This window comes from Parasteatoda tepidariorum, chromosome 2 (genome assembly GCF_043381705.1).
Source record: "Parasteatoda tepidariorum isolate YZ-2023 chromosome 2, CAS_Ptep_4.0, whole genome shotgun sequence".
NCBI classification, from domain to species: domain Eukaryota; kingdom Metazoa; phylum Arthropoda; class Arachnida; order Araneae; family Theridiidae; genus Parasteatoda; species Parasteatoda tepidariorum.
In genome coordinates this window covers 52176506-52248594 of record NC_092205.1, presented here as the reverse complement: position 1 = coordinate 52248594, position 72089 = coordinate 52176506, and the positions used below count along the sequence as shown (strand labels likewise).

The 72089-nt window shown below is 27.5% G+C and overlaps 3 protein-coding genes across 3 annotated transcripts; 1 reads left to right on the top strand and 2 right to left on the bottom strand.

The window, feature by feature from the left end:
- The first annotated feature begins 2031 nt into the window (after positions 1–2031).
- On the top strand, positions 2032–8063 carry LOC139425045 (uncharacterized). Its single transcript, XM_071178040.1, has 3 exons — positions 2032–2084; positions 3561–3657; positions 7122–8063. Exons 1-3 carry the CDS (start codon positions 2032–2034, stop codon positions 8061–8063), a joined length of 1092 nt encoding a protein of 363 aa, XP_071034141.1.
- Positions 8064–19466: 11403 nt separating this feature from the next.
- Positions 19467–24030, bottom strand: LOC110282201 (cation channel sperm-associated protein 1-like). The gene is made up of 3 exons (XM_021145124.3): positions 23994–24030; positions 21774–21868; positions 19467–20611 (listed from the first exon to the last, which is right to left on the bottom strand). The coding sequence occupies exons 2-3, from the start codon at positions 21866–21868 to the stop codon at positions 19609–19611; spliced, it is 1098 nt and encodes a 365-aa protein (XP_021000783.2). The 5' UTR covers positions 23994–24030; the 3' UTR covers positions 19467–19608.
- Positions 24031–48768: 24738 nt separating this feature from the next.
- LOC107446302 (uncharacterized) lies at positions 48769–54695 on the bottom strand. The gene is made up of 3 exons (XM_043041321.2): positions 54635–54695; positions 50230–50330; positions 48769–50069 (listed from the first exon to the last, which is right to left on the bottom strand). The coding sequence occupies exons 2-3, from the start codon at positions 50328–50330 to the stop codon at positions 49196–49198; spliced, it is 975 nt and encodes a 324-aa protein (XP_042897255.1). The 5' UTR covers positions 54635–54695; the 3' UTR covers positions 48769–49195.
- Positions 54696–72089: the final 17394 nt, after the last annotated feature.

The window sequence follows — 72089 nt, the reverse complement described above, 5'->3', positions numbered from 1 at the left end:
GGTCGTTTATTTTGTTACATTTAACATTCTAAGTGTTCTTACATAAAATTATAATAATTATGCAATTTTTGGCAAAATCTAATTCTCTTTTGCGGAAAATATTGACTTCTAAGTAAGAAACGGAAATAATTAACGAAATACTGTTATGGGGTTTGTTGAGGATGGAAAGTAGGGGGCGGAGCTTCCTATTGAAATCTATATTTTCCACCATTCTTTGTAACAAATTTTACATGTATGGTTTCTGTAAAATCAAAAAGTGAGAAATAATTCAAAAGAAACTGGTTTATTACTGCAAGACCTTCAAACCTTCAAATAACTTAGAAAATCAAAGGAAAAAAAATCCTCAGTGTTAAGTTCACAAATAAGTATAATGTCCTTTTTCTATCCAAGAAATTTCTGCTCTGTTAGATGCATTCTTCTGGGATGCAGATCATCTTGCGTCGTATATTTATTGCAAAATAAATTAATAATATTTCCCAAAATAATTATGGAATGCTAATAATTGTTTTCATCATGCTCTCTTTTCAGCATATCTTTATTTATGGCGGTTGTTTTTAAGATATTTTTATATTAAAGAATACCATTCTGAATTTTGCCGCTTAAAACTGACACTGGGTAGGCATAAAAATTAGCACAATCTGTTAAGCAATATCTACACCCTCAGCTCGCTTCACTTTTACTAATAATTTTTTGACAACAATCATATTATTGTATCATAATTAAATATTTAATTAAGAGATCCCTAATAAAGATTTAATAATAAGTAATTGATCCCAATAATAATTTATATTTTATAATTGAAATATAAAATTATTTAATTAAAAGATCCCAATTATTGAAATAGAGTTTGCTTCACAAATTTAATTTCTAACTTCTTTTGAGGTAAAATATAAATCTTATTATTTTGCTCGGTTCGTCTAAAAAATTTTAAATTCTAATTTAATTTTCAGGTTTTATAAAATGGTTTTCGCCTAGAGTGATACAGTATACTAAGATTTATTCCAATTGCAAACCTATTAATTTTTTTACAATATCTATCTAATCCTTTAATGACAATTGTTAACTGGTCACAGTTGTAGTACATAAAGTGTTTATAGATATAAATGCAACTTTCTTTTTCTTTTTAGTGCTTGAAGAATAAGTTAATAAGTTAACCCTTTGAAGCAGAATTTTCATTAAATATACTTTTCATACTTTTTTTTCGTTATTTTGTATTAATTTTGGTAAAAATAAGTAGAAAATATTATATTTAGAAATTTGATAAATTTTTGTTACGAAATACATCATCGGACACCATTAAAGCCAATTTTGCTTTAAAGGGAGGAAATTTTCAAACCATGCTTACCTCCAAACAATATTTTTTCAAATTTGCACTTATTTGTAATTATTTAGATCTAAAAGAAACAGAAATTCTTCATTGAAATTTCATTAATTTACAAAATCAATTATTGATAAATTTTTTCAATATAAATAAAAAATTAAACACTGCTTTTTTTGTATTTTACATTTTAAATAAAATATAATTCCGATAATCTGGTAACTATTAGGCTGTCAAAGAACTATTATACTGTTAATTAAAGGAAACTAAAATGAATTTTTACTTGTAATTAGACTGTCAGGAAACAATATATAAAAGTTACACCGGTGTCTTATCTCCACCAATGGGTTCCATTTTAAACGCGTTTATCGTTAAATGTTACGAATAATATCAAATTAAATAAAGTATAAACGGAAAAGAACAAATATAAGAAATAATAATAAATAATCTTTAAATGTATGTATCGTAAAAGAAGAAATATAGCTACAAGTATTAATATGTAACAAGCTGAGATAATTTCACAAACAAAAAAAATACTTTATTTGTGTATTTTATGCTGATGATAACTTAAGAAAGCCGGATTTTTTTTCTATGTTATATCAGAATTTTTTTTTGTTGACAAAACAGCACAATTGTAAGTTAAATAAATATACACGTCATCCTCATAAGCACTCTCTTCGTTTAGAAGTGATATTATTCGATCAGTGTCAAATATGTCGAAAACTGTTAATAAAATCAGTTCCGTTAATAAAGTTCTGTTAATAAAGTCAGTGTTATTCGAACAATAATTAAATATGCCGATATCTGTTAATAAAGTCAGTTCAATTAATAAAGTCAGTTTTATTCGAACAATTATTAAATATGTCGATATATGTTAATAAAGTCAGAAGAGAAAACTATCTTGATTGTTGTTGACGTATGAATGTTTAGGCAGAGCGGGTGCGATTGTTCCTGATTTCCAGTGGCGCCATCTATGGCCAAGAATTCGACTTCTGCTACACCATACGTCACACCCGTTTATAGGGCGGACCCATTCATACATCCATTCATTCATCCACAGATCGTACATTTGACCTGAATCAGAGAACGATCGATCTCCAATCCAGTACCCTCAGAGGTATTGATTTGTTATGGGAACTGGGAGGATTTTTGAGACTCGACAGATTTAACGTGCATCAGCCACTTTACTACATGGGGAGTCTTCGGCCGGCGGGGTGCGAACCCACGAACTCTCGGACAAGGGCTCAGCGCCCTACCGACCAGGCTTCACTGCCCAACTATCTTGATGCCTTAACGTATACAGTTCTTCGGGCAACAAAGCGGAATTCTAACATTGGGGTTTCTAAACTGGAGAGTGAAACCTCATCACAAAGTCTCAAGACTAAACTTTTGTCGAAAAAAATCAGTACCGATTCACAAGTATGAAAACATCAATTTTTATTGCAACGAAAACGTTATTCTCGCATTATATTTCATTATAGACTCTTTTTAGTCATGAAAAAAAAATTCGTTTAGACGGATCACATGAATATTCTTATTATTGAAGATAAATGAAAATAAATATTTCCCTTGAGAAGTCATAATGGTTTGGGGAGACTAAAGTAAACCGAGGAAACCAGTTCTTATTGCAATTAAAACATTATTTTGTGTATATAGTCCCTTATAGACTGTTTTTATTAATTCAAAAAAGGCAGATCAGATGAGTATTGCGACAAGAAATATTTTTCAACGGGAAATTTTTCGGGGAAAATCCTCATGATATTTGGAGAATTTATAGGAAACAAGGTAAACTTAACTTTGCCCTTATTTTGTAAAATGATTAGCAAGGACTATCAAATAGCACTACAAGACAAACACACAACGTTTCGGAAAAGGTATGGAAACTCTAAGCTTGTTTTTCAACAAGAAAACGCTTCCATACATTCTAGAACAAGAACTAAAAGCTGGCTCAAACAAAATAAAATTGAAGTTATGAATTTGACATCTTACTACCCTGATCTAATTCTAATAGAAAACATTTGTAAAAATTAAAAAGAAATCTTTGTTTGTGGACAGTCGTCATATAATAATAAGAATGAATTGCAACTAGCAACACAGAACGATTGGTATAAAACTGATTTTGCAACTATTTCATTCTAATAATATGCAAAAAAAATTTTTACTTTATTAATAGAAGAATTTATGCGATTATTAAATATGTTTTTGTTGAAAATTGGGAAATTAAAATTGTTTTTCATGAAAGGTATCTCGCAACAATTATTTTTTTTTATAAGTTATTCAACATGTGCCTTTTAATTGTTTTATTTTTAAATAATCTCTTTCAATATTTTTTCTTCAATGCAATTAATATATTTACTAAAGATCATATTAAAAATTTGATTTACCAGAAATTCTTAGGGTATGCATAGTTTTACGTTTCACTGTACAGTTTATGTTTGAAACGTTACATAATAAATATATATATTATGTTAAAGTTTTGAAATACCATTGTTTTCTCTCTGATAGGTTTAGGTTGCATAATTTTTTATGGATTCCTGATCAGAACATTTCAATTTTCAAACGATAATCATTGTAGTTTTTTTAATTAATGAAGGTGTGGGTAATGTAAAATATACTGCCTATAATCCCAGTTTATGTAAAATATGCAATTGGACATTTATTTTTACTCCACATTCCGGTCGGACATAGAAATATCTTATGAATTCACTCTTGATGCAGCTTTATCCGAGAGAAAATTAACAATTAAATGCTAAAAAAACTGGTTTAGAATCTTCAAACTTAGATTCATCAATTGCAATTGAACATTGCGACTGATGGATCATTAGATCATTAATTGGAACTTTTGAATTTGCCTGTGAGAGAAGATCTAGGGAGATGAATCGAATTGATATTGCTTAGCGATGCAGCTTGTTCACGTGCAGAAAAAGAAATCTGGTAGAATTACCGCCCTGTATAGTAGTGACATTTATGGTAAGAAAATTCAGCATAATTTTGGTTAATAAACTGAAATTTACGGCATTTAAACCATTCATTTGGTAATTTTTCCGTTCAAATAGTAACTGTCAACCAGGAATTCTGGCATTCAAAATTATTGTTCTTATTACCACACATTTAGTAAAAAATACAAAACTGAAAAGTAAATCTAACCAAGTAAATAATTTTATGCTCTGCATTAATGTATCATGATAAAATTTCCAAATTTTATTTCATTTACCGAAATTTATCATTTATTATAAAACCATATTTATTGTTAATCTTAGCAAAATCTTTATCAAAGCGCTTCGTTAAAAATTACTGAGTTTTTTGGTGTTTGTATAGAATTAGATACATTGCAAATTTTCCCATATTTTTGCAGTTTTGACTGGTAAATTTTTATCAGGGCAGTCAGAAAAGTAAATAATTAAATGAGAAGAAGCATTGGTGGAGTAGAACTTTACAACTTTCGCCCATTGAACCTTGAATGTTTTACTCGTGACGACGTATGCATTTGCCAATAGTGTTTAAATCGGCTGTTAATAATGCTTGTTTGCTTATAATAATGCATTGCATTTAGATTAGCTAATGCAAATTAGGTGTAAAACAAGAAATTTATATTAGCTTTTACAACTGCCGAAAATTAGTTCCTTTGATGTGTTTTCATGTAAAATAACCGATGAGCAATGCGCCATATACTACCATGGTACTCCAGCCATACTACTTATTCCTACTTAACATTTCCTTGTTAAAAAATGTTGAATAATTTTACTTATTAAAAATAAAAATGTTGATGTACATATAATTCTATTAATATCAGAGAATTTGTTAGATAGATTAATGATAGATATGGCCAAATTATTTTATTGACATGCTTTAAGCATTTTTGTAACCCGGGAAACTTTTTTCGGACATGTATTTTATTGGATTAACAAACAGGACATGCAAACTTTTACAAAATTTTCTATCCATTGCGTAGTGTAAATTTAAGCAGGTAAAAAATTCAAAATAACGAAGTAACGTTTTTTGTAACGTTGTGCTTCTGTCTGGGTATTTTTCACGAAGATTTCAATTTTGGCAAGCCTACTTTTACCTAATACCCTTATTGTACACAAAATTTTCCTTTTTAATATTCATACTTTTAGATAAATGTTAAAAATAAAAAGAGTGTTCAATTTACACATATTGTACGATTTCTTCACAACATAAATTTTAACTAAGCAATATGTAAACAGAAAAGTAAATGTCTATAGGTTTTAATCAGATTATAAATAATGCCATAATTTTTTGTTTAACCTATTTTATTTCAATTTGTAAAGAATGCAGCGTAAACTTTATTATAACTTTATCTAATCAAGGGCAAGTATCATTTTGAAAAAAAAAAATACTAACCAATTAGTTACAAACTTAGCCTAACCTATCATGTCCTAAAATTATAGGATGATTATAATAAGAAAATAACTTGAAATGACTATAATTTTAAAAAAATTCTATTTATTACAAAATTGTAAATTTTTTAAAAAGTTAAATTCTATTTTGTAATAAAGCGTTTTTTTTTTAATTTTCAATGTCAACTATCTATTATTAAAGCTTTTAATGAATTATATTCGAAAAAAATTATAACGAAGATCAAACTTTTAAAGAACTTGTTAACAACAGGTTTTATCCGCGTTTAAGTTCGCAACAAATTTTGACAAAATTATTGTTCTTTAAAGTGAAATATTGGCAATACCCTTAACTAATGAATAATTAAATTAATATTTTAGTGAAAAATATCAAATATTTTATAAACGTAATTTTTTTTGAAAAATTACACAGGACCCCTATAAACAGTGCCCCTAAAAACATATTTCCTGTTCCCAGGAAAATATCATTTAGGAGAAAAAAATTTCTGTGATTGATTAGGTCCTATACTTATGGAAAAACTTTTTGAAGAGCAACTTACAAAAATCTTTTGCTGACTAAAATCACAACTTTAGTTCATTGTTAAGATTAATTGTATTATAAATGATGTGGTTGTTCTTCTGGATAATAAATTTGATTAATAATAAATTTTAATAAATTTTGAGTTGATTAAATTTTAAATTGAAAGAAATTAAGTCAACAGAGAGGAATGTAGAAGATGTATATCACATATGAAAAACAGTTAAGCTGTTCGCAATACATATATTTTTTTCTTCTGAATATTCTACTAATATGGACTATGTAAATAAATAAAACATTTTTTTTAGCAAACCTATATTTTTATTCAACCATCAGCCGATTAATTTACACAAAAGAATGTCACATACATACACTTATACACAAAATCATAAATAAATAAATATCAATAATTTAAAAGAAAAACTATCATCTACAAACAATTATTTGGCTGTATCAACAGATGATTGTTTTTTGTGCTAATAATGAATATCTTGCTCTCACAGTATCTTTCAATATAAGTAATATTATAATGAGTAATCAAACTTTTATTTAATTGTGCAATGATTTATAAAAGATTTAGATTCATAACGATAATAAAAATTAAAAAAAATAATTAACACAAACTTCATCGTTCCCACGACAATAAATAATACCCTATGAGCTAGGGGGAGAAAATTGATCATAGTCCTTCATCCTTAAATAACACTTGACCTAATAATACACTTTATCCACTATCTAATGATGAAATATGCAAGGATGCTGGAAAGCTAGAGGCATACTCCTATCAAACTTCCTGACGAATGGAAATACCTCTAGTGCTCGATGTTTACCTGTTAAGATGTTGCCACTTTCTTTAGTTAAATAAGTCATTTTATCTCTGATTTTACAATTTAAAGTCACTTCCAAGATGAAAGAAACCACTATGATCACCAAGACCGCCATAACTGGATCCACCCAAACTGTGACCATGGTGACCGTGATGGTGACTGATTTCGTGATGATGACCATGATGATGTCCATGATGGTGGCCGTGATGATGTCCATGTTTATGGTGATGTCCGTGGTCATGTCCGTGCTTGTGATGGTGGCCGTGTCCATGTTTGTGGTGATGATCATGTCCGTGCTTGTGATGGTGGTCATGTCCGTGTTTATGGTGGTGATCATGTCCGTGCTTGTGGTGGTGATCATGACCATGATGGTGGCCGTGATGGTGTCCATGATGGTGGCCGTGATGATGTCCATGCTTATGATGATGATCGTGTCCATGCTTGTGATGGTGGCTATGACCATGATGGTGGTCATGTCCATGCTTATGATGGTGATCATGTCCATGCTTGTGAAGATGATGATGACCATGTTTGTGATGATGATCATGCCCATGTTTGTGCTGATGGTCATGTCCATGCTTATGATGGTGATCGTGTCCATGCTTGTGATGGTGATCATGTCCATGTTTGTGATGGTGATCGTGTCCATGTTTGTGCAGGTGATGATGACCGTGTTTGTGGTCATGTCCATGCTTATGATGATGGTCATGTCCGTGGTGATGATCATGGCCGTGTTTGTGGTGATGATCATGACCATGTTTATGGTGATGTCCGTGTTCATGCTTGTGATGATGATCATGGCCATGCTTATGGTGATGATCATGGCCGTGTTTGTGATGATGATCATGCCCATGTTTGTGGAGGTGATCGTGTCCATGTTTGTGACTGTGATCATGTCCATGCTTGTGATGATGGTCATGACCATGGGAGTGATCATGTTTATGGTNGCTTATGGTCATGACCATGTTTATGACTATGATGGTGGTGATGGTGATGATGATGCTCAGCTTGATCTTTTATGACAATAACCTGTTTCTTTTCATCATGATGACTAAAAATAAAAATAAAAATTTTTTTTTTGTAAATAGTAGCAGCTGGGATACACAATGCGTAAAGTATGGATAACGGCGCGGATAACATTTTACCTAATAGTTAGATTTCCAAGAGCTAAGGAGCTATTTTAATGTTACGAAAACTCCAAATTTTTAAATGTTCTCTTTGCAAAACTATAAGGGAGATATTTTCTAAATTCTTGTATTTAAGTTGAATAATTTGAGTACATCCGGAATTTTTTACTGTGTAGCATATTTAAGGTTAGCCAATCGAACTATTAAGATTGCATATTAATGCGCAAAAGATCGATCAATGACTCAACAGTTATTAAGGTATCATCACTTTTTCTGCCCATAATTTAGATTTCATTCACATAAGAAAAAATATCGAATGTAAATCACGTATTTCTTAAGGCACGAGACACAATATGAAACATATTTTTAACCTAATATGTCATTTTTGTTAACTAAGATCTAGTAAATTGTTGTTAAATATGATCTATATTCCTTGTTAATTTGAACTCTATTCAACATATCAGTTGCGTTTTAATAACATTTAAGACAAATGATTTAAGCAAAATATTATTTAGATAAATTTTAAATGCATTTAATTTTGAAGCTAAGTAATAGAAATTATGTAGAAAAAATTTAGTAATATTTCTTTAACGTGTGCTTTTAAAATTCAATTGTAACTCTTACAACTATTCCCTAATTTCCTTTTTTTTATTTTCGTAACAAAATATACTCGTTATAACAAAACTTACTGCGGTTCTGGTTCTGGTATAGGATCTGCAGAAACCAGGTAAACCAACATTACTAAGAAGACCAAACTGGCCTTCATGTTGAGCACCATCTGAAAAAAAAATAATAAAAATCTTAAGCATTGATCAAGTTTTACAGGAACGTTTAGCAACTTTCCAATTAGTTGATTCGATTTATTCAGAAATGAAATATAAATATATTTTTATTTCATAATCGGTGTTGAAAGCCAACTCAATTTTGAGTTTACAATTATCAATGTTCAACACTGTAGCCTCGTAAATTTGAACCCTATTCTGCAGACAATGGTTCTTCTACAGCGCAATCATTTGAATAAAATATAAACATTTTAATAATTTATGGAGATTTGATTTGAAACTTCGCTGTTACGCAGCATGGAGAGGAAAACGACTAAAACCTCTTGTTGTTAACCAGACGGTAAAGGGATTTAAGCCCATAATCCGTCAACCACTGATGATATTTTGTATCAGCACTGTGGTTGGTGCGAGTGAAAAGTTGAAATAGAATCGATCTACTATCGTTGATATTCGAAACCTGGGGTGCCTGATTGGGAAGGGTGCTCTCTATCCACTGAGCCACCGAGTCTCGAATTTCAGAAATTAGAGAAAAAAGAAACACATTAGTCATGATAATAAAATTGGAAGTAAAAACTGATTTTATATTATTGACTAAAAATATAAAAATTTGTAAATTATATTTCCTTTAAAAGAACTAAGATGCCTTTTTGTCTCAGAATTTTTTTTTCTCTTTTTATTCTTTCTTCCTATCACAAAAACAATTTATGAGTTTCCTCAAGTTCTTTTTTTCTAAATTTATTTATTTCAGTAAAGTAACGATAGTTTTAATAGAAAATTCTTTATGCAATTTCCTTCGTTATAAGCAAATCGCAAAACCCTTTTATAAGTTAAAATAATATTTAAATCATCTCTAAAACGTTTCATTATGTTATTTAAGATAAATGAAAATATTAATTTGATAATTGAAATTGATCTGCTACGTATAAAAATCATTTCGCTAAATAGTTATATATCCTTTGTAGGTACAGCAAAAATACTTATTCTGTTAGTTGTTGGTTTAACAGCGTATGTCGGGAGAAATTCAAAGATTTAAAATAACTATACAAAATATGGCTATTTACTTAAACTTTACAATTACTATTATAAACCAAAAATCATATATATATTATGATTATAATATTAATTTACATTTTTTGATTAGTTTACACTATATTCAATTGCAACTAAAATGAAAAGTGTTGGGAAAAAAAATTATGTTATTATTAACAATACTTGTCAGTTGCATACTTCTTATTTTTTTCTGCTATTATTTATTTTTCGGGTTTTTTTTCTTTTTAACTTCGAATCAAGCTTTCGAGGAAAAGAAATAAGTTCTGATGAACTTCGAATTAGAATTAATGTAATATATTTTTTAATAAAAATAAAAAGGATATCAATTTGATATATTATTTTAAAAAATAAAAGGAAAGGGTATTTCTAATGATACATATTTTTTAATTAGTTTTTCAGTGGGGAAAATTCAACATAAAAATTAATGTTATTTATTTCTTCAAAATCTCAATGGAAAAAAAATTTGCAACTCTTACGTAAAATTGGGTATAATAAAATACATGAATTCTTAACAAACTACGAATACAATACTGGTAATCTGAATAAAATTAAATAATAAAATCAACGTAAAATTCAGGGAAATAAAATCGAATAATTTACTATTTTTATCTCATTATTTGAACAATAATTGTCATAAAAATTGTTAGCATGAAGGGAAAAAAATGAAATGAAAATTTAAAAACTGATTGAAGTAAGAAAAGCAGATGTTATAAAGTAAGTACATTATAATAATATTCTATCCATCTAATGGTATTCTTTTTTTAAAGTTCTAAAAAGCTACTTTTGCGTATTTAACTACCATGTTTAAATAAATAAGGCGATTATGTACTTTAAATATATAAATTTTATATACAACTAGTTTTGATTGTAAAAAATGTATCAATTAAGAAGCGTAGTACAAAATATATCAAGCACGTTAATACTAAAAACTTTATTACTATTATAATACTAATTTTTTTACTATTATATTTGTACCTAAAATACTCTAATGTAGATATTAAAGCTAAAATGAAACGATAGCTGCAAAATGTTGCTTATCCATTTTTGTACGTTTTATCCAAGTAAATTCAGACACAATTTATAAAACAGAACAGTAGATATACCTCTTTTTACTTCAGAGCTGGCTGTGAACTTGAAGCTTGATAGACACTGATACGGACAAACTGACATTGGTGGGTTTATATACTGAATTAAAACTCCTCACAACAAGTTAGTCGTACTTGACTGTAGCATGTTACGGTGTCAGAACACACTTCCTGATGAACTTCACAAGTTTATTTTCTGATAATCTATTTTTTTACAAACAAATAAGATGATGATAATCATTTATGACCTGTTTTATGAACATTATTGGTATTGCTTACAATGCATCATTGTTTCATAGTATTTATATAATTTTACGAACTTTGAGAAAGAAATAGTGAAGGAAATTTGGCTTATATGAAATCGTATAGATTTTTTTCATAATTAAAAAATTTGAAAAATTGCGAATGTATATTCTAATGTCTAACTTATATTTTCACTGCTGTGTTTAAATTTGCAAAGATATTTCTTATACATTTCTAACATATTTTAAAAATACTGAATCAGAAAATCACACTTCTTTTTAAAAATGCTTTTTTTGCGCATTTTTTTAATACAGTTTTATAATTATAGATAGTTTAAGCCTTTAAGTGTATACACTGTAAAAAATTCCAAATCAAATTACGATATACAGTACCGGCTTTTTGGGTGCATCATCCGAAATTATATTTTACCGTTAAAAACTTAATTTTTACTGTAATATTTATTTAATTAGAATATTTCAGTAATTTTGCGGTAATTATTACTGTAAAAATTTCAGTATAACATATTTTTTTTTGTTCCTTAACATGTTCTGGTAAAAATTGATTTTAGAGTAAAGAGTACTGACGCCCTGAAGACCGATGCCTTTTACCGTAATTGTATCAGGATTTTTCTACAATGTAGTATTTTTTCTAAATTGTCAGTAAAAGGAACCCCCTTTTAAGGCTTACAGCATTTTAATTAACTTTTGACCATAGAAATGTCTATGAAATTTTCTTGTAATTTCACAATTTATCACATTTTATATTTCGTATGTATATTACCGGTAAAGTGCAAAAACAAGTATTTATAAAATAAACAAATAAGCAAAATTGGCTGATAAAAACTGAAATAATTGAACATTTTCTCCTTCTCCGGGCACTATATACTCTGCTATCTAACTTACGGTGGGAAGGCACCTTACGGTCACGGTAGGAAAGATAATTTTTTTAAATTTAAATGTCTTGTCTTAAAGGTTTGTTCATTCTGTTTTTAATGTCTTGTTTTAATGGTTTGTGCTATTTCTATAACCTTAAAATACATTAACATTTTCATATTCTAACACGCTTTAAAATACATTACATTCACATTACATTAAAATACATTACATTCACATTACATTAAAATACATCACATTAACATTAAAATAAACATTTTCGCATGAAACTTTTTCACATTCTTCTGGCACTATATACTCTGCTATCTAACTTAAATGTCACAGTAGGAAAGATAATTTTTAAAAACTCAAGTCGTGTTTTAAATGTCTTGTCTTATAGGTTTGTGCTATTTCTATAACCTTTACAAATGCATTTTAAATGAGAAATAAAAATAGGAATTTAGGCATTTATTTGACTTTTTGAATGGTTTTTAAGTATAAAGAGCGTTCTTACAGTTAAAAATATAGGAATATTTTATTATTTTATCATAGAATTTCAATATATCCTAAAACCAATTTGACATATATAAATAATTCGTGACATATAAATAATTCGTAACATGATATATATAAATGATTTCGTGTGTTAATTTTTTTTTTAAATCGAGTATTTTTTTTAAAGGAACAATAATATAAGGAGAATTTTTATACTTGACTACATTGGTTAAGTTATAATTTCTTAAGCAAATTTTAAAAGTTTGTAACATGAAAAAATATTGAGAAGGAAATTTAATTTATTAAATTTATAAATATGTCTTTAGACATACAGGAAAAAGAGAAAAGTTTTTAATTCTTGAATTAAAAAACTGAACTTTCAAAAGCACATTGTAAAATGTAAGATAAATATCATTGCATAGTTTCTGAAAGTGATCGAATGAAAATTAAATTATGGCAAAATGAAAAATTGAAGTCATTTTTCGAAATTTTTACGTTTTACTGATTTTATCTTAATATGATTGAATTCTTTGTGCCTAATAAAGTTAATAATATGTAAAATTTATTGAGCATGGATCAATTCTTTATTAATGCAAGATTAAATGAGTTTAAATAATAAAAAAATTATTGATTTCAATGGAAAATAGAGTTGCTTAGGATATTTTTTTTGTTCATGAAAAAGGAAGGTAGCGAGAAAGTAAATTTGTGCGATTTTTTTACACACATATGTCACAACCCGCATATAGAGTGGATCCATTCATACATCCATTCATTCACAGATATTCCTTTTGACCTGAACCAGAGAACGATCAATCTCCAATTCAGTACTCCCAGAAGAATTATTTGTTACTGGAAGACTTTGTGACTCAATAGATTTAACTTGCACCAACCACCATCAATTTGACAGACGAGGATCAAATTCACGACCTCTTGAACATGGGTCCAACGCCCTACCAACCATGCTATCCGGTCTAGAGAAAAACTTGTAGCCAGATATAAGTCTTATTATTTAATATGAAAACTTTTAAAGAAATATAAAAGGCTTAATTTACTATAGATGCAAACTGTTTCATATTTGAGCTGCTATTACGTAGTTAATGAGTGAAATTACTTCTTATTTAGTTTTCTTATTGAACAACGCACTCTGCTTTCCAAAATTTAAAATTTTTCGTTTACATTTGATTATTTTTCACGTACAGAGAGTCGTTTATTTTGTTACATTTAACATTTTAAGTGTTCTTACATAAAATTATAATAATTATGCAATTTTTGGCGAAATCTAATTTTCTTTTGCGGAAAATATTGATTTTTAAGTAAGAAAAAGAAATAATTAACGAAAGACAATTATGGGGTTTGTTGAGGGTGGAAAGCAGAGAACGGAGCTTCCTATTAAAATCTGTATTTTCCACCTTTCTTTGTAACAATTATATATGTATGGTCTCTGTAAAATCAAAAAGTGGGAAATAATTCAGAAGAAACTGGTTTATTACTGCAAGACCTTCTAGTCTTCAAATAATTTAGAATTTCAAAATAAAAATCCTCAGTGTTCACAAATAAATATAATGTCCTTTTTCTACGGAAGAAATTTATACTCTGTTCGATGCATTCTTCTGGGATGCGGATCATTTTCCGTGATGTTATTTATAGCAAAATAAATAAACAATATTTCTCAAAATAATTATAGAAAACTAACCTTTGTTTTCATCGTACTCTCTATTCAGCATATCTTTATTTATGGCGGTTGCTTTTAGGATATTTTTATATTAAGGAATACCATTCAGAATTTTGCCGCTTAAAATTAACACATGGTAGGCAAAAAAATTAGCACAATATGTTAAGCAATATCTACACCCTCAGTTCGCTTCACTTCTACTAATAATTTTTTGACAACAAACATAGTATTGCATCATAATTAAATATTTAATTAAAAGATCCCTAGTAATGATTGAATAATAAGTTATTGATCGCAATAATAACTTTATATTTTATAATTGAAATGTAAAATTATTTAATTAAAAGATCACAATTAATTGAAGTAGAGTTTGTTTCACAAATTTAACTTCTAATTTCTTTTGGGGTAAAATATAAATCTTATTATTTTGCTCGGTTCCTCTAAAAAATTTTAAATTCTAATTTAATTTTTGGGTGCTATAAAATGGCTTTCGCCTAGAGTGCTACAGTATACTAAGATTTATACCAATTGCAAACCTAGTAATTTTTTTTTTTGACAAAACAGCACAATTGTGAGTTAAATAAATATACACGTCATCCTCATAAGCACTCTCTTCGTTTAGAAGTGATATTATTCGAACAGTGTTAAATATGTCGATATCTGTTAATAAAGTCAGTTAAGTTAATAAAGTTCTGTTAATAAAGTCAGTGTTATTCGAACAGTAATTAAATATGTCGATATATGTTAATAAAGTCAGTGTTATTCGAACAATTATTAAATATGTCGATAAATGTTAATAAAGTCAGAAGAGAAAAGTAACTTGATGCCTTTACGTATACAGTTCTTCGGGCAACAAAGCGGAATTCAGACATTGGGGTTTCTAAAATGAAGAGTTAAATCTCATCACAAAGTTTCAAGACTAAACTTCTGTCGAAAAAAATCAGCACCGATTCACAAGTATCAGAACATCAATTTTTGTTGTAACGAAAATGTTATTCCTGCATTATATTTCATTATAGACTGCTTTTAGTCCTGAAAAAAAAGTCGTTTAGACGGATCACATGAATATTCTTATTATTTAAGATAAATTAAAAAAATATTTTCCTTGAGAAGTCATAATGTTTTGGGGAGCCTAAAGTAAACCGAGGAAACCAATTCTTGTTGCAATTAAAACATTATTTTCTGTATAGTCTCTTATAGACTGTTTTTAGTGGTTAAAAAAGGCAGATCAGATGAGTATTGCGACAAGAAATATTTTTCAAAAAGAAATTTTTCGGGAGAAATCATCATGACGTTTGAAGAATTTATAGTAAACAAGGTATACTTAACTTTGCCTTCATTTTATACAATGATGAGCAAGGACTATCAAATAGCTCTAAAAGACAAACACACAACGTTTCTGAAAAGGTATAAAAATTCTAAGCTTGTTTTTCAACAAGTAAACCTTTTCATACATTCTAGAACAAGAACTAATAGCTGGCTCAAACAAAGTAAAATTGACGTTATGAATTTTACATCTTACTACCCTGACCAAAATCTAATGGAAAACATTTGGAAAAATTTTTAAAAAAATGTTTGTTTGTGGACAGTCGCCATATAATAATAAGAATGAATTGCAACTAGAAACTCATAACGGCTGGCATAAAACTGATTTTGCAACTATTTCATTCTAAGCATTTCTAATAATATGCAAAAAAAATTTACTTCATTAATCGAAGAATTTATGCGATTATTAAATACGTTTTTGTTGAAAATTGGGAAATTAAAATTTGTTTTTCATGAAAGGTATTTTGCAATTTTTTTTTCATAAGTTATCCAACATGTGCCTTTTAATTGTTTGATTTTTAAATAATCTCTTTCAATATTCTTTTTTCAATGCAGTTAATATATTTACTAAAGATCATATTAAAAATTAGATTTAACAGAAATTCCTAGGGTATGCATAGTTTTACGTTTCACTGTATAGTTTATGTTTGAAACGTAGCATAAAAAATATATATATTATGTTAAAAGTTTTGAAATACTATTGTTTTCTCTCTGATAGGTTTAAAAATTTTGAGTAGATTCCTAATCTGAACATTTCAAGTTTCAAACGATAACCATTGTAGTTGTTTTAATTAATGTATGGTGTGGGTAATGTAAAATATACTGCCCGTAATTCCAGTTTATGTAAAAATTGCAATTGGACATTTATTTTTACTCCATTTTCCGGTCGGACATAGAAATATCCTATGAATTCTCTCTTGATGCAGCTTTATCAGGGAGAAAATTAACAATTAAATGCCAGAAAAACTGGTTTAGAATCTTCAAACTTAGATTCATCATTTGCAATTGAACATTGCGACTGATGGATCATTAGATCATTAATTGGAACTTTTGAATTTGCCTGTGAGAGAAGATCTAGGGAGATGAATCGAATTGATATTGCTTAGCGATGCAGCTTGTTCACGTGCAGAAAAAGAAATCTGGTAGAATTACCGCCCTGTATAGTAATGACATTTATGGTAAGAAAATTCAGCATAATTTTGGTTTATAAACTGAAATTTACGGTTTTTAAACCATTCATTTGGTAATTTTTCCGTTCAAATAGTAACTGTCAACCAGGAATTCTGGTTTTCAAAATCATTGTTCTTATTACCACACATTTAGTAAATACAAAACTGAAAAGTAAATCCAACCAAGTAAGTGATTTATGTTCTGCTCTAATGAATCATGATAAAATTACCAAATTTTATTACATTTACCGAAATTTATCATTTATTATGAAACCATATTTATTGTTGATCTTAGCAAAATCATTATCAAAGTACTTCATTAAAAATTACTGAGTTTTTTGGTGTTTGTATGGAATTAGATACACTGCAAATTTCCTCATTTTTTCGTAGTTTTGACTGTTAAATTTTTCTCGGGGCAGTCAGAAAAGTAAATAATTAAATGAGAAGAAGCATTGGTGAGGTAGAACTTTCAAGCTTTCGCCCATTGAACCTTGAATGTTTTACTCGTGACGACGTATACATGTTGAAGCCTTGCATTTGCCAATAGAGTTTAAATCGGCTGTTAATAATGCTTGTTTGCTTATAATAATGCATTGCATTTAGATTAGCTAATGCGAATTAGGTGTAAAACAAGAAATTTATATTAGCTTTTGCAACAGCAGAAAATTAGTTCCTTTGATGTGTTTTCATGTAAAATAACCGTTGAGCAATGCACCATATACTACCATGGTACTCCAGCAATACTACTCATTCATACTTAACATTTCCTTGTTAAAAATGTTGAATAATTTTACTTATTACAAATAAAAATGTTAATGTACATATAATTCTATTAATATCAGAGAATTCGTTAGATAGATTGCTGATAGATATGTCCAAATTATTTCATTGACATGCTTTAAGCATTTTTTTAACCCGGGAAACTTTTTTCGGACATGTATTTTGTTGGATTAACAAACAGGACATGCAAACTTTTACAAAATTTTCTATCCATGGCGTAGTTTTAATTTAAGCAGGTAAAAAATTCAAAAAAACGAAGTAACGTTTTTTGTAACGTTGTGCTTCTGTCTGGGTATTTTTCACGAAGATTTCAATTTTGGCAAGCCTACTTTTACCTAATACCCTTATTTTACACAAAATTTTCCTTTTTAATATTCATACTTTTAGATAAATGCTAAAAATAAAAAGAGTGTTCAATTTACGGATATTGTACGATTTCTTCACAACATAAATTTTAACTAAGCAATATGTAAACAGAAAAGTAAATGTCTATAGGTTTTAATCAGATTATAAATAATGCCATAAATTTTTGTTTAACTTATTTTGTTTCAATTTGTAAAGAATGCAGCGTAAACTTTATTATAACTTTATCTAATCAAGGGCAAGTATCATTTTGAAAAAAGAAATACTAACCAAATAGTTACAAACCTAGCCTAACCTATCATGACCTAAAATTATAGGATGATTATAATATGAAAATAACTTGAAATGACTAAATTTTTGAAAAACTACTATTTATTACAAAATTGAAAATTTTTTAAAAAGTTAAATTCTATTTTGTAATAAAGCGTTTTTTTTTTTAATTTTCAATGTCAACTATCTATTATCAAAGCTTTTAATGAATTATATTAGAAAAAAATTATAACGAAGAACAAACTTTTAAAGAACTTGTTAACGACAGGTTTTATCCGCGTTTAAGTTCGCAACAAATTTTGACAAAATTATTGTTCTTTAAAGTGAAATATTGGCAATACCGTTAACTAATGAATAATTAAATAAATATTTTAGTGAAAAATATCAAATATTTTATGAACGTAATTTTGGTTTGAAAAATAATATCGTTTGGGAGAAAAAAATTTATGTGATTGATTAGGTCCTATACTTATGGAAAAACTTTTTGAAGAGCAACTTGCAAAAATCTTTTGCTGACTAAAATCACAACTTTAGTTCATTGTTAAGATTAATTGTATTATAAATGATGTGGTTGTTCTTCTGGATAATAAATTTGGTTAATAATAAATTTTAATAAATTTTGAGTTGATTAAATTTTAAATTGAAAGAAATTAAGTCAACAGAGAGGAATGTAGAAGATGTATATCACATATGAAAAACAGTTAAGCTGTTCGCAATACATATATTTTTTTCTTCTGAATATTCTACTAATATGGACTATGTAAATAAATAAAACATTTTTTTTAGCAAACCTATATTTTTATTCAACCATCAGCCGATTAATTTACACAAAAGAATGTCACATTCATACACTTATACACGAAATCATAAATAAATAAATATCAATAATTTAAAAGAAAAATTATCATCACCAAACAATTATTTGGCTGTAACAACACATGGTTGTTCTTTGTGCTAGTAATGAATATCCTGCTATCACAGTGTGTTTCAATATAAATAATATTATAATGAGTTATCAAACTTTTAATTAATTGTGCAATGATTTATAAAAGATTTAGATTTAAAGCGATTATAAACACCGTTCCCAGGACAATAAATAATACCATATGAGCTAGGGGGACAAAACTGATCATAGTCCTTCATCCTTAAAAAACATTTGATTTATTAATACACTTTATCTACTATTTAATGATAAAATATGCATGGATGATGGAAAGCTAGAGGCATACTCCTATCAAACTTCCTGACCATTGGAAATACCCCTAGTGCTTGATGTTTACCTGTTAAGATGTTGCCACTTTCTTTAGTTAAATAAGTCATTTTATCTCTGAATTTACAATTTAAAGTCACTTCCAAGATTAAAGAAACCACTATGATCACCAAGACCGCCATAACTGGATCCACCCAAACTGTGACCATGGTGACCGTGATGGTGACTGATTTCGTGATGATGACCATGATGATGTCCATGATGGTGGCCGTGATGATGTCCATGTTTATGGTGATGTCCGTGGTCATGTCCGTGCTTGTGATGGTGGCCGTGTCCATGTTTGTGGTGATGATCATGTCCGTGCTTGTGATGGTGGTCATGTCCGTGTTTATGGTGGTGATCATGTCCGTGCTTGTGGTGGTGATCATGACCATGATGGTGGCCGTGATGATGTCCATGATGGTGGCCGTGATGATGTCCATGATGGTGGCCGTGATGATGTCCATGCTTGTGATGGTGGCTATGGCCATGATGGTGGTCATGTCCATGCTTGTGATGGTGATCATGCCCATGCTTGTGAAGATGATGGTGGCCATGTTTGTGATGATGATCATGTCCATGTTTGTGTTGATGGTCATGTCCATGCTTATGATGGTGATCGTGTCCATGCTTGTGATGGTGATCATGTCCATGTTTGTGATGGTGATCGTGTCCATGTTTGTGCAGGTGATGATGTCCATGTTTGTGGTCATGTCCATGCTTATGATGATGGTCATGTCCGTGGTGATGATCATGGCCGTGTTTGTGGTGATGATCATGACCATGTTTATGGTGATGTCCGTGTCCATGCTTGTGATGATGATCATGACCATGTTTATGGTGATGATCATGCCCGTGTTTGTGATGATGATCATGCCCATGTTTGTGGAGATGATCGTGTCCATGTTTGTGACTGTGATCATGTCCATGCTTGTGATGATGATCATGACCATGTTTGTGATCATGCTTATGTTCATGCCCGTGCTTATGGTCATGACCATGTTTATGATGATGATGGTGGTGATGGTGATGATGATGCTCAGCTTGATCTTTTATAACAATAACCTGCTTCTTTTCTTCATGATGACTAAAAATAAAAATAAAATAATGTTTTTTTGTAAATAGTAGCAACAAGGATACACAATGCGCTAAGTAAATTTCTTTTAGGATACTTTATAAGATTTATGCAATATATAGGTTTAGAATAACATAAACATTGGTTAGATTTCCAACGGTTAGATTAACGGTTAGATTTCCAAGAACTAAAAAGCTATTTTAATGGTACAAAAACTCCAAATTTTTGAATGCTCTCCTTGAAAAACGATAGGGGTGATATTTTCTAAATGATGGCTACTCTTCATTTTTTAATTTGAAAAATTTAATTCTATCGAGAGAAAAGGCATATTTAATTAGAAGAAATACTTTTGTCTGATTTCATAACTTAAAATGTCCTGTATACAAATTAATTTCACTGTGAAAAATTTCAGATCAAATAACTGTAAAAAATATAGAAACTCATAGAGCTGGTTCTTTTTTACCCAAAATTTATTTCCGGAACATGCTGTGAAACAAAAAATCTAATGTACCCTAATTTTTATGGTACAAATTACCGTAAAATCACAGAATCACACGAATTAAATAAATATGACTGTGAAAAACAGTATAATACTTTACACTAAAATGGACTTCACGGACGATGCAACCAGTACTTTATACCGTAATTTGATTAGATCCGGAATTTTTTACTGTGTAGCGCATTTAAGGTTAGCCGATCGAACTGTTAAGATTGCATATTAATTCTCGAAAGATCGATCATTTGATCAACAGTTATTAAGGTATCCCATTTTTTTTCTGCGCTGAATGCAAATTTCATTCATTTCAAAAAAAATATCTAATGTGTATCAGGTATTTCATGAGACATATTTTTAACCTAATATGTAGTTTTTGTTAACTAAGATCTAGTAAATTGTTATGAAATATGACCTATATTCTTTGTTAATTTCGTTTCTATACTAAATGTCAGCTGCGTTTTTACAGCATGTAAAACAAGTGATTTATACAAAATAAATATTAGATAAATTTTAAATGCATTTAATTTTGAAGACTCTATAATAGAAAATCAGAAGAAAAAATTTGTCAGTATTTCTTTAACGTTTGCGTCAAAATTAAATTGCAACTCTTATAACTTATTCCCTAATTTCCTTTTTTTTATTTACGTAACAAAATATACTCATTATAACAAAACTTACTGCGGTTCTGGTCCTGGCTCTGGTATAGGATCAGCAGAAACCAGGTAAACCAACATTACTAAGAAGACCAAACTGGCCTTCATGTTGAGCACCATCTGAAAAAAAATAATAAAAATCTTAAGTATTTATGAAGTTTTGCAGGAACTTTCAACAACTTTCTAACATTTTAATTAGTTAATTATATTTATTCAGATATGAAATATAGGTAGATTTTTATTTTATAATCGGTGTTGAAATCTAACTCAATTTTGAGTTTACAACTATTAATGTCCAGCTCTGTAGCCTTGTATATTAAGCCCTATCCAGCAGACAAGGGTACTTCCAGAGCATACATTGTTAAAAAATTAAAATCATGGAGTTTTTATTTCAAACTTTGCTGTTGCGTTGCATGGAGAGGAAAACCACGAAAACCTCTTATCGTTAACCCGACGGTAAAGGGATTTAAATCCATTATCCGTCATCCACTGATGATATTTTGTATCAGCACTGCGGTCGGTGCGAGTGAAAAGTAGAAATCGAATTGATGTTCTATCGTTGATATTTGAACCTGCGGTGCCTGATTGGTGAGCCACCGAGTCTCGAATTACAGAAATTAGGGACAAAAGAAACACATTAGTCATGATAATAAAATTGGAAGTAAAAACTAATATTATATTATTGACTAAAAATATAAAAATTTATTAAATTATATTTCCTTTAAAAGAACTAAGATGCTTTTCTTGTCTCAGAATTTTTTTTTGTTTCTTCCTCCTATCACAAAAACAATTTCTGAGTTTTTTCAAGTTTTTTTTTCTAAATTTATTTATTGCAGTAAAGTAACAATAGTTTTAACAGAAAATTCTTTATCCAATTTCTTTCGTTAGAAATAATAAGCATATCGCAAAAATCCCTTTTATAAGTTAAAATAATATTTAAGTCATCTCTAAAACGTTTCATTATGTTATTTAAGATAAATGAAAATAGTAAATTTGATAATTGAAATTGATCTGCTGCGTATAAAAATCATTTTACTAAACAGTTATATTTCCTTTGTAGGTACAGCAAAAATACTTATTATGTTAGTTGTTAGTTTAACAGCGTCTGTCGGGAAAAATTCGAAGATTTAAAATAACTACACAAAATATGACTATTTACTTAAACTTTACAATTACTATTATAAACCTTATATTTATATATTATACGATTATAATATTAATTCATTTTTTTTCTGTTTTTTATTAGTTTATATTACATTCAAATGCAACTAAACCGAAAATTATAGGGAATAAAAAAATTATGTTATTATTAACGATGCTTGTCAGTTGCATACAAATACTTCTAATTTTTTCTGCTGTTATTTCTTTTTAGGGTATTTTTATCTTTTTAATTTCAATGCAAGCTTTCGAGGAAAAGAAATAAGTTCTGTTGAACTTTGATTTATTATGAATTCAATATATTTTTTTAAAAAATGAAGGGGATATTAATTTAGTATATTATTTTAAAAAATAAAAGGAAAGGTTATTTTTAATCATACTTATCTTTTAATTAGTTTTTCAGTGATGAAAAATCAAATGAAAAATAAATGTTATTTATTTCTTTAAATTCTTAATGGAAAAAATTGTAGCAACTCTTACGTAAAATTGGGTATAATAAAAAATGAATTCTTAACAAACTACGAATTCTTATTCTAATACTGGTAATCTGAATAAAATTAGAGTGATGAAATCAACGCAAAATTCTGGGAAATAAAATCGAATAATTAACTATTTTTATCTCTCTGCTTGAACTAAAATTCTAGTAAAAATTGTTAGCATAAAGGGGAAAAATAAAATTGAAATTTAAAAACTGGTTGAAGAAAAAAAAACAGACGTTATAAAGTAAGTACATTAACAATATTACATCCATCTAATTGCATTCAATTTTTTGAGTTTTAAAAAGCTGCTTTTACGTATATAACTACCATGTTTGAATAAATAAGGCGAATATGTACTTTAACTATGCAAATTTTACATATAACTAGTTTTGATTTTAAAAAATGGATCAATTAAGGAGCGTAAGGCTAAATATATCAATTATGTTATTACTAAAAACTTTATTACTATTATATTTGTACCTAAAACAGGCTAATGTAGATATTAAAGCTAAAATGAAACGATATCTGCAAAATGTTACTTATCCATTTTTGTACGTTTTATCCAAGTAAATTCACACACAATTTATAAAACAGAACAGTAGATATACCTCTTTTTACTTCAGAGCTGGCTGAGAACTTAAAGCTTGATAGACACTGATACGGACAAACTGACATCGGTGGGTTTATATACTGAATTAAAACTCCTCGCAACAAGTTAGTCGTACTTGACTGTAACATGTTACGGCGTCATAACACACTTCCTGATGAACTTCACAAGTTTATTTTCTGATAATCTATTTTTCTACAGCCACATAATATGTTGATAATCATTTATGACCTGTTTTAAAACATTATTGGCATTCTTTACAATGTATCATTGTTTCGTAGTATTCATATAATTTTACTTAGCTTGCAAAAGCAGTAGTGAATGAGATTTGGCTAATATGAAATCGTATAGATTTTTTCTGATAATTAAAAAATTTGAATAATAACGAATGTATATTCTGATGTCAAATTTATATTTTAATTGTTGTGCTTATTGGGCTTTAAATGGGGAAGAGGTTCACTCTCTTTTTCGGGTTAATTCATGCCAGCTCTCTATTAAGTATCTGAAACTAAATTACCTAATTAAATAAATAATATTAAAAAAAATATTTCTTATACATTTCTAGCACATTTTAAAAAAATTGTCTTACTAAAATGTTACTTTTTTCCCAGAATTATATTCTGATTTTTTTACTGTGTAGTATTTCTTCTAAATTATCTGTAAAAGGAACCTACGTTTAAACCTTATGGCATTTTAATTAACTTTTGACCATAGAAATATCTATGAAATTTTTTTGTAATTTCACAACTTATCTATATTATATTTCGTATGTATATTACCGATAAAGTGAAAAAATAAGTATTTATAAAATAATCAAATAAGCAAAATTGGCTGATAAAGACTGAAATAATTGAATACTCTGCTATCTAACTTAAGTGTCACATTAGGAAAGATAATTTTTTTAAACGAAAGTCCTGTTTTAAACGTCTTTTCTTAAAGGTTTCTTGCTATTTCTGTAGCTTTCACAAACACATTTTGAATGTGAAGTAAGAATATTAATGAAGGCATTTATTTGATTTTCTGAATGGTTTTTAAGTATAAAGAGCGTTCTTACAGTTTAAAATGTAGGAATATTTTATATTATTTTATCATAGAATTTCAATATATCCCAAAACCAATTTGACATATATAAATAAAAAATATCTCCTGAATGTACAATCAAATGATTTCGTGTTTTCATTTTTTTTAAATCGAGTATTTTTTTTTTAAAGAAACAATACTACAAGATGAATTTTTTTACTTGACTGCATAGTGGAAGTTATAATTTCTTAAGCAAGTTTAAAAGTTTGTAATTTGAAAAAATATAGAGGATGAAATTTAGTTTGTCAAATTTATAAGTATGTCTTTAAATATACAGGAAAATGAGAAATTTCTTTTATTCTTCATTGAACTTCCACCAGCACATTGTAAAATGTAAGATAAATATCATTGATGCATAATTGCTGAAAGTGATCAAATGAAAATTAAATTATGGCAAAATTAAAAATTTAAGTAATTTTTCAAAATTTTTGCGTCATACTGATTTTATCTTAATATGATTGAATTCTTTGTGCCTAATGAAGTTAATAATGCGTAAAATTTACTGAGCATTCATCAATGCCTTATGAATGCAAACTTTAATGAGTTTAAATAATAAAAAAATATTGTTTTTAATGGAAAATAGAATTGTTTAGGAGGATTTTTTTTGTTAATGAAAAAGAAATATAGAGAGAAAGTAAATTCGTGCGATTTTTTTTGAGTAACATGGTTGAATGAACAACATTTTTCGTAACATCGCAGACCTTTCGTAGCTCTTCTTTTCTTTTATGATTACTCTCATTTTATGTAATCCTTAGATAACGTAAATAATCAAGCGTTACCTAAGCATTATCTTCTACTGAGGATTTTGTGTAGAGAGGATTATTTACTGAACCGCATCATCATAATAAATAACGCTGTTAAGTGTATGACAGTTTCCCTAAACAGTTTTAGTTAAACTTCTCACTTTTGAAACATTATTATAATTTAATTTTCATATTTTTAAGTATCGAAGGAAGACGAATTTATTTAATTGAATTGATTTTAAATTATGTGTATTTCGCCATTTTTATCATTAATTACTATTTACTGCTGCTCTTTTATGTCCATTAAATACATACTATTCTATACTGAGAAAAAAGTATGGTGAAAACTACCAGAATATGGTAAAATTTACCTTTTTTCTGGCTTTATGGGAACACCATAAAGCTCTGGTGATTTTTACTGAAGCGCTTTGGTAAAATTAACAATAAAATAATGTTCTATAGTATTTAGTAAATAAGGTAGATACCTACGATACCTTTGACGATGGCAGAAAAATGCTTTATTCAGTTAAATTCACTTTTCAGTATTAACTTTTTGCAAAATTTGTGATAGTAAGAACTATAATTTTTAAAACCAGAAATCTCAATAGACCGTTATTATATAAATAGTGATATTACTGAATGAATTTTTTAAAAGCAGTATATTTTAATTTTATTAACCACATATATGTTTTTTTATACCTGAAATGCTTTTCCTATATAGTTTAATAATTTCCCCCTGTATCATTTATTAGTCATTTTCTAAATTTGGTGAAATTTAAAAATTGGAGAAGGAATAATAAAATTGGTATATAAAAATGTAACACATCATATACTTCTTTTATGTAATTTAAATATATTTTTATATTGTTCTTTAATTAATTATTGTTAGGTGAACTTTTTTTTACCTATAACTATAAGAATCCCTATCATTTTTACACATTTAGACTAAGTTTTGTACTTTAAGCTTAATGAGATTTAATAGGAACTCTAATTTAAGTCAGAATTTCCTGTAAATCATTACAATATGAAAGGAGAAAATACCAATTAAATGGTTTAAATACCAGATATTTTGATTCTATTAACCACAACGATTATTTATTTTTCTTAAGGCTGTTTTTCAAAGGCTCTGTGGTCCATGAAATGATGTTTTTTTGTGAATAATATGCTATTTTCATAATTGATGTGAGTTTACTCATGAACGTTAGGTCAAATTTAGCCTATCTTAAGTCAGTTTCCTCTATGTTTATTCAGGAAATGGAGCAATGCGTCAATATGGAGAAAAGCCACAGTTTTGAGAAAAGGAAAAGCATTTGTGGTCTAATTTTTTATATTTAGAAACTTACTCCTATGCTGCATTATCTGAGTTTATGAAATTTACAAAAAAGAGGAATAAGTCTCTGATTTTGATCTACAAGGTAAAAGGTTGGTGAATTGGATATTTTTAAAACAGTTTAATAACTGCACTGTATTAATTAAAGGATTAATACACAATAAAGACTGTGGTGTAATATCTTTCTAAATATGATGTTGACTAACCCAAAAAGTTGTATAACGTTTATAACTGATTAACCCCAAGCAAAACTTTTATTTACAATTTAAAAGGGTGTAATTTAAATCCAAACACTTGTAATGGAATAAGTGTACCAAAATCTGGCCAATTTACTCTAAACGAGACCTATTATTTTCACTACCGAAAACATCCATGTAGGCGAACTTTAAGGCATCTGGCATAGTTTTGAACAAAATTTTCGAAATTGAGTTTATTATACATTTTAAATCCCTGAACTAGAAACTTTCTAAAAATACTTTTCTGCTGTTTGTACTCCAAATATTTACAAATTTATAGCAGTTTTTGTGCAATTTGACAACAGTGGATGGACTAGTGACTTTAAGTCATTAAATGCGTTTATCTCAAAATCAGATTTTTAAACATTTTACACCACCTTGAACACGATGTCGCATGTTGTTTTTAAAATCATTGTCTACAATTATTAATGAGTGTTTATGATTATAGCACACATGTTTTGAATTACAGACTAAGAGAAAAAAAGTAAAAAATTTTCCTTTTTATGCATATGTTTTTTGCCCAAACAAGTCCGGAAATTTTTAAAATTCGATTTTTTTTTTAAATTACATTGATCTGTAACTCAATATTATGTCCATTTGCTTTTAAGATAATAGTTCAAAACATAGTTAATAGCCTTTCAAATACAGTCCTCAAAGGAAGTTTAGTTTGGGGGATAGACATAGATTTTTTACATTGCTTAGCTTATATGCAAAAAATACCTTATTTTTAACTAAAAATGGCCATTTTAAAAATAAAAAAAATTCCTTATAATTTTTTTGCTAGTTTTACAAGTTTTTACACACAATAAAGCATATAAACTAGTTTTTACCTTAAATATCGTCTGTAGATAGTTAACATTTGAATATACGCTGCCGTGGTGCCAAGTCTTTGATGCTGCTGTACAGCAACCCAAACAAAAGGTTTCCATAAAACATTTATGTAAGCTTTTAGCTTCGCAATAAGGATAATTATATTTTAATTTTTAAATTCCTATGAAATGCACCAAATGATTTCATAATGCGCAATTTTTATTCGTTTTAATTTCGTTTATCTGAATTCGAATTCATCTTTATTCTGTTCAAGCTACGTGCATGTTTGATTCACAAATTCATTTTATTTTAAGAATTAGAGGATATATATAAATATGCATTCTAAATTAATGATTCTTACTTTTTTCTGCATTGCAAAAATAAATTTACTGATTCTTATGTGTATCTTATCGTACTGTTATTATAAATTATAATGCTGCTGAATACAAAAGGGTGGCGTCTACTTTATACCAAGTAGTGTAAAAGAACATTCTTGGTGTAATGGAAGATTTAGTGGAGCACCACTTTGACGTAAAGTAAGTGCCACCATTTTTGGTGCTACGATATACGAAAATTTTTTGCAGTGTGTAGATCAATGTTGAACCTATTTATTTGAGAGTATATTTAAAATGTATTAATATGATAAAAACCATAGTAAATTTTATTCTGAATGAATCTGGGGGTCTGGAAAATAAGGACAAGCGGTCAAAAACTTGAACTCCTTAATTTTAAATTCACTTTTGCATTTTGCCATAATTAATATTTTAGTCATTCTAAATCTTTATGTAACTTTAAATGTCAAAAAAAAATTTTTTTTTAAATAAGTTTGTTAAATAGTTTTTGAGAAATTAAATTTTATAAATGCAATTGTCTTCAAAATTTGAACTTATTAGTCAGAAATGACATTAATTTTGTGTTTTGTCATTTAAAATAGATTTGCGTACCTTAAAAATTTTTTTTTTCAATTCTTATAAAATTAAATAATAAAAAAACATTTTTTTTACACGGAGTTATGTTTCGGTTAAATAAATATTGTGGATATGTGAAAACTCCTGTGATTTGCTAAAATGTTCTCATAATCTGATGAAATACACTACAAGTGATATTAACATAAAGATTCTTACGCTTTTAACTGCCTTATTTATTTATTTATTTGTTTATTATTTTTTTCACTGTTTCCTTAAGATCAATTATGAAAGGTGATACTAATTTAAAAAAATGTTAAATTAGAAAAAAAACTGTATTTTTTTTCAACTGTACTCTACTTTATTCATATTTTGTCTCAAACCATAGATTGATAATTTTGTATATCTTTTGAACGAAAATTTAATTATTTCTATGTTTAGAAAAAATGATTTTTTTTAGTTGGAATTTTGTAATTTTAATTTTAATGAAGTAACAATTTTATCTGTTACAGCCTAAAGTTCAAAACAAAAGATTCATATCAGTATATTATAGAAATTTATGAACTTTTAAGAAATTGAAAAGAGGTAAAAGTGTTCTTCTTAAAATTTAAAATATCCGCAATTAAAAATACAATATTTCCACACAAAAAAATTCAAATGCTTTTAAAAAAGTTTTGACAATTTTGTACTTTGTTTGCATGTTGTGTAATGGGTTTATTTATTTATTTGTCTTAAAGTGTAAATGTAACGGTAATTATTTTATTTTTATTCTTTCTTTTTTTACTTGTTTCTTTTATTTTACACCACGCTGTGATTAACAGCCTTTATTTCAACTAGCACAGACAATCAATTTTGTCATAATTGTTCCAAGACACTTAGAAAGAAATTGAAGAATAGAGGTTGGTGACAAATTTAAAAATAAGCTCTAAATCTATTTTTTAAAATCGATTTTTCATTGGCTTGATTTTATTTTAAAGTGTAAGGGAATTTCCTCTAAAAATTTATTGATTTATGTTTTTTTTTCATTTAAAGATAGGTTTAAATTTCGTAACACGAATAAATTGTTTTTCAAAATTAAAGTGCCACTACGACGATGTACTCGATATTGTTTTTATTTAACAGGACGTAGACTAGGAAACCTTCTTGATTGGGATTAATCAAAGACAAAAACTAATAGCGCTTAATTGCATCTATAGTACGATGGGAACAATGTAAGCATATTGAAGCAAGAAGGTTAAAAACTAAACTTTCATTTTTAAGTTAATTAATGCATCAATGAATTTTTTTATGATTATTTAAGTTAATAAATGCAAAATAATTTTTTCCCGTTGCTAAAATAATATTCTCTCAACAATAATTTATGCATAAGATCTGTTTATATATCAGCTACATATTCATCGGCTACATGCAGGAAAAATTACGAAAAATTGAATTATTATTCAACGTTACATGGTTAAAAGCTTCTATATTAGTTCATTTAATGGAGTGTAACTGAAGGTAAAAGTTAGTTTTGTTATTTCAAAAATGTTCATAATTAATATATATTTAAATAAAACTATGTAAATATGTTTTGTTAAGTTCATTTTTTAATAATTTGTTTTCGGTGTGTTACTAGAATACATATCAGTTTATTTATTTATATATTTTTTAATATCAAAATTCATAGAGTAAAAATGATTCGCCACATAGCTAAGCAGTAGTAGCATGATTTGTCGAAACGAAAAAACTGCTTTGCACTGTTCGCCAAAAATAAAGGACAACTCTGAATAACTTTTGATCTAGTGATCGGATCTTCGCTTGCTAGGACTCAAGCTTAATGGTTTTAAAACAATGTAAGATAACCTTAAATTTATAAATATTATTCAGTGTATACGCAATCTATGTAATTTTTGTTGAGATAATTAAACTGCATCATGTTTTGTTGGGAAACTGCATCATGTTTGAATCTCTAACTTAAATTCCTGTTATATAATTATATTTTAAGAACGCACGTAAATCGTATTAAAATTAATTTAAAGTTTAATTTTTGTCCATATATGCCTCTGTTATGGAGTTTTTACAATATTATAAAACTCTTATAATTATTAGATAATATGTATAATATAATTTTATTTTTTTCCTTAGATATTTTTGAGCGCTAATTGTGCATTTTGTTTCATATTTAAACATTTATCACTTGTAACTTTTTTATATGAATTCAAACTACGATAGTTTAATTATGTAACAAATTTTAGAAAATTGGGAAGAAAATGTTATATTATTATTTTAAAGAACAATATAAGATATCACTAAATTTATAAATATGCATAATAACAGTGCTAACGTAATGTGCGCTACTTTCTTTGAGATAATTGGACTCAAACTGTACCATATTAATTGTCCAGGTAATGTTATAATATTTTTTTTAAATAAGTTATACACTAGCATTAAATTTACAAATATTATTCAGGCATGATTTGTGTTATTTTTGTTGAGATAATTGGAGTGGAACTGTACCGTGTTCGAACCTCTGACTTAAATTCTTTTTTTTTTTCAATATTATTATAATAACACTATTAAAACAGATTGGAATCAGATTGGAACACTATTAAAACAGATTGGATTGATCGGATTTATCAATAAACCTCTATTATTCCTCTATTATATTTACTTTTATCGTTTTCCCCAGCTGAGCGAAAATTTTAACTTTTTTATGTGAATTCTAACTACGATTGCTTAACTATGTAACAAATTTTAGATAATTGTGAAGAAAATGTTATATTATTTTTTGAAAAAACAATATAAGATATCACTAAATTTATAAATATACATAATAACAGTGGTAACATAATGTGCTCTACTTTCCTTAAGATAATTAGACTCGAACTGTACCATATTAATTGTCAAGGTAATGTTATAATATTTTTTTTAAAAAAAAGAATATACACTAACATTAAATTTACAAATATTATTCAGGCATGATTTGTGTTATTTTTGTTGAGATATTTAGAGTGGAACTGTACCGTGTTCGGATCTCTGACTTAAATTCTTTTTTTTAATATTATTATAACACGATTAAAACAGATTGAAATCTATTTGAAATTTAGTTTTTATCAATAAACCTCCATTATATTTACTTTTATCATTTTCCCCAGCTGAGAGAAAGTTTTTATTCTCTAGAAAATTCTCTTCCACAAGTTTTAAATCTTTTTGGGCGTTGAAAGTAAACTTCGCATATTGTGAATGAAAAGATTAAATGAAGCATAACAAAGTGACATAGTAATCTTGAAAATCGTACTGAGTCTTTCAAAGAACAAGACATTAAAACATATCGGTTAAATGAGCTTGGTTCCGCCAAATCCTTTATTATACATTTTTTTTTATTTCTAGTTCTTTTTTGTTGGCGATGAAAATGTTTAAAATGGCACTTTAATTAAACAGGACGGTCTGATTGCGAACGAGGCAAGCGATAGTTATCAGAAGTAAAAATATTTCGAAATACATCGTAATTTATACGATTAAAAATGAGATCAGATTGTTTTGTGACATAATGTTTGAACATGAAAAATTACGTAATTGGCTTGTAAATAATGCATAATTTGTGTTAAATACCCACTAATTTAATATTCAAAACTACTTTAGAAATGAACAACATCGAAATAAGTAAATTAGCAAAAATTTTAAATACTACCAGCAAAAAAAAAACTTACATTAAATTTTTTAAACTAATTTCATTTTAGTCTGTACAGCTAGTGTAACCTGCATGTAATTCAAATACATTAAATGCTGTAAAATATAAATTACATACTATATACTATTTATAAACTACTTGCCGCTCAAGAATTTTCCCAAAAAAATGAAAANATTGACATTTGCTGCGAATTTCATTTGATTCTGATGATTCCTTCATGGTGTTGCATTTTCTACAAACAGCAGTTTATGATTATGAATATTAAATCATATGGAACTGTTGTAAGTTGTGTTAACAGTTAACTGTAATAAGTTAACTGCTAATTATACTGATTTAAACACATATGAAAATAGTTAAAGATAGTAAATTAGTTATCGTAAAATCTGAAATAGTGAAAATTGATTTTGATTAAAAATATACATTTTATTAAGAACACACTAAAAAAAAATATGTTATCTAAAGTCATTCTTTGGTTTCAGTATTGCAGCGTAGTTATTTTCCTGAGTTTCCTATGATTTTCACCTGCTCTTGGTTTACATTATGCTTCTTTTAATGTTTAAAACTTTTTCTCACACCCAATAAATGCCGTCAACTATGATTATTTATTTTTTTAAAAAATATGCAATTATAGCCATCACCAAATAATTATGTAGAGTATTTTTCAGGTTATTTTTCCATGTTTTTTCTAGTAAAATCGCAATTTTTACACGCTAAAATTTTCGAAATGCTTAGTTGTTAAATTTTGAAAGGGTTTTGTAATGTAAAAATTTTAATAAAAACAAAATTGAAATTTTTAAATGCAGAAATGCAATATTTTTGAGAAATTTGGAATCTATTCTTAGTAAGACAATAATATTTATAAATATTTGATTGCATAATAGATAATTAAGTATAAATAAATTAATTAAGTTAAATGTTTTAAACATACATAATATGAATTTAAAGATTATNGTGTTTAAATTAATCTTTCTTTATTAATATTTTTAATATATCTATATATATATATATATAATTTCATATTTAAAATTCCTATTGAAATATACGATGGATTGAAATCAAATAAAAAAAGAATACTATTATTTTTTTTAAACGAAAAAATCATGGCCACAGTTTTAACACACTCCATTGCTTGAATAAATGCATTTTGTAACTGGGATAAAATGGTTTTCAATTTGAGAAACATTTTCGATTTAGATCGGAAAATTTTGTGCCGGGAAAGGAGATTAATGATAGAAAAATTGCTTTTGGAAGAGTGAAATTACTTTTAATATCTAAGTTACGTTCAGCATTTCAGGTCGAATTTTAATATCGGGTAAATTAATGTGAACACATCTTTTAAGTGGTTGCTCGACTGTATAATTTCTTTTTTTTTTCTAGTGGCAATTTCTGGTAAATGAGATATCGAAGAAAAGCAATTTATTCCCGTTGAAGTATTTGAAGGTTGTAATGAAACTTATGCTTTGCCGAATGAATAGAATTCATTTTTTAAATTTAAATTTCATTTCTTGTTACATAGATTTTAAATTGCATATCAAACTCGATGATTTTTTGATGTGCGTTTTTAATAAGTTTTTGGTTGTCTAAAATCTTATCATTTTCATATTTGGTTAACCCTTTCAGAATATCAATCGTCGCTTTCGCGCAGTAAGGAAAAGTGAATTAGACTTTTTTTTTATTAAAGCTAATTTATTGTATTTCTAGTTCGATATGAGCAAAACTTGTTTATACTAAATTAAAGTTCTAAACCAAAGTAATTTTTTCTGGTTTGAAATCTTTACAAAAAAAGCTTTACGCCCTGAGAAAAAAATATTACCCAAACTGCCAGAATAGGGTAAATATTACCGTGCATATGGTTATCTTAAAAATGTCGGTAATTTTAATCGAAGTGCTTTGGTTATGATTATGGTATAATTAACAATAAAATATATTTTTATAATATGTGAAAAAATTTTGTAATTTTGGTATAATTTGGTAATTTTATAATGATACCTGATCATGGCATAAAAACCCTTTATTCGGTTAAATTTACTTTTCAGTTTTGTACTTTTTACTAAATGTGTGGTAATAAGAAATGTAATTTTGAAAAGCAAAATTTATGGCAGACCTTTACCACATGAATGGAAAAATTACCAAATGAATGATTTATTCCATATATTTTTGTTTTATTAACCCGGAGAGTAGTTTGCTTATACCAGAAATGTTGGTTTATACCATACAGTACGGTACTTTTACGAAACGGAAATTTTACCAGAGTTGTTTCTCCGTCTTGATGCATTGAATCATAATAACTTGAATATTTTATCACTATCTTAATAAGATGTTAAATTGAATCGCGTTTCCGAACAAATTGTGTCATGTCTAATGGATTTTAAGATGGTTTAATTTACACGGTTTTATGGTTAAAACTTGTAGTATTGTTCAGCAAGTTCTAATTTTTTTCAGCAACGTAGATATTTTTTAAATAAAAAAAGTAGAAAATTGCCGATTTAAACTTGAATTTAATTTTTTATTTCATTATATTTACTTCCTTACATTCATTTCATATTTTATTTTTTACTTACATTTTCGTTCGTTTTTCAATATTTAAAAGTATAATTATGGTAGTTATATTTCATTTTATTTCCTTAGTTAAAAGTTCAATTTTTAGAGTTGCTCATTCAGATATTTTTCAAACCATATTAAAGTATTTCGCAATGACGTCTTAGTAATAATTGATATAGAAAATTACAACAGTTTCGCATATTGTGCCATTTGTTAAACTTATCCTATCTTTAACTTTTACTGTTGAGAAAGTTATCAAACTATTGTTGATATAAGTAAAACATATGACTTGTTTTGATGAAATAAATAATTTAATGAACATGTTTGTAACAAATAATAGTATCTTTAGTGTAATCTAGTTTTTATTAGATTAGATCTAATATGACTTATTGATGATATTCATTTGTATTAAAAATTAAAATATAAATGTTTTTTTAATAATAAATTTTGTTTGCAAAATTAAAGCATTCATATTATTTTGTAGTAATTTACTATTTTTGAAAAAAATATCACTAAATTTTAAAACTTTATGATTTTTTGTTAAGTAATGTATTTTATATAGCTTTGAAATTATTCATTTAGTTTGAATTAATAATTCAATGGGCTTTTTAACTTATGATTTATTTGTAAAATGAGGTATTTATTCCGGAAGAAAAGGAATTCATTAAGTAAAATATTGATTAAGAATTTAAAAGTATGGTTTTTCATTTTTTATTTTAATCTTTTTTATTTTTTTATTTTAAACTAATTTGCAATAGAAGGAATTTAACATAAAAAATGTTGCGTGAAAGCTTTAAATCATTATTTTCTTATCATGATAAATTTTTGTTTTCTTTGTGAAATTTTGTTTCATGCATCGGAAATAAACAATAATTAAGCACAAAACTTTTTATTTATTTTTCTTATTTAAAAGTAGTCGTAACGGTTCATCAAATAAATCAAATACAAAAATTTTTTAAATATTTGAAATTCAAAAACAGTTAACAAAACACTGTGACATTGACAAAAACATTGTCAATACGCTGTTACAATGAGCCATGTTTTATAACACTCTCACACTATTATTATATGAAAGTAAATGTGCGTCTAATAAATAAGATTTTGTTTAAATGTTTTAGCTGAAGAAAACAAGTAACTACTAAAATAATTAAATGCGAAAGCAAGTAGCTATTTTTACTGAAATAGTTACAGTTGAAACTGCTTAGCAAAACTTTCACACTATCATAAATTTAAAAATCAACCGTAACTTTCCGTTAACTAAATAAGATACTATAAAGTTCTAAATATTTTTACCGCAAAAACACTTATATCATTAATGTTTTCAAACTAAGCCATACATTATCAAAACTTAGATTATCTTTTTAATAATGTCACAGTTTTATTGCAATCTAATTCTACATCTTAACCGCACATAAAATTCCCTTTTAATTTCTCGTTTACGTAAAACGATAACAGTTACAAGGAATCCTATCTTTTCGAAATGAGATTAGAGTTAATTCTCATTTTAAATAACCATAATATATTATCTGCTCTGACGAGAATATCATTTCATCTCCGGTAATAACTTCCTCATAACGTGTTGCCGTGAAGAAATCATTAATCTCTTTCAATCCAAGAAACGTTTTCATTTTTGAAAGAGACGATAAAGCGGGGAAAGTGTGTGGAATAAGATGTGAAGAAAAAAAATGAAAGACGTTTAAACTGCAGGAATGAATTCACCTGGAGGATCATTTTTCTTTTCGGAAACACTTTAAGAAATACATCTTTTTTTTATTTTATTTTTTATTCTTGCTCTTTTATTCATTAAGTGCTGATTAAGTAAGTTATAAATTGATCTGAAAATGGTGTTACAATGAGTTTAATAAAGCAGATCTATTGTAAAAATATAAGTAGAGATGTCCCAAAACTCGCGTAATAAGTAATTTTAATGAAAAACTGATTTTTAATGAAAATGTAGCAAATTTTTATTTAAATCATTACATGTACCCATCTCTTCACAAGACTATTGCCACGTAATTAACCTTGTATTTCAGGGTCCAATCTTTTAGTGACTATGGTGGGAGATTCATGTAATGTGGACCCCAAACGGTTAGACGATTTGGACGGTAAGCAACCCCTCTTTCCAAACTTCTATACCGTTACCAAGGAGAAGACTTTCAGATTCGTCAGATTTGACGTTTATTTCTTCGCAAATAATATGCATACCAGTCAATTAGTCGGCTGCTAGGATCGAATTCACGACTTTCAGCATTCCACCAATGGTATGAGAGCACCTTTGTTGCTTGAACCGACTGCTATAGGGCTGAATATAGCAGTATATAAATTAGGTTTTGTTGTCACAAACGCAATTTTTAATTGAATTAGCAGCAACCGTTTTGCTTAAATGTAGCTGAATTTTATTGATACAGTAGGGGAGAGTGGGGTCAATTGTAACAGGGTACGATTGTAACAGAACAAAAATTTCGAGTGTCGGGTTCTAGATTTGGTTCCTAGGTGGCGCACAAGGTGTATTTAATAAATCTACATGTACACCCCTGATGGCAACCATTTTTATGCACTTTTGAAAGATTTACGTCACAAAAGATATTTTCACGCCACGCTAGTACTTTTTTTGGTATTAGAATATTATATTGCAACAAAGTAATTTTGTTTAAACAAATAAAAATTAGTAACCGAATATGTAAGTGGACACCTTAATTAACATTTCAATAAAAAAAAATATTAGTTTTGCTAATTAACTAGCATTGTTTTTAACAAATGAAGCTGAAATGGCGTCTTGGGGACAATTGTAACAATAAGTAAAGGGACGATTGTAACAGCTGAAAATAAATAATCTTATGTTTACAAACCATTACTTAACTCTTTAAGAACCACCAATAGTTTCCTATATCATTTATATTATGTTGCATGTGCATTATTTTATTTGTCACCTTTCACAGCATAAATTAAAATTTTTAACCCCTTAAAGTTAAAAGTTTAACCCTTTAGGTCTCTGCTCATTATTATTTTTACTCCTAAAATATCACTACTATTTTGATCAATAAAAAAATATATCACAACTATGATAATATGTATAATTAACTATGTTTAAGTTGAATTTATGAACTGTTACAATTGACCCCGAAAGTGGGGACAATTGTGACAAGTGCACGACTGTCAAAAATTGTTAATAACTAATATAATAACATTTAAAATCAGGTATTTATTTTTTTCTAGTAGAGGATAGTCTACTTTAACCGTCTGGCAATTAATACTAATAATATATTGGATCTTTTGTTAGTTAAAAATCGTTAAGTACAAGATGTTACAATTGACCCCACTCTCCCCTACTCAATATATTCTTTCAAAGGAACGTTGGTTAACCAGACTGACTTTCTTATCCTACATCCTTCTCGGCGGGCCCTTATCCTCTTGTGTCAGCTCACTTGGTCTTTTGCACAAAATATCCATCATGTCTGTATTCGTTCTTCTTCCAAATTTCTTCCTCATATTAGCATTGGCCTACCTCTTTTTCTTTGGCCTTTTGTCGCTCACGTTAAAGCTACTGATAGTATTCTCGCAAGAAACATTTTTACTACGCGTCCTATCCATTTTTATCTTTTCTTTTTATACTGATGATGATTGTTGTTTGCCTTGTTTTTCTGAAGGGTTCTGAATTTGATATGGTCTGCTGCCAGAATATTTTTGAAATCTTTCTGTTTTAGCAACTATTTTGTTTTGTACTCTTAAAGTTTTGTCAATTTCTATATTTCTGACACATACAATAGTACACTCTTTAGCATTAAATTAAAAATAATAATTTTAGTCTTCAGCGTTAAATTACTTGATCTTCAAACGTTTAAAAGTTTTTTTTAAAGGTAAATAGTGCTTTTGAAATTCTTGTTCTTATTTCTACATCTGTTCCTCCCTTTTTAACAACAGCTGCACCAAGGTAAGTACATTTTTCATCTTCTTTTTTGCCACTTTCAATTTTACACACACGCTTAGTCTTGCTATTTATTTTTATACTCCTGGCCTAATTTTTATTTATTTTCAATCCAAAATTTGCTGCATACTTTTTGAAAATAGTTGCTGTGGATAGCAGATTACCATATTTGCTGTCAAACAGAACAATTTCTTTTATGTAAAGTTCCATCGAATTTCTCGGTTGTTTTTTCCCACTGCACTTTTCACTATCCAATCAATTATAATTATGAACAATAACCCTGATATGACACATCCCCGCTTGACCCCAGTCTCATTGGTAAAGGGCTCAGTCAGACTTTCATTCACCTCAAGCCTTAGACTTGCAGAAAAAAATGCAGCACCGTTGAACTGCATAAACTGTGTAGGAAAGTCCAATCACAAAAACGACCAGGAAAAAATGCATCAATGCTTAAAAAAACATAAGTGATGTTCTTTATTGTAGATTACCATTTTTAATATTCCTGTGACTCTTTTCTCTTGATGTCATTTTATCATTCAAGTTCAAATTTTGACTGAATTTAGGAATGATTTTTAAAATCATCCGTGTTTTACATTTTGTGCATATAAGAGGCAAAATATGCTCTCTATACAAATCCACAGGTTCTCCAATTTATTCGAAATTCAGCATTCCTGCCTTTTAGTGGTTGTCACTGTAATGCTGATCTTGACGATTTGATGCGTTTTTCCTGCTGTTTCTAAACGAATTTTTTCTTCTGGATGATTCCCTGTCATTGATGTTAGATTATTGTAAAATTCTAAAGAGACGAATCAGAGTCTCGTATTTTCTTAGATTCCAAACTGTCTTGAAATATTTAAATTGAAACTTGGAAAATAGATATTAGGTTAGATTTATGCATATACTCTTCTTCTTGGGTAAGACATTGAAGCATAGTTTATTTTTAAAATTTACTTTTTAAGGTTTTATAATTTTTTCATCAAAAATTTCTTTGAAGTATTAAACTAAAACGTTCAGTTAATGTAACTAAATTACATTTAATTTAAATTCCCAATGTATAAAACAACAATTGAGAAGTAAATACATGAAAGTGAACATATTTTCTTCTTCTTTCTTTTTGTCATTACCCAATGGCAAAATGGTTCGTGATTTGGATTTTATGGCGTCCTCACTTTTCAACTACAATAATCAAAAGTAATAGTAAACAGTGCACACGCATGCATTACGTTGGTGAGTTTATTTTTTTATTTTAAGTTATTTTTTGGTTATTATATAGTAGTTTTTTTTGTCATCAAGCTATATATTTTGTCGTGTATATATTTTACTGGCGAAACGGGAATTCCGGCTTCGGGTACAATACCTGCGTTGTCGGTAATATATATACATACCAGTTAATTAAAATAATTACATTTGGTTAATGATTTATGGAATGCTTCCATTATTATACTGCTATCTATATATTCAAACAAGTATACATTATTCATGTAAAGCAAGTGGAAACAGTATCGTATATTCAGCATTTATCGCTAAAAGCGAATTAAAATTAATTAACGATGATATTTANTAGAATATATATATATATATATATATATATATATATTTCACTCATTGTCTAACTTTTTAAAATAGGTTTATTTTATTTAGTTTATTTTAGGTTCAATTATTGCGCGCTTTGTTTTAAGTTGCTGTTTTAAATAAATTTATAATCTGTCATAAACTAATGAACTAAAATCACGAAAATTTCCTTAAAATAAATTAAACTTCTAATGCGGGATGACTGATTGATACAATGTGACTATTGCGTAATGGGGAGAATAGAAAATATTTTTTGTTAAATATATTTGCATTAAACAATAATTATGCTTGCTAATTTCAGCATTTTCTTTTAAAATAGATAATAATTCTAAAGTCTACTCAAAGTATATTAATGTCTATTGTAAAATACTTTAAAAAACTTCAAAAATGCTCAAAGTGTTATTGAAGTTTTTTTATTTAAATTTAAATTATTTAAATTAAATTTGAAGCAATGCAGATTAAATATTCTTAAATAATTCTTGGGTGCTTTTTAACAACGCAATCTCATTTGAACTTATAATGTAAAATAGTTCCTGTCAAACAGTAAGCAAGTAAATTTACTTTTTCTTAAGTGAAGAATAATAATAATTACAATAAAATAAATGTTTTTGTAATATACGCTTAAAGAAAGAGGGATGTTAACTTAAAATAAGAATTTAAAAAAAAGGATTGTGAATTATGATCCACTTCTCAGTACTTAATTTTGAGAAATTCATTGAATTAAAAAAAAGAATTTGAATCACTCATTAAATTAAAAACTTTTCATGAGCCAATTATTTACATATTTTCAATTAAAAACAGAGGTTTCCTAACTTCAAAACAACTGTTTAGATGTTCAAATGCCAGGTACCGAAGCGAGACTAGGCTTTCCCAGTGTCTAACGTGACATTTAGAGCCTGTCAATTCTGAGTCAATTACGTGTTGTCAATGTCGAGACCCTGAAGGCTTTTAAATTCGTGAGGTTGTTTCTGGCTCAGACGACGTGCACGAGTCGGCCATCAGGACGCCGGCATTTCTGATCTCATTCGAATTCTGGAGATGTTTCCGGTGGAAATTATTATTCCATCTATCTTATTTTTTCGCACTGGTTTGCTCAGCCATCCATTTCATTTCACAATGGATTCCGATCTGTTTTCTTTTTTGGTGGAAAGTAGAAATTTAACAGAAAGGGAACAGAGCGTCGCTTTTTGTTTTCTTTTACTTTTTACTTTGCAACGGTTATACAATGTTTCGTGAACGATGTGTCGCGTGCTTGGCTGAATTGGCGAAAAGGAAGAAGTCGGTGTTGTAACACAAATTGTTTGCCGGTTATTTTCCGTTACGGTAATTGGTTATGAAAGTCGACATCATTTTGTAAAAGCGTTAATATGTTTAGATCTTCAAGTGATAAGCGAGGGTTTTTTTCTAATATATTCTTGACAACAGTCTTATTTAATTTTTTTTTTTTTTTTTGTAGCTGAGAATAATTTAATGTGACATTTCGATGCCGTTAATAGCAATGCATATTAAGAATTTATTTGATTAGAAATCACTAAGAGTTAAAAATTAATTAATCTGTTAAATCACAACTTTTTTCAATTATTTATTATATTATTGTAATTAAATTACTTTGCTGACATCAAAACATAATACTATCCGGTTTCAAAGGCGATAAGATACGTGCTTTGCTGAATTGATGAAAAGAGATAAGTCGGTGTTGTAACAAAATTGTTTGCCGTTAATTTTCTGTAACAGAAATTGGTTATAAAAGTCGGCATCATTTTGTAAAAGCGCTAATATGTTCAGATCTTCAGCTAATGAACAAGGTTTTGTTTATTTATTTTTGACTACAGTTTTTCTTTTTTTCTTTTGTAGTTTGTTTGTTATTTATTATTTTTTATAGCAAAATAATGATTTAATGTGACATCTCGTTGTCGTTAATAGCGATACGTATTACGAATTTAATTGATTAGAAATCACTAAATGACCTTTTTTCAATTATTTATTATAATTTAATTATTTTGCAGACATTAAAACATTATATACATTCACGTTTTGGGAGCGATAAGCTGGTAAGCGAGGTTTTTGTCATATGGTTTTGCTACTTTTGATTTACCTTTGTCGTTGTTGATGATGTATGCCTGTTTGGGGAGAGGGGGTGCGATTGTTCTTGCTTTCCAGTGGCGCCATCTATGGACAAGAATTCGACTTCTGCCACACCAAACGTCACACCCATTTATAATTGCGGACCCATTCATACATCATTCATTCATCCACAGATCATAATTTTGACCTGAATCAGAGAACGGTCGATCTCCAATCCAGTACCCCCAGAGGTTTTGATTTGTTACGGGAACATGGACAGGGCTAAAGAGAATAGAAGGGCTAGTTCACTCCGCTCTTAGAGCTGAAGCTACGATTTCCCTCCTAATGACGTCACTGTGTCCACAGATCTCGGAGATCGCAAGCAAAGATATTATGATAACTTTGCATCTTTCTCTTTGCAAAAATAAGTTAGACTTTTTCTGGTTATTAGCTTTCAAACTTTACGTAATTAACACATTATTTCCGTTCATAAACATAGTTCAAAAAACCCTCTTGGTCATTATATTAAAAAAAATACCATTTTAAACTTATAAAAATATTTTACTAGTTGGCAAAAAAGACACTATAAATACTTTATTTTAAAAAGTTCAGTTTTAACTTTAATTATTAAGAAAAATGAAAGCATATATCGACACTTTTCTATCTACATATTCTTTTATAACAATAAGTTGAGTTAAATTTAGAATCTCTGATTTTAAAATATGCCATTAATTTGTTCATACTTAATCATTAGGAAACATCAACCTTAAACGCTAATAATTACTGAAACAAAATAATAATTTAGGTTCATAATGACATTAGAAATTTTACAATTGCTTATAGATAGTTAAATTTACGATGATATAATTTATAGATATTTAAATTTAAAAGAATGTAATTTTTAAAAAAAAATCATAAATATTTAGAATAACTACATTAAAAAATATGTTATGAAATTAGGAGAATTCCAACTATATACTATATATTTTATTTACACTTTTGATTTACATTTTAATTTTCTTTGACTTCATCCATTTTTTAATTTTTTTCACCTGCCTTTCTTTTTGAAGTAACGAGGTGGTTTCTATTTAGATAATGAATTTTTATAAAATTTCTTAAGGACAGAATAAACGTATTGCTTTTTTATATTAACTGTGTCATTTCGGAATCCATTCTTTACATAGTTGTTCATTTACTTTAGGGAATTATGTTTTTGCCTTTTGTTTCTCTATCAAAATTTTTTCAAGTTGCAATCGCGCAAACTGGCATTTCGATAATAGTTTTAAATTCTTGTAAATTCACTGCAATAACTGAGGAAATTCATTATAGAAAATAACAAATGTCTTAGAATATCTCGCAAAAAGAAATGCTCCAATATTAGTTAGAGCTAGTAAGGCCGAACGCTCCGTTCTTGAAGTAAAAGTGCGAGCTTTGCGCCAAAGTGACGTCACTAGAGAAAATCGGAAAATCTTTGCGGCGAGAGCTACTTCAAAGGAGTGAACCAGCCCTTCTATTCTCTTTAGCCCTGGAACATGGAGGACTTTTACGACTCGACAGATTTGACGTGCTTCAGTCACTTTACTACACGGGGAGTCTTCGGCCGACGTTGTTCGAACCCACGAACTCTCGGACATGGGCCCAGCGCCCTACCGACCAGGCTATCCCGGCCCTTAATTTACCTTTATTTTGTTTTAATTAGAAATGGTTCAAGGTGACAAGCTGTTGTCGTTAATGGCGAATATATCATAAATTTACTTGGTTAGAAATTATTATGTAATCGTTTCAAATTTGATATTATTCTTTCATAATTTAATTATTTAACCGCCATTAAAACATTATATACAATTATATAACGTTTTGGATACTATGTGTCACGTGCTTGACTGAATTCACGGAAAGAAAGCCGACGGTGTTGTTGGATAATTGCCAGTTATTTCTGGTTAAAGGAACTGGTTTTGAAAGTCGATAATATTTTGTTAAAGCTGTAATATATGCCGAATTTCAGATGAGTCACGGAAAATTTCTTCACGAAGTTTTGCCTTAAAATTTAGTTGCAGGGAGTTTCAAGTTTACATGGATCTGTTTAAAATATTATTAACGTTAATACTGATACGTTTTTAATAATATTTTTAATAAGAAATATGCTAATTTTTTAATTATTTTAAGGTAGTTTAAATAGTTAACAATCATTAAAATATTTATTTTTAAAATATTTAGCGTTGAGAATATTAAGGTATCCGAATAATAAGATATTTTTTTAAAACAACCTTAGTTGAAATTTTAATTTTATTTCTGATAAGAAGGGGTGCTGAAATTATAAATTTAAAATAAAAACAAAAATTAATAAAATTATTTTTTAAAAAAAGTGTAAATCTAAACTTAAAAAATACAAATATTAAATCTAAATTTATAGCAGCTTTACATCAAAATGTAATGCATAAGTATAAAAGTTTTTTTTTCTAGATCAGTAATATTACGTGTACCAATAATAAACTTATATAGATAAACTATAGACATAGATAATAAACTTGCAGAAAGAAAACTATACGTTTAGAGAAAAAATCAAAAAGTAGACAAAAATTTTAATGAATAGAATTACACCATAAAATTAAATCAGTTCCATGTGTAAATAAATTAATCTTAAGCATGTTCCACTCTTTTATTATCTAATTGATTTTGTACACTAAAACAATTTACTGAATTATTTTCATTATTATCATCATAACAATACAAAAATATTTTTTTTCTACGAAATTGTCTTTAAGGAGAAGAGAAAGAGAAAGAAGCAAAGAGAAGAGTCAAATAAACAATAATTAGCAGTAATGAACATAGGTTGCGTTTGGAAGGTTGTACAAAATTTATTTCTGTTCTGCAGAGAGCAAGAATCCGTACTGAAAAATATCTGATTCATATACACGAAGAAATAAAATATTGTAAAATTACCGTACTCTATGGTAATGATATTTCTGGTAAAACACACTATAATTATGGTTAATAAAATCGAAATATACGGTATCTAAACCATTCTCTTGGTAATTTTTCAGTCCGTATGATAACAGTTTAGCGGAAATTCTGGTATTCAAAATTATATTTCTTATAACCATGCATTTAGTAAATAAATATGAAACTGAACAGTAAATTTAGCCGAATAAATGAGTTTCATGCCATGTTCTTAGATATCATGATAAAATGACCAAGTTTACCACATTTACCAAATTTTATCACATATTATGAAACCCATTTTCATTGTTAATTTTACTAAAATCATGACCAAAGCACTTCGATAAAATCCCCGAGCTTTTTGGTGTTCCCATAGTAACAGAAACAAGGTAAAAATTACCATTGTCTGATAGTTTTGACCATATTATTGTTTCAGGGAAAGATACGAATTTAGTAACAGATCAATATAGAAATTACATTTAAATACTTGTTATTGAAGCATTCAGTCGAACAATTTTGAGAAAAAATTATTATATAAAGTTTCTGATAGAAGTTACTATTATTATTATTTGTAAAAATTTCTGGCAAAATTTAAGAAACTAGGGGGAAAATATTAATATTTTTTTTAAAAAAAAAACTTTTGTTTGTATAACAGTACTCTCCTTTCAAACTAGTAATGATAGTCTGCAACTGACCAAAAAGCCTAAACTTTAAAAGTATTGAAGTTTGCAGAAATAAAAAAAAAATAAAAAAATGCAACGCTTGTGATCGAAATTTTCACTACGCCTACAATGCCCAGTGAAGCACTCCTACATTAACCAATTGCTGCCCAAGGGAACACTAAATTAAAGGGTTTCGCAATTTTTAAACCAAGGGCCTCATTGTGGCATGAGACACCGATCTTAAAATTTAAAAAAAGAAAAAAACCTCCATTTTTGCTGTACGAGATTGATTGCTGGAGCTTGAAAATCTTAATTAGTTTTTCTTTCAGGAAAAAAACTGCAAATATAAGTTGGTAAAAAGAGATTAGTTAATTAGTTAAGAATTAACTAATGTTGTTGTTGTTGTTTCTAATGGCACTTGCCATACGAGCAAGCCTGCTTGGTGAAACCGAGCAAATTTAAGGCAGAGTATGCGTTTCTTGTTTTCAGTGGCGCCATCTATGGCCAAGAATTCAACTTCTGCGCACCATAAGTCGCACCCGTTTATAGGGCGGACCCATTCATACATCCATTCATTCATCCACAGATCGTAATTTTGACCTGAATCAGAGAACGATCGATCTCCAATCCAGTACCCAAAAGGTTTTAATTTGTTATGGGATCATGGAGGACTTTTGCGACTCGACAGATTTAACGTGAATCAGTCACTAGAATTAACTGATAAAATTAGTTAAGAATTAAAGTATTAAAAGTGTTTTAAGATAGATAGTGAGTTTCAATTTTGACAGTTTTTGATGTTTGTGGCCATTTCATTACACTTCTTTCTTTCCTGTCTTCCTATCTTTTTCCTTTTTACTATATTTCTCTTTTTCTTCCTTTTTTTTATCCTCCAGAAGCTCTACAAACACAATTAATTAAACATCACTAAATCACCCACCATTAAATAATTTCTCTTCAATTGGAATTACTGACTATTCTTTTTTTCTCTCTCAATTGACTATTTCTTATTCAATTGAATATTTTTTTTATTTCATATTCCATTCCTTATTAAATGACTTTCTTTTATTTTTCATTCATGAATATTTAAATGGTAACACATTTCCTATATTTTTTGCATCGATCTAAAATTGAAAATCATACCGATTCAAAATTAAATAGGATTTTTAAGAAAGCAGAGCTACTTTACAACAGGGTTACTTAAAGCAGGGTAACTTCTGAAATATGCGTGATTGCTATATAAATGGTGTGCTACTTTGAAATTGGATTCATTGCAATAAAGGTGCTACAATATTTAAGTGCTGGTAAAAAACAACTAAAGTTTGCGATGCTTCCTCTTTCAATAATGATGAAGAAAACAAATATCAGCATTTAAATTTAAACATGATGTTAACATTTATATGTAACATTAAACATGTTAACGTGTTTCATATGAGCAGGAAAGCAAAAAGTATATGAATGACATATGAGTTTTGAAGGGTACTTTTTAATTACTTTTTTATGCGCTAGATTTATTTGAAAAAAAGCTAATTCTCTCATTTCGGAATCTTTTTTTCTCATATTGGAGGTTTTGAGATATATAGCGTTAAAAAAATAATTGTCTGTATTTTTGAGTAGATAGATCAGGTATTAACATGATAACTCAATATCGCAAGTAACTCAAAATCAGAGGCTCTGTTATTACTTTATAGAAATGTTGAAAAGAAAATGTATTCAGCTCTTTATAACTCCAAGTTACTAAACTGGAAGCTGTTTTATCGGGTTTCTAAAAGCAATTTAAAATAGGAAGGTATATCCATGATTATGTTCTTATAATTTTAGTACTTTCCATTTAAAATGTGCTCAAGAATTTTAGTTCGTTAATTTTCTCATTTTCTCTGATGATTATGTTTGTTTATGTTATCAGGATATACAGCATGTGTTTGTTTGACAACTGTTAATGCGATTTTCATGTTTTTAATAGAATAATTTAATGTTTTTAAATTATTGTAGTTTACCTGAAATATTTAATAGGTGTTAAAATCAGTCACTATTCAAACTATAGTTAGGTTGCCCTGCAGTTCTTTTTCAAATATCTATTTTTATAGTTGTGTTTTGGACTTAATCTTGATCTGTTCGGATACTTATTCAACTTCATAATATTGAAGGTATTTTTTAATGATGATATAATTCAGTAATATGATTATATAAAGGAAAACGGAACATAAAGGAAGCGTTAAGTATTTAATATTGAGACCAATGATTTTTCGATCAAATGCTTGTTTGAGAAGCTAATTCATTGAAACAAAAAGTTTGAGCAAACATTTTTTTATTATTTCCTAATACCATTTACAGATGCATTTCAAAATAAAAAAGAACTAAACATTAGTTACAACGTCGTTAGAATCCTAGACTAAATCCAAGAAAATAAGATAAACAGACACAAAATAAATAGAAGAAAGCTCTGAGGTATGAGATTAACAATTTGCATAAGACTACCTAACTTCCCATTGGCTGTGATAATTGCTATAGAATATCTTAGCCTCCAGATTTATAGACATCGTATCGACTAGATACGCACATTGTGAGAACTTTTACTCGACTTTACAGCAATTTCGTGAATTATATGCATATTTACCTAATGTTTCAAAACATTTTAAATATAAATTATCACGATTACTTTTTTTCTTATAAAAAGCTGCTGTATTTTTGTAGTAGAAAGACTTTTCCGTTAGCGAGTTTCAGTCGCTTATCGGCGGTAGTGAAATCCCATGATGCCATCGAAGTCGTGAAGACCTTTCTGCAGGATGTCTGCTCTTCTGTGATGGTGATCATGGTGTCCATGATGATGACCATGATGGTGACCATGATGATGTCCATGATGATGGCCATGATGATGTCCATGATGGTGACCATGATGATGTCCATGATGGTGACCATGATGATGACCGTGGTGGTGACCATGATGATGACCATGGTGGTGTCCGTGATGATGTCCATGGTGGTGACCGTGGTGATGTCCGTGGTGATGATGGTGTCCATGGTGGTGTCCGTGGTGATGTCCGTGATGATGATGATGCCCGTGGTGGTGTCCGTGGTGATGTCCGTGATGATGGTGGTGTCCATGATGATGACCATGATGGTGTCCATGATGGTGAGCATGATGGTGACCATGGTGATGTCCGTGGTGATGTCCGTGGTGATGGTGGTGTCCATGGTGGTGTCCATGGTGATGTCCGTGGTGGTGGTGATGTCCGTGATGGTGTCCATGATGATGACCATGATGATGTGCATGGTGATGGCCATGATGATGTCCGTGGTGATGATGGTGTCCATGATGATGTCCATGATGATGTCCATGGTGGTGATGATGTCCGTGGTGATGTCCATGATGGTGACCATGATGATGAGCATGATGATGCCCATGATGATGCCCATGATGGTGACCGTGCTTGTGGTCATGACCATGGTGATGATGATGACCATGCTTGTGATGATGATCATGACCATGCTTATGGTGATGACCATGTTTATGATTATGTCCGTGAGCGTGTTTATGATGGTGGTGGTGATGATGATGGTGGTGATGCTCACTTTTATCCTTCACCACTATCACTTCTTTTCTGCAAAGCAAACAAGAAACTATGAGTTTAAAGTTCTTAAGCTTATTAATTAATAAATTATTGAAATTAGATGTGTGATTTTTACGTATTTTTGATTTGAAAATTTAATCCAAATCAACATTTAAAACCAGTTAGTAGAAAAACTATAAATTTAAATTACCCATGATGATGATGGGGCTCCGGTTCTGGTACAGGATCAGCAGCTACGTAGCAGGCAGCAGCTACTACTAGCAGAAAACAGATCTTCACTGAGACTGACATCTGTAAGAAAAATTAACTTTCAAGTCAATCTATTAATAAACGAAAAAATAGACTTAAGAGAATGATCTAGTAATAAAATCTTGACTGTTGTAATATTATATTGACGATTCATGACTATAAATCTATTAATTGAAAATATTATTAAACTAAAAATAATGTAAAAATTTATATTATACATTTTTAATTCATTTTAGGAATATTAAAATCCTTACTATTTCCCATATCGAAATATCAGCTTTTTCAAACAATTTTTTTATGAATATAATTTATCTGTAAATTTGAACGAAAGAATTTGCAATCGTAATATACCATGCCTGTTACGTTTGATCAAAATTTCAATGCACTGGGTTATTTTTAATTTTCTCAATGCAATTTTATTAAGTGTGTATTAATGACATTAAATTCTTGATTACTTCTCCTTTTTAATTAACTTAAATTCTATATGAATTTAATTATTAAATAAGTCTTAATTAAATAATTGCTATCCAAACTTTAACATTAGCAATATATTTTGAGTAACAAATAATATACATTATATATTTTTATAGTTTATTCACCTCAAAGATGTCAGTTATCATGAATTATTCTAACAAATTAAAGTCAGTAGATGAACATCTTTTATACTACATAAACAAAATGTAATCTATTGATTAATCTAAAATGCTTTTAACCAAAAAATTGTGTTAATTGATACATATTTAAATTTTGATTAGAAACGTTATGCTTTTGAAGTTTAACTTTCATTCAAGTAGATAGAATTAAACAACACCACGCCACAGTTTAATCATTTGAGCATTCAGAGATTTTCATTTGTTCAGGATGATCAATGGAGCATGAACAAGATTCTTGTTTTTAGGTTTGTAATTGCTTTTTTATGTTATACCAACTGAACCCGTGAAAGTTACTATATGTGTCACGTTTGAGCGACACACGTGTAGCTTAAAAAGCGACATCTCCGCTTTTAACCGGAAGTGTTAAAATAGTTGAAAAAGTTTAACATTAATCAGAAAATCCGTTATTTAAGTAGAACACGGAAAAATTATTTCTGAGTTTTAATAATGCTTTATTTTAACTATTGTGTTAAGTTTATTTTGATAAGGAATAATGACAGTTGACCATAGAAAAGTGAAAATTAAGAGGCCAGTAATGTAAGAGGAAACTGACACGTTTTTTTAATTAAATAAGAAGCAAAAAGAGTACTCATTATTTAAATCATTCTGTTTTCTTTAAGTTTATTGAGCATGGTAGGACGATCTAGTTAACGGGAATATTTATGTTAGAAATTTTATTTTGTTAAATTAGTTTTTTTTCTTAATATAAAAAAGGAAGCGAAAATTGAAATCAAATTTTATATTAATAGTTTTTCCTTATATGAAAACAGCAAGCGAAAATTAGTATTAAATTTTATTTTAATTTTTTTCTTACATGAAAACAGTAAGCCAAAATTAAAATTAAGTTTCATATGAATTTTTTTTCTAATATGAAAAGAGTAATAAAAAATTACAATTAAACTTCACATTAATTTTTTTCCAATTCAGAACACAAAAATAAAGAAGGCTTAGAGATTAATTATAGTCTACAAATAATAATTAAGATCTATGCATTATTTATAAAAAAATGTCCACATAATTAGTAAAGGTAATTAATATTCGCAAAAATATTATGAGTACACTACTTAAAATACTATATCCAAAGCAAATTAAAGGCGTGTAAACTTTCAAAGGAAAAAAAACACGTAGGTTCGTTCACAAATATGATGTAATTACATATTTATATGTAATTCAGATGATTATTTCTGAACTATGATTGAGTATAAATGCTTATTGAATAACGAATATGTATTTTAATATGCAAGATCAAAAATACCTTCAGACATTATAAAAGTCATTAATTAATTCATTAGGTGAGCAGGAGAAAAATAAAATTTCTTAGCAATGCATAAAGTTAACAATTTCGTTTTTCATGCATATTTTATGCTTGTAGTAATTATTTTTTAATTTTGAAAAGCTTTTGATGTATGATAAACACCTAATTTTTATAACCATAATTTTTTATTTTTTTTGTTTGACCTTAAAAACGTAATTTACTGAAGAGTTCTCAATGAAATTTTATTATGTGTTAATCAAGATATTTATAAAGCTAAATTGAACAAAATAAGAACAGAAACTAGTCTCTAAACGAATTCACGCTAAAAAAATATTATTCATTTTATTGCAATTTAACAGGGCATAAATTTTAATTAACTTGTTAACAAATAATAAAATAAAGAAAAAAATTACGAAAATTGATAATTAAATTAACAATAATGAAATCATTTCCTTTTATAGCTTGCTTTTATGAAATTTGACAGTTAAAATAACTTATAGTCTTATATTATGAATGAAAACGTTTGAAATGTGGGAACTTCAGAAAGTGTTTTTTTAACGAAATTTTAAACTTTGACTTTTGTGACTTGCCTACCAGAAGAAAAATATTTTGGAAAGAGGTTATAAACATATTTAAATTCATATGCATCTACTCAGTTATATTAATGAACTAATTTTATCAGATATTTTTACTTAAATTTATTTAGGAAAAATACAAATTTCTATAAGAAAAACTGAGAATCGAAAGTAAATGAGTGGTAACTAACCATTAGGCAGTACATTAAAACTTTAAGTAATCTGATTTCAGTTATACATTATTTAATTCAAAACAATTAAAATTTAAATTTTTTTTTAAATAATAGTAAATTTATTTGAATTTTATAAAATAATAATAGAGTTTAATGCTTTTATTTATTAAAGATAAAGTTATGGAAAATTTTATTGAGCTCATTTCATTATTCTGGTTTTGCACCTACTATATCTTACAGCAATTGGTATATAAATGCGAATACCCAGATATTAAGCAATATTTTTTCATCGAATAAGTTAATAGCATTGAGGAAATATATTATAAATTAACTTTGGCTCTAATATATAGCTCTGATTAAATATATGACGCATATTTAAAAAAAATCTATTTAATTTTTTAAATAATAACAATTTAAGAACATATTTCAATTCATAAAACTCAATTTTTATAAATTATAATAATTTTGAAAGGATTGTAATCGCATTCTTATCAATTTTCAATCTTTTGTTACCCCAATAAAAATATTATGATTAAAATTTGTATCGAGTAAAAACATTTCTTTTGTTGTTGTAAATTAGACTTTAATATAGAAAATTTTAATTACTCTATTATAGTAATTAAAGTATACATACTGAATGAATAATTTTACTTAATACAATTAACCACAATTTAATGTTAACTGTTTTATAAATAGTTAAATTATTTCTCAATCAATTACAATAATTCGACGATAATATGAATTTTAAATGTTTTTAAAAATATTAATTAATAAATTAAGTTTTTTAAACACAAGGAATAAGTAAAATGCTTAATTTTAAATAATTTTAAAATAGTGCAATATTGTAGTATTATTTGATAAAATATTATTGAAACTTTAAACTTTTTAAACTATTATTTGAATAATTTATGATCTTTAATTATTGTTATTTCTTTTTGATTATACTAAAAATTAAAAATATAAAAGAAAATCGCGAAATTTTACAAAAGTATTTATTTACTACTAAAGGTATTGCTTAGTATGGACAGAACTAATAAAATTGAAATACAATTTATCTCAAATCAATGCTATTTTATTAATTAATGTTTTCAAATATTTTTAAATCATATTATCATTTAATTATAGAAATTTAAAGAAGAACAATTTAAACACTTTTAAAACATTTAAAGTTTTATAATCATAAGAAATAGTTAATGAATTTAGTTTTAAATAATTTCTAAATGGTGCAATATTGTTATAAATATGAATAGTTTTGTTTAAAAATATTCTTGGAACTTTAAACTATTATTTTAATCTGTTATGATTTCTAATTATTGCAATTCATCTTCGATTATACTAAAGATTAAAAAGATAACAGAAAACTAAGATATTTTTTAAAAGTGTTACTTTAAAACTAAATGTAATAATTAATTTTACTGAAAGTATTAATTGGTATTACTAAAATTATTAATTAGTTACACTGAAAGTATTAATAAGTATAAATTTAATTAATAAAAATATTAGTATTTTTAAAATTAAATAGTTTACAAATTATGTGATATTATCATAAATATTTTTCTTAATTTATTGTTTTTTTAAATCTTATGTTTTTAGAAGTTAAATTTCTTTCAACGTTTAACTTATTAGAATAAATATACTTAGCCTTTTCCAATAATGTATATAATCCAAATGTAATGAAGAAAACACACACCTTTATAGGAATATCAGTCGGAAAAAGATATATTAGATTACTGATCGAACCACAATGGTTCTCTGGTTAATTCACCACCATAACCGAGTATATATACTCAGACAAACTATACTTCCTACATTCAAAGGTTCACCAAGTACCATTCCCGATTAAATTTCAATATTTTCCTTTAAGTATCAGTAATCGCACGCACCAGCACATTTTTTGAAGACAAGATACTTTGTTAGAAGGCCTAATGTCACGCCGAAGAATTTGTCCAGAAATTAGATAATCAGAAAAAAAATCGTCACTTTTAACTTCCTTAACCTCTTACTTCCGTTTCGATTTAGTCACACTTAATGCATACTTGGTGCCAATGTCGAAAAAGCGTAGACCATTATCAATTTTTTTCTCTCCAGATTTTAAAAGATAATTTATTAAGAAAAGATTTAATCACGCGTATCAATTTCGTACGTTATAATTTAAGATTTTTTAAGACTATTTTCAATAACTCTGAGTTTAGTGGTAAACGTTATTATTCAAAAGTTATCGAATTTAGAACTACTATGGTTTCATAGTGTAAGTTACTTTTTTGATAGAAAATTAAATCCTTAGTTTTGTAGAAATTATATTGTAATTTATTACATTTGAGGAATAAAATATTTAATAAAGAAATCTGAAAATTAAAATGTAGTATTTTTTTTAACATTTCATTCAAATCAAAATACATTGGTAAAATATTTTAATATGTTTAAAATATATTACTTTCTAATGTACGGCTTTCTTCATTAAATTTAAATATTTGAAAAAATTATTTTAATTACTTTGAATAGCTATATATTTAATTCTAAACGTAAAATAATTCATATTGACTTATTCTATATCATTTTGTCAGTTTTACAATTGCTAAACCATTAAAAAAGCAATTTTAGTTGAAAAGCTAGTAATCTAATTACTATTTAGTTGATAAACTATATAACTAATTATACTCGAATTTAAGTAAATTAATTTAATTCTGCGAATATAAAATTTGAAACTCTGTAAAAATTTATAAAAACAAAAATAATGAAAAATATTTAAGTTATTTGAAAAAATTACCTGTTATCTTCAGACATTAAATTATAAATGCATTTTACACATGCATGAATCAATAAATATACTTTTGATATTCAAATACTATTGATAAGTCGTTAGATTTTTAAATAATAATTATGTTTGCTAATTTTAAATAATAATACTTATGATTAATGTATCTAAAAATTATTGAATTATTGATGGAAGATGAGAAGAGCAGAACTCCTATGACGTTAATATATTTCACAGCGAAAATATGTTCGTTCAATGAAAATTTCTCATTAGCTTAAATTTAAAAAAATAGGAAAAAATAATTATTTCAATGATAAAAACCAAAGTTTTAAGGATTGCACAGTTACAAAATTTTAAAATTAAAAAATATTTGCACAAAAGATACAATTTAAAAAGTATATTTTGATTTTTACTTTTTCAATAGTTTCTTCTCTTTAAATATTGTTGTATTTCTTTCTCTTTAAAAATTTCAGAATATAACGTAAAAATTGCTCATATTAAAAAAAATTTCCTAATTTCCAACAAGGGGACACTGGATTTTCAGAATAAAAAAGTGAAAATTTTTTTTGATCATTTTCAAATTTTAAGTCTGTGTACAATGTTTCAGAAAAAAATTATAATTTGTTCTTAAATTGTAGCTAAAAATATTGTTTTTAATTGTTGATAAATGAAAAGTTCCTTGCGAACGAATTTCAATTTTTTAATGAAATATTCACTAAAATGAGTTGTTTATAAGTATTTAAATAAATATAAATGCCTGTGGTAACCGTATAAAAATATAACGTACCTAAGCATTAAAAATTTATTTTATCTAACCAAAAATTTCTTCGAAAAACACGTTTCAATTATGTTTGTTCAATTATTAAAGAAATAAGTTATCCTATTGAGTTAATCCTATTGAGTATTTAAAATTAAACAAGACACTTCGAATTGCATTTGAAATTTTTTTTATAACAATAAAACAAATGATGCACAAGGAACTTATTGAAATTCTGAGAACATTGAAAAATTCCATTACGAGAAAAAGCAATTTTGTCAACTACGCATAGTTGTATGAGCTTTTACAAATTCATAATCTGGAAACTCGGTAGGAAAAACTCCAATTTAAACACGATTTGTTGTATGCTACCTAATTAAGTGCAAATTTTTTTAATACATCAAGAACCAAATAATGGATTTTTGAAGGATTTTCAAGGACGTCCAGTGTTTCCTTAAACACTATCGTGTACTAACATTATTATTTTTAATTCACGCTAGTATATCGTGTATTTATAACGTGATAGTGGGAAACTATAAACCAACGGTTCCCAATTTTCCATGGCTACTGAATCCTAAATAATCGAGCATCTTTTAGCGAAACCCCAAGCATGTAAATGAAATTTATTAGCAGTCGTGAACATATTAACCAAAAAAAGACTACTTATTACTTGGATAATATTTAATATGACAAATGAAATTTTTTCAATAATCCTTTTATCTATAAAACTCGTAAAATGATAGGTTTTATATCAAACTCCTGGTAAAATTCGCTGTCCTGGAGTGGTATCTAGTCTAGTTCTGAATTTGTTTTTGGCGCATACAATAATTGAGAATGAATAAAATAAGCTGAATTATGGGTTTTCGAAAAAGAACTCTTATAAACGTTGATAATAGTTGTTAAAGAAACATAATTCCTTTTTTTTAATTTAGTCATTCCATTTTGAATCAAACAGTTAGACGAAAAAAAACTGATTTATAAATTTTGTCATTTTTTTTACTGGAATTTTACTTAAATAATTTCATAAAAGTAACCAAACTATAGCAGAAATTTTGGTTTCAAAATTGCTGTTTTGTAAAAAGGATAAAATGTTTTGACATTATTTTATATGCATAAAACAAATATACCTATCTTTAATGTTCACATTAACTGTTCAGCAAGATTTGACTATTCACCATATTATGGTATATTGTTATTATCAATTACAATCTACTATAACATGTAATATTTGAATTAAATTGAACAAGTAATATGATAATTCACAATGCAAATATAATAATAAAATTATACATATATTTTTTTTAAATTATCAATTTAAATTATTATTACGAATATCAGAATGAATTTGTTTTTTAGCATGAATTATATTAAAAAAATATTCAAATACACGTACGTTTAGAGATTTTTCCCGATTTGAAAAATAAAGACGTTGCATAATCCATTTTGTTAGTTTTCTAACAAAATAAGTTTAAACTAATATGTGGAATTTGTTTTATGAAAATAGGTATATTTATCATTTTAGACTGTTTTTAATTGCATTTTTTTAAATTTTCCAATTTTGTACTTTAATAATCGTATTAAGATTTTTTTTGAGAAAATAAATTCAGTTAGTTAATTTGAAGAATTACTTGATAAAACATGAAAGACGAAGTAAAACTGAATAGAAGAGCATATATTTATTCCTTATAGTCTACAAAGTCTTGGAAATATTTATTCTTTATACAAACGTTGTTTACTTTCCATTTGTAAGCAAGCATTGAAGTAACGTTTTTGTATGTGTTGACAAAACTGACTACGTCAAAAAGCCTGCACGGTTTCTTAAAAAAAATTATTATAATGTTTTCTAAAGCTCAAGACAAATTTTATTAACTTAAAAGAATACATATTTTTGAAAATGAGCTTTGAAAAATTGTTTGTTAAAATACAAGATAAATTATTTAAAAAAAAATTGTGTTATAAATTTCCCAAGAAGGAACCGCATTTAAATGCAATCAGCTGTGGTTTTCTGACCGCGAAGATATAAATTATAAATTATGATATAAATTACATTATTAATTCAATTTAGTTTTTATATTCTGTTGCATTTTTCTCAGCATACATTCAACGCGGTGGAAAATGATAACAAACATAATATTTTGACGTCAAAATACGCTAAAAATATTCCAGTGCAAAATATTGTTTTGATTTGAAAATTAAATAAACTTTTCATATATTTGAGTTCTTACACCTTTATCTGTTCTTAATTATGCTAGAAATTCAAACCTATTTAGAAGTATCAACTCTAAAATTAATATTTTCCGAACCACTAAATAATCTTGAAAAAGTTTAGAGCAAGAGACGTAGTTAATTTAATTTCTGAAAAATGAAGGACTGACAGGTAAATACAACAGAAATCATGGTATTAATGTATTAGTTTATTTTATTTATGTAACTTTTTATGTTGTTTTATTAATTGTAAATATTTCTTTACAAAACCAAATTTGTTAAATGGAGAATGTCATAGTAAAAAATTTAATAAATTTAATTTTTCAATTTTACGTAATTCGAGAGGATACATAGTCTTAAACTAATATGAATGACTATATTCACAAATTTGAATTACATTTTGTTAGAAAGCATTTATTTTTCTTACTCGTTGGTACATACGCGGGAAAAATTATATTTTTTTTGTGTGATTTACTTTCGAAATTAACAGCATTTCTATTCAATCTATCAATATATTCATTTTGTACATAGAGAAAAAAATTCTGGTAAAATTACCGCAGGAATGACAATAAGTTATTGCCTCACATTTAGTAAAAAACAAAAAATACTGAAAAGTAAATTTTACTGAATAAATGGTTTTTAAACCATGCTGTAAAGTATCATAATAAAATTACCAAATTTAACAAATTTTATATAACTAAATTTTATTGTTAATTCTACACAAATCCATATCAAAGCGCTTCAGTAAAAATAACCCAATTTTTTGGTGCTTCTATGCAGCCAGAAACACGGTAAATTTTACCATAATCTGGTACTTTTGATTGTATTTTTTTTCAGAGTAGATACCGTTGTTCCTTCTTATATTGTGCTTACGTTTGATTTACGGATTGTGCAGAGATTCATTTACAGGTTGAAATTATTAAATAATATTTCGTGTAATTTTTTGTTCCTTAGCAGCAACTTTGTTAAAGAAATATCTTTTTGTTTAAGAGAAATTACATCAAGGATCTAAATAATTGTGGAAATGGTTTAGGGAATTGGAGCCAAAGTATTTATTGTTACCATCGTTTTTGTTCATCTTCAAAGAAAACTCTTACAATTTCGTGAACAGGTGACTTTAGCTGTTTATGAATTCTTTTATGTTAGAATATTGAGAAAAAGAATATTGATCAGAAAGACCCATTGTGTTTCCTTTTAAATATTCTGAGTAAGTTTTAAATAATATTCTAATTGCATTTTAATGAATATGCTGAAAAATAAACTTCCTTCTTGTTGTATTTACTTGTCGATAAAGATAAATCTTAATAACGAGCTTGTTTAGTTATACATGAACCAACCAGGGATGAACTAACAAAAATAGAATCGTTTAACGAACCAAGCAGAAATTAATTTAGGAAAGAAAAATAAAGAAATTCACAAAATGTTTCCCTTTAAGTATTTATACTATTTATGAGATAATATATAACAAAAATGAAATCTTTCAACGAACCAAGCAAAAGTTAATTTTGGAACGAAAAATAAAAGGAATCGCAAAGAATTTCCCTTTAAGTATTTATACTATTTATGAGATAATATTGTCATTTTTTTTAAAAAAAAAACTATAAAATCACAAAGTGTTTTCTTTTCAGCATAGATAACATTTATGCAATAATATTGTACATTTTCAAAGTAATTATGCTAAAAATAATTTTCCATTTTTCAAATTCAATGACCAAAATCATGTACAATTTATTTTCCCCTGAATAAACATACACAAAATAAGAAGAAGAAAAAATATATCTGCCGGTGATTGACTTTAACATTATTTCCTACACTTTCTTTTCTTGCGTCTGCTCCATTTTTATTTTTTTAATTCTTTTGTCTAACATCAAGACGGGGAAGTTACATGTTTTAAGCGGATTACTTTCTCTTTTGAGTGTTGAGCATATTTTTTTATCTCATTATTAACACCAAGTTTCACTCAGAGAATAGATATTGGAAGGATGTAATTTGTTAACAGATTTCTTCATGAAAGTGATTTGATGAGATTTGCCGAATCTTGTTTTGAAGAGTTCCTTAGTGTATAAAGTTGTGTATTAAAGCTAATGTTAGGTAAGGTTTATTGAATATTCATAAAACGCGTTATTTGGTTTTTTGGTTTACCTTTTTATTTATAGAAATTTAGTTTATCATTTGTGGTCCTTTCGAATTTCTTTTATCAATAAAATAAATTTTTGTTATCAATAAAAGTATTTCAAAAATTAAAGTATAAATAGGTAAAAATATAATAATGAGTCCAAAAGTTGGAGGCCTAAAATTTCTCATAGAAAAAGAGGGAATATTGCTTAAGCTTAAAGCTATTTAAATCAATACAAAATATATATAAAACAGTATTTTGTAGATTTTTTTTAATAATTATTTATTATGATTGTGCAGTGCAAATCAATAAAAATTCGATATTCATAACTACGTTAGTTGGTTTTTTTGGTTTACCTTTTTATCTGTAGAAATTTTGTTTATCTTTTGTGGTCCTTTCGAATTTTTTTCTTATCAATAAAATTAGCTTTTGTTATCAGTAGAAATGCTTCAAAAATTAAAGTATAAGTAGGTAAAAATATAATAATGAGTCCAAAAGTTGGAGGTCTGAAGCTTAAAGCTATTTAAAGCAATACAAAATATATTTGAAAGAGTGTTTTGTAAATTTTTTTATTTATTATGATTGTGCAGTGCAAATCAAATTAGCTTTTTTTAAACAATAATTGAGAAAAAAGTCTTTCTTAGAATGTTATTCTTTCTTATTAACATTCATAACAATTAACATAAAGTCTTTCTTATTAACATTTAATCGTATCCACAAAAAAAATTTTATGAATAACAACTTTCTTACTGTATAATATATAATATTTGTACTCATAATTATTAAAAATTGTTTGGCAGGAATTAAAAAATATAAAAATATTTTACTTAATACAGACAAAAGGATTTGTTTGTCTGCTTTCAATAGCTGCGTGTTAATCCAATGTTAATAATTCTTTTTTTCCCTCTAAATTTATAAAAGTAACAAATGTTTTAAAGCGTTAGTATTCATACTGAAACGATAAATAAATTTAATTTTAACTATAGTAAAAAATAAGTTTTTTGAAATACAAATGAAATAGTGCATACTTTTTATAAGTAATAAATGATTCACTGCACGTTTTCTACTTGGGTAATTGTCTTTATAAAAATACGGAACCTCATCACAGACAATTAAGGTTAATCGACAAAATGTTTATCTAACACAAACACATGAATAATGAATTCTGACAACGAAAAAACATTTATAATAAATATTTTACATTGGTTTATACATTTGCTTTTAACATGAAAAAAAACTCACCCAAATAACTTAAACACAATGAATAAATGAATGAATTTATTGCGAAAGATAAACGATTTTTATTAAAATATATTGCACAAATCATTATGGTTTGAATAGAAATGGAGAATATATTTCGTAAAGAAAATATTTTTTAACGAATAATAATTTCTATTGTGATTATAATTTATTAGCGTTGTTCGGACTATTTCAATAATTTTTTACGAAACTAAATACAAAATCAATATTATTTTTGCTCTTAATAATTCATTTTTTTACAATTTTTTTTGAAAAAAGACGCGTTTTTTACAAAAATGTTTAAAACTGCGATTTTGTCAAGGATTTGACGTTGCTATATTACTTCTGCCGGCTTGTTTATGGAACATTATCAAAATATTATAGACTTTATTATGCAATAAGAATTCAATTATATTGTTTTTTTACCCAGGATACAACTTTTTTAAAAGTATTCTTTTGGCGTATGCGAATTATAATAAACTAAATTCCGCTTCCATAGAAGAGAATTATTATTATGCTACTTTTATTATTTATTTCTGATAAAATTATTATCATACTATTATTTAATTTATTATGTTTATCACTATAGTATATGTATGATTATTATTAAGTTTTTAAACAATAATTTTACGTTTGAATCATTACTTTTCCCGCCACAATTATTTACATAATTACAAATACTGGGCTTTTATCGTATTAAAAACTCTTCAATAAAAGTCAAAACCCTAAGACAATAATTATGCTTGCCAAAGTTAAACATTATTGCTTGAATAAAGTCTTGGTATGTAAATATTTTGATTATTTTGTTATTATTTAAAAAAATGTTTTTGTGTATTAAATTTTATTGATAAAAATGATAGTAGGGGAGAGTCGGGTAGCCCCGCTCACTTAAGGAGTATTGCTTATATTTCTGTATAATAATGAACAATAATCAATATTTTTGTATGTTTCGATTGTTTTATCATCTAATTAAATAATGCAAAAAGAATAAACCAAAAAAAGAATAGTTTAACTTAAAAANTTCTTACAGTATAATATATAATATTTGTACTCATAATTATTAAAAATTGTTTGGCAGGAATTGAAAAATATAAAAATATTTTACTTAATACAGACAAAAGGATTTGTTTGTCTGCTTCTAATAGCTGCGTGTTAATCCAATGTTACTAATTCTTTTTTTCCCTCTAAATTTATAAAAGTAACAAATGTTTTAAAGCGTTCATTACTCTTTAAAGTATTCATACTGAAACGATAAATAAATTTAATTTTAACTATTGTAAAAAATAAGTTTTTTGAAATACAAATGAAATAGTGCATACTTTTTATAAGTAATAAATGATTCACTGCACGTTTTCTACTTGGGTAATTGTCTTTATAAAAATACGGAACCTCATCACAGACAATTAAGGTTAATCGACAAAATGTTTATCTAACACAAACACATGAATAATGAATTCTGACAACGAAAAAACATTTATAATAAATATTTTACATTGGTTTATACATTTGCTTTTAACATGAAAAAAAACTCACCCAAATAACTTAAACACAATGAATAAATGAATGAATTTATTGCGAAAGATAAACGATTTTTATTAAAATATATTGCACAAATCATTATGGTTTGAATAGAAATGGAGAATATATTTCGTAAAGAAAATATTTTTTAACGAATAATAATTTCTATTGTGATTATAATTTATTAGCGTTGTTCGGACTATTTCAATAATTTTTTACGAAACTAAATACAAAATCAATATTATTTTTGCTCTTAATAATTCATTATTCTACAATTTTTTTTAAAAAAAGACACGTTTTTTACAAAAATGTTTAAAACTGCGATTTTGTCAAAGATTTGATGTTACTATAGTACTTCTGCCGGCTTGTTTATAGAACATTATCTAAATATTATAGGCTTTATTATGCAATAAGAATTCAATTATATTGCTTTTTTACCCTAGGTACAACCTTTTTAAAAGTATTCTTTTGGCGTATGTGAATTATAATAAACTAAATTCCGGTTCCATGGAAGAAAATTATTACTATGCTACATTTATTATTTATTTCTGATAAAATTATTATCATACTATTATTTTATTTATTATGTTTATCATTGTTAGTATATTTATGAGTTAAGAGCTTTTAAACAATAATTTTCCGTTTGAATTATTACTTTTCCCGCCACAATTATTTACATAATTACAAATACTGGTCTTTTATACTATTAAAAACTCTTCAATAAAAGTCAAAACCATAATTATGCTTGCCAAAATTAAACATTATTGCTTGGATAAAGTCCTGGTATGTAAATATTTTGATTATTCTGTTATTATTTAAAAAAATGTTTTTGTGCATTAAATTTTATTGATAAAAAATGATGATATCTGTGACACAAATAAAATTTAAGATGAAAAAATGTAGAAAAATCTATATTAACTTCACTGTTGAGCGTAACTTTTTGAATTTTATGCTCAATTGATGACTACCACACGGAGAAAAATATCCTGGTAAAATAATCACCGTTCTGTATGGTAATGACATTTCTGGTTAAAAAAAATACCTCTGATTATAAAAACCAAAATATATATGATATTCAAACAATTCATTTGGTAATTTTTCCGATCATATGGTAACGGTTGGTTCTCAAAATTATAGTTCTTATTAGCACACATTTAGTAAAAAATACAAGACTGAAAAGTAATTTTCACCAAATAAAGGATATTTATGCCATACTCTAAGGTATAATAATGTAATCACAAATTTTTACGGTATTTACTAAATATTTGCCTACTTTACCAGAATCATTACAAAAGAGCTTCGTTAAAAATTACCGAGCTTCTTTTGGTGTTCCCATAGAGCCAGAAACGCTGTAAATTCTACCATATTATGGAATATTTGACCCTAATTTTTTTCACCGCGCACAATTATACCTTGATATGAAACTTTCTTATAAATCATCAAAATAAAAAAAAAATAAAGAAATTCTAAGTAGCACATCAAAATCTTGAAACCAATGTGAATAACACTTTTGTATCTTCTGCAACCCAGTATGCAATAATTATACACTAATTTATAAGAAGTTTCACATTTTATCAAAAATTATGCAAACTGACTCCTTTTTAAAAATTTGACAATTAATTTGGCACAGAAAAAGTACTTTGATTTATTTTTTTACTACATGTGTTAATTAAGGAAAAATATTGCCTTTTGAATAAGTATTTTAAAGAAGCTAGAATAAACTCTTAGATTTGCAATTCACTGTAAAAAATCCAACATTAAATTACAATAAAAAGTACCGGTTCTCAGGAGGCTCGTGTTTTATATCGTCACGTTATTTTTACCGAAACATAATACGGAAAAAAATCTGATACTTCGGAATTTCATCCGGAATTTTTTATTGTGTAGTTTGGTGAACCACAGAATATTGAAGTTGTCGTATACTTCTTCCGTATCAGAAAAGTTTGTGAATTGCAATAATTTCACTTTCTCTTATTCCAACTAATTATAAAATCTTTCCTTGTTATTTAATACCAGTTCCCCGTGTTATGAAAAAGGATTAATACGTAATTAGGGGAAATCTGGAAATTGTTTTTAAAGTCGTAGATTTAGCCAATATGGAGACCTTAATTTTCACCTTCCTCTCTGAGGGAAAGCTTAACCTATCATTTTGAATTAAGGGGGTCAAAAGTGGCGAAATTTAAACTTATTCTCAGAAATAAACTGCGTACTTTTGACGATTCAGCAATCCTTGAACTGTACTTCATAAATATTTTAATAATTACTTTATATTTGGCATCATTTTTTTTCTAGTGCCCACTTAGGGAATGTCCTTTCGTCAATATAGGCATCTGAAGGGCAGATTTGATGGCCACTCTTTCAGGGGCACCATATTAGGTAGGCCAACGTTGCTCCCACAGTAAGATCAGATAGTACAGAGAATGATAGAACACCCATGCCTTGCCCAGGATTCGAGCTCAGAACCTTTCTGATGAAAGGACAGTTTCTTGAGCCCTACGCAGTCTGGTCTGCAGTTGGCACCATTAATTTAATTAAGAAATTAGTAAGCCATATTAATTTCGTTTTAGACTCATTCAATTTAGCAAAAACGAGTACTTTCATGCATATCATATTTGAGTAAATATCGTATTTGTCAATATATGTTTTTCAGATAGAAATAATTCGAAATTCTACTTTTTTTATACTCCTTATTTAATCACTTTCCGACATTTAAGCTTCAAATATTGACTAAAATGTAAATTTCATTTAAAAATGCATTGCTTAAAAGAAAGTAAATTTGTAAAAGTAAGTTGTTAAAAAAATATAATTATTTAATTTTTCAAAGTTGAATAATTTACTAATTTAATAAATAAAGTCTAAATCTTATATAAAACAATATATAAATAGCATTATTAGTATATAAGATATTTTTAGAGATTATTTCTTAACATTTTAGCTATGAAACAAAATCCACTGGACACATATATTTATGCCTTTATATGTCATAAAATTGTCCAAACTGTTGTTTAAACCAATTTTTTTTACCCATGTCATTATTTTTCCCTGTAATTGAAAGCTCCAGCAGAAGAGGATAAATCCAATTATATTTTTATACTAGATGAATACCTTCTACGAAAGGGGAGGAAAAAAAATAATCAATAATTCAGTACAGACCAGCACTACGAAATCATTCATAAAACTGAAAGACATATGCCGACGCGATCAATTAAACAATTCCATTGATTTATATTTTATTATATATAACCCTTCCTGTTATTAAATTAAGATATCCGACTAACTGCGATTTTTTTTAAAATATTAATATAAAATTTTAAAAAAAATAGTTTATTTATTTTATTATATGTAAAAACTTCTAAAACAAACAACAAATTATTATTTTTTTTAAATGGTTATTTTTAAGTAAAAATAAGGCTTTTTTTTGCATATACGCTATACACTATAAAAAAAATTCTATCGCCTAAAACCAAAAATCCTTTAAGGTTTATATTTAGATACGTTATATTAGGTACGCTATCAGATACGTTTTAAACTATTATTATCTTATAAGAAAGTGCATATACTACTGAGTTAGAATAACATTATAAAGTACCGCCATTTTGAGTACATCTATTTTTACCTTAAAATAGTGTGCTGTTTTTTTTACAGTAATATTTATTTAATTGAAGTGATTGAATGATTTTACTGTAATTAGCTGCTTGTCCCGTAACATCTTCCGCTAAAAATGGATTTTACGGCAAAAAGTACCTACACTTGCGTGCCGGTACTTTTTACCGCAATTTGATACGGAATGTTTTACCGTGCAGACCCATAACTCTTATGAATCCAAGTGGCAAAATACATATAAAAAAAGAGTCGAAAAAAATATGGTTTAGTCATGCTTTTAGCCCAAAGTCTGCATTAAAGAGTAATAATATTTCCAGAGTCTGTACATCATTTCAACCTATATGCTCTTGGATTAAGTGAACCTTTCAATATTAGACAACAACAAAAAAAGTGTTTAATTTTGAAGCGGTTATTTAATGTTGTTGTTTTTCGTAATATTTCATATAAACTGACTCGTACACTTGGATGATATATTTTTTAAATTAAATGCTTCATAATCTACGATCAACTTCAAGTCAAAAACAAACAAAAAATGCCCTACCATTGTATCATTATTTAAAGATTGCATAAATGTTTCCTTCTTATTAAATTTCCTATCTTATCACCGAAAGATAGCCAAAATAAATGAAAATGTTTCTCCGCATCCCGACCATAAAAGCACATTTTCTAGGAGAATATATGGTCCAGTGTCTACTACTCTGTCCTCAAAAGAGCGTAAGACATCAAATGCACGTTAACCCATTCTTTCAGGGAAATAGTTTCACGTAGAGAACCATCATTTCTTGGAGAAAACGGGAAGATTCGGATCCGGCTCTGAATAAAAGTAAAGACTCCGCAAGATCAAGATAAGATAAGCATGGGTGAAAGTCTAAACAAAAACAACCGAAAATCGGCGTCTTTTAGTGGACGATGGTCGATTGGCATAATCGACTTTTCTCATCGGCCCCCAAACCCTCGTTGCAATTCCTCGGATCGTTCGTCCTTCTGCCACGGTGCATCTAACTCGCTCTACTGATTTAGCTTCGATTTAGATAGAAACCTAGGGCAGCAGAGACATGCCTGCCCACCCCAAAAGAAATCGCCATTGTTGACCAAGACTGAGATTTGTTTAGATTTTCTTTCAACATTGTTTAGATAAATAGCGCACATTGCTAAGATCGTTTGTACAGCTTTGTTAAGACGGTTTGTTCAGATTAAGATTGCTTGTATATACATTTTAAGGCTGTTAGTACAAATTAAGATTGTTTGTAGACATTGCTAAGATTGCATTTAAACATGGTTTAAATTTTTTGTTAGCATTGTTTAGATAAATAGCGCACATTCTTAAGATCGTTTGTACAACTGTGTTAAGACGGTTTGTTCAGATTAAGTTTGCTTGTATATGCATGTTAAGGCTGTTAGTACAAATTAAGATTGTTTGTACACATAGTTAAGATTGCATCTAAACATTGCTTAAATTTTTTGTTAGCATTGTTTAGATAAATAGCACACATTGTTAAGATCGTTTGTACAACTGTGTTAAGACGGTTTGTTCAGATTAAGATTGCTTGTATTTTTTTTAAGGCTGTTAGTACAAATTAAGATTGTTTTTACGCATTGTTAAGATTGCATCTAAACGTTGTTTAAATTTTTTGATAGCATTGTTTAGATAAATAGCACACATTGTTAAGATCGTTTGTACAACTTTGTTAAGATGGTTTGTTCAGATTAAGATTGCTTGTATATTTTTTAAGGCTGTTAGTACAAATTAAGATTGTTTTTACGCATTGTTAAGATTGCATCTAAACATTGTTTAAATTTTTTGTTATCATTGTTTAGATAAATAGCACGCATTGTTAAGATCGTTTGTACAGCTTTGTTAAGACGGTTTGTTCAGATAAAGATTGCTTGTATATACATTTTAAGGCTGTTAGTACAAATTAAGATTGTTTGTACACATTGCTAAGATTGCATCTAAACAATGTTGAAATTTTTTGTTAGCATTGTTTAGATAAATAGCACACATTGTTAAGATCTTTTGTACAACTTTGTTAAGACCGTTTGTTCAGATTAAGATTGCTTGCATACATTTTTAAGGATGTTAGTACAAATTAAGATTATTTGTACACATTGTTAAGATTGCATCTAAACATTGTTAAAATTTTTTGTTAGCATTGTTTAGATTGTTTGTACATATTATTTAGATTGTACGTAAAGATTGTTTAGATTATTCGTAAATATAGTTCAGATTGCTCGTAAACATTAATTAGATTTTCTGTTTATAAAAGAGTGAAAAAGGAAAAGTTTTCACTTTCTTTTTCTTCAAAATTCTGTGAACTTATTTAAACTTTTGCTTTAAACATTTTTGCTGCACTTTATGAAAAATATGTCAAAAAAATTGTTATTTCAGAAAATTGACTTCGGTTTGTTTCATATCAAACATACTAATTCTTTTCAGATTATGATTTATATTTGTTTAACCTTAATAAAAAGTGTTGAGTTTTACCAAATTTAATTCGATGTTAATTAATATGGTCCTCTGGCAAAGGGTAAAAAACAAATCTAGTGCTGTTCCATGATCTAATTTATATTAATTTGTTTTTTGAGTCAAATATCGAATACATATGTATAAAGATAAGTATCATCAGAAAAATTTGCCATAATAATCTTAGAAGAGGTAACGTAGAAAATGGAATCTGACGTCAACTCGTTTTCTAAATTAATTCGCAACAGTGCGAATGTGAAAATTTAAAGATTTGAAGACTACCATTTTGTCTTAGATATTGTTTTGTCTCTGAAAACTATTTATAAAAATACTCTTAATTATTTACACTATAAAGACAAAGCTACGTCTCTGACTTATACCAGATGAACTGATTACTTTTTCTGCTAGCTTTAAGAAGTGGTACAAGAGCTCAGTTCTTAAAATATAAATTGTATTTTCTTTCAAGATTTATGTCTGACAAACTCTGTTCCCAATCTTTTATGAACAAGCAAAATTTTGTTCTCGTGATGACCTGTCCGCATATAATCAAATCCTTGCCTGAATTTGACTATAAAACCCTAGTATTCGCCTGATAATTCTGTCTCATAACACTGTATCCTTGCCAGAATTTGTCATTATAGCATTGTATTCTTCTGATATTATGTCCCTATGACATCTACGGGATTGTAGCTTAAAAATGATTATGGTCTTCTTAAAGTTATTAACTAACCAGGAAGATTTCCGAAATGTTACTCGCAAATCGAGATGAACTTTTTTTATGAAGTTAGTCAGTCTATTAAAAACATTTAAAGGATTATTTGTATATATTTCTCTGGTTACGGTGATATAAATGATTGAAAATATGAGTTCAGATGAAAAAGTTCAAAAATGGATTTCATTAATTTCGGCAAATGTGTGATTGCGAAAACAGTTTGACGAATCACTTTTAAGATACTTAAATAGCGCAATAATAATTATAAATTCAAATACAAAGTTCAAACGAACTCGAATTTGGCTCTTTAACTGTTATCCTAAAAAAAACTGATGGCGAACTGCAATTTTGCATGAGCTTTGAAATCCCTCCCTCCGAAAAACAGAATTTATAATTTAACTCAAAAACTTAATTTATATTTTCAATTTTCAAAAAGAAAATATTAAAGTATACGAGTGATGCGAAAAAATCTTAAATTAAAGCTTTTTTTAATGATAACAGTGCATTTCACACTTCATTTCTTCGTATTTAAAGTAAAAATTGTAGTTTGTTAATTTATAAATTGCTATATACTCTGGAAAAGAGGCAACAAATTTTATACATTACTTCCAATTAAAAAGCTATTGATAAAGTAAGATTCAGCCATACTGAAGAGTAACACTTCCAGGAAATTTGGAAGTATTTATAATGTAGAAATTGATTTTAAAAGTTTATTTTTTTTTGTTTTATTTTCACAGCTAACATTTTGATTGTATAAACAAATAGAATAACTACACAAAATCTTTTTTATTTATTGATTTTTGAGAAACGTATATTCTTCTACTCAAATTCGTGAACAAAGATGGCGTTCGAGGACGAATTCAATCCATTCTTGGTTATCTACAATCACTGCTGAATCTCTTTTCTTGAGTTTTTGGAATGACGAGGGACCTCTCGACGTTATCTGTGAACCAAGAGTTCCAGAAGTAAGGGTCGTTAGAGACAGGAGCACGTGGCCGGAAAGATCTTCTTTATTTTATTGGTATTTTAAGCTGTCCATTTCAGATGTTTGCTGTGGGAGACACTACTTCAGATCCTGCAATCAAAGTTTATGATCACTTATGCAAAGAAACATTAGTTTCGGAAAGGTATATAAATGAAATTGATGTATCTGCATATAATTTGTTTTCGTTTTTACATGGAAAGAGTTTTATGAAATATGTGTATATCTGTTCATTTTTTAAACAGAATATTGTTGCATTAACAATGCTCTTTCGTTTATGGTTTCAACGGAATACACTGTCAGAAATTTCTCGGAAATAATGGTTAAATAATAATTTATTTAATTGTTATTTTACCATATTCAAAAGCAACAGTGAAATAACCGTAAATAAGATGTTATATTAATTGTTAGCTGTGAGAAAAAATGTTGATAAAATGCTTTCATCTTATAAAGTTAAACAGCTAGCAATTTATAGGCTCAACTAAGGAAGTAACTTAGTTCCCTGCAGATGGGTACCTATTATAATCGAGAGTGCTAATCTGTCAAACTCAGAACATGGGTTCGGGTCACGACAGAGCAGGGGTTCGAGTCCCGGCGTTAACACTTCAATAAATTCTCCATTGTCTTTTACACAAGAAGAGTTTCTCGTGTCCTCCACTTACCAATCTGTAAACCTAGACTATTAGAATATGATACTCTCATTTATGCAAAAATGGTAGCACGCTAAAGCTGCTACACTATCTAACATTTCCACCTAAATTCTTCTTCTTTTTTTTTTTGAAGTTTTGAAACAA

What these genes read in the sequence shown, in the direction of transcription:
- LOC110282201 (XM_021145124.3), bottom strand. Translation starts at nt 21,868, where the DNA reads ATGGTGCTCAACATGAAGGCCAGTTTGGTCTTCTTAGTAATGTTGGTT. An exon ending in GAGCCAGGACCAGAACCGCA is followed by an intron (nt 20,612 to 21,773) that starts GTAAGTTTTGTT and finishes TTTTATTTTTAG; the next exon opens with TCATCATGAAGAAAAGAAGC.
- LOC107446302 (XM_043041321.2), bottom strand. Translation starts at nt 50,330, where the DNA reads ATGTCAGTCTCAGTGAAGATCTGTTTTCTGCTAGTAGTAGCTGCTGCC. An exon ending in GAGCCCCATCATCATCATGG is followed by an intron (nt 50,070 to 50,229) that starts GTAATTTAAATT and finishes TTTGCTTTGCAG; the next exon opens with AAAAGAAGTGATAGTGGTGA.